The following is a 64769-nucleotide window of genomic DNA, read 5'->3' as shown; positions in this document are numbered from 1 at the left end:
TTACAAGTGGCAAGTATCCAGCATATAGAGGGAAAGATAAAGGTAGACTCTCAAGTTCATCTGACTATTTAAACTAGCATAAACTGAAAGAGGAATTCTCATCCTTCCCCACATTATCTGTGTATTCCTGCCCTGTCTCGATCTCTTCTCATGAAAAGATTTGAGAAACTTATCCACACAAAAACTAACTCAGCAAAAAAATGAGCAGCTGAAGTTAGAAGGAGGCAGGAATAAATATATCTCTGTTGGGATCTCATCTGCATGATAGAGATCTTAGGATATGTTGACACTGGCATCAGTTAATGCTAAATAAAATTCTTGAAAAATTTGAATAATAGATTTGACCTAATTACAGCAAGCAAACCCCATACCCTACAGTAGGGATTTATATTCAGAATTAACATTTTGTCTGTCAGTTTGTTCTGTAGGAATGAGTGAAAATAATTCATACTAATTCATATATTTGGTGAAATAGTCTAGGTCTTTAATTTTTATCTTTCTGACATCTCATATTAACACTAATCTGAGACTCTAGCTGCATGAATCATGCTGTAAGGATTTTGATTTAGGATCTCTGTATCCCAGTAGCTGTTCCCTCTGATGGAAAGAGTAGTACAGGATTGAGTTCTGTCACAAACACTTCAGTCTCAGATTGTAATAACAGTTTTATCTAGGCTAAATGTTTCTGTAATTCCACCTAGTTCTATTTCTAGAAACAATTTAGAATTTACTATTTCTGTGAGAGTTAATTACAGAAATTATCTATTTTTATAAGCAGAAGGCCAAAAGATTTCCAGGGGCTTTCACCATTTAGAAAAGAATGAAGAAGGTCACAGGTGGTGATAATTCTGCTCCAGCAGGTCTTGGCCTCCACGTGGAATAAAGTTTATTTCTGATGATTCCTCTTTATACAGGAAAATGTTGCAGTCAGATTTTTTTACAGTTTCTGAGTACATCTGAAAGGTAATCTCTAATATATGATAACATTGGAGGGTGAGGAGGACAGAAAATGATTTCAGTTTCTCAGACTGCCGACTCCCTCATCAACAGAAAAGTTAAATGTCTGTAGAAGTCTGAAGATGACCAGATCCACATCTCTTCACAAATTGGAAAATTCTTAACTGCTCTTGTTTTTGAGACATTAGACCGTAAAATACAATGCAATCAGAAACTAATATTGCAGATAGATTGACATTCTTGAAAGTCTTTTTTCTCTGCAAGGTCTTCTTTTCTGTGACTCTATTACGTGTAGGCATTCATGTTCTTTAAGTGGTCTTACAGAATATACTTCATGTCTGAAGTACTTTCTGATAAGCTTATATGTCTTACGATTTCCGTTATGACATATAGACAAATAGCAGTACTACTTTCCACCACTAGTTTTTGTTCCAAACACCTCTAATTTGGACTAGCCTTCTGATGGTATAATAAACTTCTTCCTATTTTTGAAATTTAATGTATTTTTTGAATTCTCTGGTTCAAAGATACTACTGGCACTAGTTCTATGGCTCGAACTGTTTTTGTTATAAGAAATGATCACAGAGTGAGTGAGGAAAAGCAAGAGTAACCAAAGTAGTGCTCTCATCCAGAGATCAGTGGCCAGTTTCTCACCAAGGAAGCCCTACCAAAGCAATGGTGAACCAGCCCTTTATCTGACACAGTAGCATTGCTGGTTCTGAACTTTCAAGATGGGTATGTGCTCTGCTCTACTTGAACTATCACTGTGGCCAAGATGACTTATCACAGCTGTAAAGTCAACCATTTGCTTGGATACTTGTAAGAGAATATTCCATAAATTTATGCATAAAAGTTCTGACTCACTCTCTTCTTGCATGGCACCGGGTAAAACCCTGAATAATCTGTTCCACATCTGAAATTTTAATTAACATTTACATTTGGCTAAACTACTCCCAGAGCTTGTCCCGCTTATTTACTTCTTTGTTCTCTTTTTAAAGGTAAAATAAACGAATAAAACTATTCAGATGCACAGAAGATCCATGGAAAAAAGGGGCAACGGGGACAGATGATTGATTGTAAAAAATACATGCATAACTTAAAACAGGATCTCAAATGCTAAAGATGTCATCTTTTGGGGGTAAGCATCACAGGCATGCTGTTATCAGTGCTGGACTGAGAACATTAGAATGAAGACGGGAAAAGAAAGCAAAGAGAGTTTGGGAAAAACAGAACAGGAGAGTTTAAAAAGTACAAATAATATCTTTGAATCTTGGGACTGGTGACGTCTTTCATGAAACAATATACACTGTAAGTAATTTTTTTGTAATTTAACTTTGCCAGTGTATACCACAGGGATATGATTTAAATTATGCTTATTCTGTAGATTCAAGATTTTTATCCAGATTAAAATAAATCCCAAATCCTGTTTATCCAGTTCACGTATAATTATGTGGAACTGTTTTTATCAAAATACATTATGCAATGAAACATAATTAAAGAGATGTAAAAGTGAAGCAGAAGGGAATAAATAAATAAATAAAGTGTTCTCAGAGTATTTCACCTGCAGATCCTTAAAGCTAATTTCAAGTTCAGCCATTTCAAATGAACATAAACTGTTACCTTCTGGTTTTCTATATGAAGTGTAGGAGTTTGTTTAGGAAATCAAGTATATTTAGTCTTAGTGCAGTAATATTATTGAAGTTAAACGTCGAGTGGATTTTATTTTCTCCTTTCCTGAATTCTTAAGTGTGTTACTGATGAAAATTGAAAGTATCTTTTGAAATATATTCTCTAGTATTTTTCATATATATATGTCCGTGCGTGTGTGTACATTGCATGTATATATACGTAATGTGAATTATTCATGCATTTTATATTTCAAAGGAGAAAGAGGACTGAGTTTTTGAATTTCATTCAGTTTTCAGTCATGAAATTAAAAAGAAAGACATTCAGTCAAATTCTGCCTTCAGATATTTGCAAAAAACTCCCAGTAAATATTGGCAGAAATAAACACTTTGAGGACAGTATTAGCCCTTCGGTGTGTAAATGCAAATATTTCATGCAAAATTAAGTTAATACCACATGCAAGTCCATCTCATATGCACATGGCTGCTTATAGCCAAGAAAACTTCATTGGTGGTTGTGCTAACATGCAGATATGGTTTGAACTAAGAGCATTCACGCAAAGGAAAATGCAGAATGATCAGCATGGCAACCTTGTCAGAGTGACATTCCTACAGAACAATATCTAATGCAAACCAATATGCACATGACCTTTTTGGGCAGAGAAGCATGATTTGAGTTGTGGGGTAAAACAGTGATTAATAAACGTGGTTAGATTAGTATTTCTTAACATGTAATTTTTAGTAACCATTTTGCCCCACATCTGATTCTACTTGGATTATTTCCCTTTGCTATCTACCCCTTCATCATGCAAAAAGTTACAGTTAAAAATTAGAAAGCATTGAACAAGCTCTAAACCCGACAGATAACATGGATATTCTCCACACTTTATACTGGAATTAAATTTGATATAAATACCTCCTGCTCTTACCAGTGGGTGGTGTTATTCCATGTATTTAGGTATGAAGCAGACAGGAAAGAGATAAATCTTTCATAAGTACAATGTAAATCACACAATTCTTATATTATCCTTGCACTAAATGTAATATATTTAAACTCACTTTTAAGAAAATTAAGCAACTGCCATAAAACTTGAGGGATAGAATTGTGAACCGAATAAGAAATAAGATGTAACAAAAAGAGATACTAAACTTGATTTTTTTTTTCACATTTTATTTCAAACAAAGCCTCCATACTGCCTCACAATCATATTGCAGAATATGGGCTGTTTAATCCATTTAGTCACATTAACGACAAATCCAAAACTAATTCCAGTACACCAATTCCTGCATTATGCAAAGTTTAACCTGACAACATCCAGCTTTAGTCACTACGTCATGTGAAACAGGTGTTCTTAGTACATCCATTACTGCTAATGAGTTAGTTAAGGCATACATGATTTTGTAATATCTTCAGAAATAATTCAGTGAGCTACTTTAGGCTTAGGCTCCATTCACCTGCAGCTTAAGGGCCTGATCCTGCACAGTGCTGAGTACCCCACAATCTCATTGCCCTGCGAAGGAATTAGGGCCACTCGGTGCCGCGCAGGATAAAGCCACAGATGCTGCCTTCCACTGCCGTAATCCCCAGCAGAGGTTTATACAAGTATCCGTGTCCTGGGCTGGGCATCATGTCCCCTGGAGAGGACAGACCTGGAAGTGGGAGGTGAAGCCCAACGTATTATTTTGCTGTCTTACTTTTAAGATCTGCTTTACTTAATGGTAACCATGAAGTCAAGCTGTCAGTGGTTCAGCTTTAGAAGAGCTTTTAATCATGACCATTGTTTCTGTTTACTGCGTAAAAGTGTACCACTGACAGTCATTCACAAATGTATGTATAGATGCCACATGGAAGCTGTTTGAATTTATGTCAAAATTTTGGAGGTTTATTTCTAGTTAAATTGTTACAAAAAACGTATAGATTTTCTTGCTCTTGCTGTCTTTATGGAGAGCTCTGCAAAATCTCTATGACTCGAAATAGCTCTGGAAAGCATCCCTCTAGAGACACAGATTCACAGATCCTTAAGACACACAATGCTCTCAGTGTCCTCAAACCTCTGTCAGACTTTTCAAAAAAAATGTTGCTGTCTCCAGAATATAAATCTGAAATATCGCTGCTTACTTTTCATTAGCAGATTGTTATTCCTTTTTAGTTGGCCACATAATATATTTTTATATAAGGAGCGTTTACAGTTTTTTTTTATCAAGAACAGCAAATATGAGTGTTGTACTTCGCCACTTCCTAGAAATGAAATTCTATGGATTGCTAAGTGGTTAATAATACCATGTTGACTTTCAGCGCTGAATTATGTGTTTGTGAATGCAAGAGAACTACTGTTCAGATTATTATATTAGAACATTTCACTTTGAAACGAGCAACTAATCGACCTGTCTGCTCCTCTCTTCCACCCTACTCAATATACCTGCTCTAGATTACACAATAGGATTTTGAAAAAGAATTGATCTCTCTAGGATTTATAGAAGAGTAACTCTGTCGTTACCAACAAAGGTACTCTTGTTTGATACTGAAACTCGGAAATCAGGCCAAAGATCAAACAAAATTATGGAAGTGCTATCTCTGAAATAATAAACCTGTGTTTACTTTTTTCTTGCCTTAAGCTTATAACAGTCAACTGCACTTCTCAAGTTTTCCTCTACACAGTGAGCCCAGATTTCTGATACAGCTTGTAATAGTCAGTTAAATGTTTGGATGCCAAACTTGTAATGGCTTGGTTTCCAACAATTGCTATATATCCATCTTCTTAAGCTTGTACTTTTACAGCTCATAAATAATGAAGACTTACAATCTCTTTCTAAATTTTCATTCTTTTATCTATTCCACAATATCCGTGCCTGAAAAACAGAACAACATACCATGTTCATGTCAATGCCGTTGGTGTACGTCCACGCGTGCTGGAAGTATTCCTCAAGTCGCTGCCGCAGAGGGTTGGGGATTTGATGAAAGCGTATAAACTCCTTTACTCGCAGCATCTGCATGTGATATCGTGCAGTTCCCGAGTAGAGTCTTTGGATTATTGCAGATACGTTCCCAAAAATGCTAGCGTACATTAAGGCTGGATTAAATAGAAACAAAACTTACTTACATCATATCACCAGGGTTTGCAGATGATGCATCAGTTCTTATAATTTCTACACTCAGATGAGACTAGTAGCATTTTCATAGATGTGGAATTTATTTAATTGAGTATTTTACTGATTTGATAGTATCAGTGACAACTCAGTCAATAGATGAGGCTTAAATATTAAATTGTAATCAGGTTGGTAGCATTTACCTTTGGAGATTTGTAGTCCAGAATTTAGTGTCGTTAAGTTAAGCTCATCTAATTTTCCAGACTTTTGCAGAACTATGAACTAGCAACTAAGTTTAAGTAAAATTTAAAAACAAAGAGCAGAGTTACGAAGGCACGCACACATTCACAGGTTCAGAGTATAAATCATAGAATCATAGAATCGTAGACTGGCCTAGGTTGGAAGGGACCTTAGAGATCATCTCGTCCAACCTCCCTGTCATGGGCAGGGACGCCTCTCAACTAGATCAGGCTACTCAAGGCTCTGTTCAACTTGGCCCCCCGGGGGGGGGCCAGCCACAACGTCTTGGGCAATTTATTCCATAGTCTTGCCACCCTCGTACTGAAGAACTTCCTAAGATCCAGTCTAAATCTATTCTCCTTCAACTTAAACCCATTTCCCCTTGTCCTATTGCTGGATACTCTTGTAAAAAGTCCTTCCCCAGCTGTCCTGTAGGTTCCCTTCAGGTATTGGAAGGCAGCTATTAATGAAAATATAGAATGTAATTATGATCATCCAAAAATGAGGGGCTATCGTTTCCTAAACACACTCAAAATTCAGCTTCCTACCCTTTATAGGACTTGTTCACAGATACTGATATGCAACACAAACTTCTGACAGTTTTGTTAACAGATTTTGAGTAGTCAAGAAATTTGACTACTTCCTGACACTGCATGAGTCACGGCGTATTTTTGCATATAACATTGCTTTCCCTGGGAATTTGCCCTTCCGGCTGCACGCTTATAATCTTATTAGCTTAGGCTGTTAAGTCATTTGCTCAAAAACTGAGAAAAAAAAGAAAAGCAGTAATAAGATAAAACTACTTACAGCCAATCAACATGACACAGATGGAAAAGATTTTCTCTGAGTTGGTGTTTGGAGACACATTTCCAAATCCTACACTTGTCAGACTGCTGAAGGTAAAATAAAGTGCCGTAACATATTTGTCCTTGATAGATGGTCCAGAGCTTGCATCACTCTTGTTGTAATGTTTTCCTAGTTGTTCTCCTAAAGAATCCAACCAGCCAATTTTGTGAGCCAAGTAAGGTCTTTCTACATTTCCAATGGCATACCAAATGCAAGCAAGCCAGTGCGCAATTAGTGCAAATATGCACATAAGGAGCATCAGAACTGCAGCACCATATTCTGAGTATCTGTCCAATTTCCGCGCTACTCTCACCAAACGCAGTAGTCTAGCTGTCTTCAGAAGACCTATTAATGTTGTTGTCTGTAAAAATAAGATAGAAATTTATTTTCTCTGTTAGCAGATGTACTGTCATTAATAGTCAGATGAATAAACCAGTGCAAATTCCTTTATTTGGGGAATTGACAAAACCAGCAGATTAACCCATTTTAATGTAATCTTAATTTCCTCTTCTTTAAACTGTCAATTTTATTATAAAAACAGTGAAAAAACCAATAGTAAATGCACATTTTAAATTATGACATATTGAAGTTGTCATTATCTGCTGAATACTCTTTCATTTTGAATAGTATTCTTGACCTAAACTCTTTAATCCACCCTAATGGACTTAAATGATCCATTAGATTCATGATATTTTGGCACGATAAATTCCGTAAGCTATTGGAGCTACTCTTAGTTATATGACTAGCCTTGTGAATAACACAGATTTAAGACATTTGAAGAAAAGTGTGTGACTATATAGGATCCTAACTCAGAGACTCATTGCAGTACTCTGGCACACATTTTAGAAAAAAAGAAATGGCAGAAATATCTCAAAGAGTAAGTATCTTATTCTGCAAATATTCTTCCTGTTTGCAGTGGTCAGAATACACTACTCAGGTAAAAAGATGAACCACTGTGAACAGAAAATGGTGGAAAAGTTACTGTTGCCAGACTCCAGATAAGTCTTCTTTCTGTGTCTTTCATCCTGAAGTTTGCAGGTCTAGTGGTAGAAGCCGCTAATAAAAATAGTATAACACTAAAAAACCAAGTCAGTTACAAACTAGGAATATATTCCAAGCTTTTTAGAACAGACCTGCACTATGGTTCATGGTAGCCTCTTTGAGGCTTTGATCTTTTTAAAGGAATCTAAAGGTTATTAATGTAAATTTACAATTTTCCCTCAGTAAGTAATTTTCATACTTGTTAATTCCTTGTGAAATCAATTGACAACATTGTAAATAATAACTACTTGATTTAAAAGAACAAACATGTCAGCTACCTTTTTGTCTTCATTAAGTCTGAACACATATTAAAGTACTCAGTAAATGTCAAGACTAAATAAGTATTTAATAAGTTTTTTCCCTCTTTTTTTTTAACATGCATGTATATTACGTAACATTTAACTGGAAAAGTTTTCCAAGACTTACAAACCACTCTGGTGGCGGTATGGCTCACATTAAAGATTTCTTTCAAGAAGCACTAGACTTGTTTTTATGTTTTACTAAATCCTTGTATTCAGTTGTTTCTGAGTAAAATCACCAAATCCTTGGAACAAAAAAAAGAGAGGCTTTCTTGACTGCATTTGTCAGCAGACAGCTCAATACAATGTTCATATTTTTTGAGTAAATGATCAAGAGGATAAGGCAGGGTAACACTGGGTAACTATCCTTGGTTCAATTTAATATCATAGAGAACAATTTCAGGGTGAATTTCTCATTGCTGCATAAAGAAAGCTGTTTCACTTGTTATGACCTCAACAGTCTGAAAGATCATATCCTTGAAAAAATTATATATAAAGGTAAGCTTCCGCATGTGACTATTGCTTTAGGTTATTTTTTATTTTTCATTGTAAGTTGGATAAGGCTTAAATATTTACAATCCAGCAGTCTTAAGGAGAGCTAACATTTATTCTTACTGGGGTGTTGAAACCATTCTGTTATAGATGTAATCATATCTCTACACTATGCAAGAGGCAACTTATTCTTACAGTGATGTCAACTATTCCACTCCATTCTTAAGATAAGACTTCATTCCATTCTTGAGATAAGACTTCATACATCTCTTCGGTGTCAATCCCATGCTTAGATACTGCAACGGTGCAGACTCTGGAGTATACGGGAGATGTATAATACTCTTCAGGGTGAATTCAGCATGACTGAGATTAGATATGCTTTAAAGCATCAAGAAACTCATCCTTGGTTTGAATTTTCTTTTGTAGAGTGGAAAGGCTTTGTTACCAAAACACATCGGTTTTGGTGTGCCTTTACACACTGTCCACTTTTTAGTGCAGATATAGCCTTCAAATAGCAAACAGTCCACCTCCAGCGTGTAGCTTGGCCAGGGACAGAAGTACTTGGTGTCAGAACTACGCCTTGTGCAAGGTCATTTCCTTGGTGTGTACTTTTGCTCAGCACAGCACTCAAGGAGGCAGAGGTTGTACTCTGTCCATTGCCCACCTTACCCCGTCCAGTGCTAACAACTAATATCTGCAAGTAGCAGCCTGATAGATGCTTCTGTTTTCTCTGAATTGCTTGTGGCTCTGTTTTCATCATGCTTGGCTTTGTCAGCTGTACTACAAGTTCAAGAGTTCCTGTATACTCACATCAGGATTTTTTTTTTTAATTCCGTAGCAACATTTACTGTGAGCCAGCAACTCAGGAAACTCATAGCGATTGAAAATACAAAGCTGGATTGGTAGAAGATAGGCAGAGAATCATTTTCCCCCACTGTATTCTATTCAGTGCAAACTGCATTCCATTTACTCAAGACACTTGTTTGCCTAAACTGGAATTCATTAGGACTGTAGCACATATTCAGGTATTTTCAGAATCTAAAATACCTACAAGACATTGAAGAAATTTTTTCAATTGGTAAGATACATTAAAAACATGAAGGTTTTAAGGTAATATACATTTTAAATAGATTCTACCAAAACAGATTTTCTGCTTCCTCAGATTTACTTTTTCATTACAAATAAACAAAACAAAAGAGAAAAATAAAAAAGATCAGCTCAGGTTTCTCCACTGCACTGTTTATATATTCCAGTCTCCCAATCTAACATTTTGGTAACCAATATAGCCAACATAATTTTTGACATTTTTACCTTGCTTCATTACTGTGCTATCTGGACTTTCAAAACATTGGACTTTTTAAAACACTGAATTTATTTTACAAAATCCTTAACTATTACAAGGGAGTATCTTTAACTCTGATTAGTCCTCTTTTTTTAACACTTTATACATTTAATTTCTCAAGTCCGGATAATGAAATGACCACAGCAAGGGACTATTTTGATGGAGAGCGATTGATTACAGCATAATTTGAAAGAAGAAGTCTATCTGATTGCAGAGGGTATCATTCAGAAGTTATTACTGTATCAGACTGGAAGAGGGAGCTGGTGTCAGTTAATTATCTGCATAAGTGGTATTCTGCCAGTGCAAAAAGCCATCTGCGATTCATCACTTTCTCACTGATGGCCAAATCCTTAGGTTTCCTCTAGACTCTTGTTTATTTTTTTCCTTTCTTTCTTTCTTCATAACATCCGTTATCATTAATCTATAAATCTACAATGTCATCTCTTATTTGCATCTTTTTAAAACCAAATAATCCTCTGAAGCAGCTCAAACTGTCTCTTCTAATGTGCATTAATGTGCACTTCCTTACACAGTATTTCATCTGCTCTGGTCCTTTCCAGCTTCCTCATATTTTAAGGTCCTCGGTTTCTCAGTAATTTCCTGTCACCTACATTTTATGTTAGAATCATCATCAACCTCCTGTCTTTTTAGCAGCCTGTAAATAAATCTATTAAATACGAGCACTATAGCATCAAGCGTGTGAGTACTATAGCATCAAGTATAGTTAACTTTTTTGTTTCTCTTGGAATCTCTAATATATGCCAGAATTTGGCCTTTTAGTCTATGCTCCATTACCTTAATAGCCTCTTCTGAGCACTGTGTCATTGCTGAAGATCTTTATGCTGTATGCATCATGATACTGAAAATGTTAGTACAAATAGCAATTAAACAAAAACAAAAAACCAAAACTTCTTATTTATAGCAGGGTACTGGTACTTCAATTTCCATTGATAAAGAACTGCCAAAATTGTCAAAGAATAACTGCCTGCTCAAGTAGTGCTGGAGTTCCTCTTTGCTTCATCTTGAAAAAGAATCAAGGGAAGAAAAAGTTGATGCTAAATATTTCTCTGGTATTAGCCAGCCACTTAAATAATTTCCAAAGACTCTATTCAAACGCTGCATCATCCTGGACGGTACTCAGTCTGCCGACTGTCTAACGTAACAGCAGACTGTCTGCACCACCAGCTATGCAATCTTCTTCTTGAAATTAATTGCAACAGGTTTTCCAAGTAAATTGCTAAAGTGAGCATAAGAAACTGTGTTGTTCTCTTCCTAAGATGTTTTCTCAGCTTGATTTTCAAATATATTTTATTTGGAAGAGGGCAAAGTACTGAGTCTACTGGCAGAGATGCAGTCAGGGCTGTGAGGTTCAATCTCTAATCCAAGAGATGTGGGATTTTTCTTTTCAGTTTGCTTTAAAAGATACACTGCATAATGGAGTGAAGGTGTTAAAAAGAAGTGAAGAACAAGAGTACTTTGATGTATTTGTTTTTCTTTTCTGAGGCAGCCTTATTCCTGTTGATAGGCTTTTAAATTATATTCTGTAAAATAGTTCTAATCACTATTATTGGTAAATAATCAAACAGCAAAAGCAAAAGCCTTCATACTTCTGTGCATATTTCATCTGAATGTTTTCTGTGGCCTCAATGTAATAAAATTGTAAATATTAAAATTTTCTTGTTGAAGCTATTACCATCAGTTATGTGTTTTATTGCAGTAGATTCTACATGAAGGGAAGAAACTGTTTTTCTATATATCCATCTCATTTCTCCCTGCAATGTACCTGTCTTTGAAGTGAAAAGCTGATCAATAAATTAGAGAGCACATTGTTCTAAATACATATATCTAAAAATATCTAGTAATCTTAAGCAGCATTCCACTTTTATGTGCATATCATCTGTGTTCATGCTTAAAGGACCTGTGCCACTGCAACTTTTACTTGTTTAAAATCCAACCCAGACTCCTCAGCGGAGCAATTAAAAATAAAGTATCAAAAGAAGGGAAAGTAAAAAGTCCATCTATTCATTATTTTTATCTCCCCAGTTATAATGGATGCCACTTAACATTTACAATACACACAGAAAAAGAGAATGGTTTACTACCAGTCAGAATATTTTGTGTTGAGTCTGCTTAAATAGAAAATGAAATAATTTAAAATTATATTAGTTTCCTATTTTAGAAAATGGAAAGTTAATTGTCTTAGTCTGTTGCTTTCCTATACTTGACAGGGTACGTCTCAAATAGAAGCATTCAGAAAGTGCTGCATGTGGTATTTGGGTTATTATCTCCTCTGCTTTCCATACTCGGTTTGATACCACGGTGTTTTAAAGCCGAGTGAGCACATATAGAGCTCTACTTGGAGCTTATGTTGTTTAATAAAAAGGCTGTTCAATACAATTGTTCATAGGGGATCTTATCTGAAAAATCTCAAGATAACAAAGAAGAGCTATTCCACAAAAAAGCTAACCCCTATGACTGAAAAAAAAGTCTATTAAATGAAAAATGTTTCATTCTAGCATTTTTTTTCTTGCTAAACTATCAAAAAGGGATCACTGCGGAAAATTATAGTTAGCAATGTAGGAAGCAAAACTGCAGTAAATAGCAGCTTAGGAAAAAAGTGATTGATGTAGTCAGTACCTCAACTGGGAGAAATCACAGTGGCATGGCAAATCGGTCATATTCTGTACAGTTTTATTGATGCTTAGGTAAACAAACCAGTTTTTTCAGATAGTGAAACTGTTCATTTACTAGGCGTTGAGGGAATAAAGAAATACATGATCCAATAATTTCTGCTCCAAGTTCCATGGGTTTGTATCTGCATACTCACCTGCCAGAATGCACTTGTTTGCTACTAATCCGTACTTTCACATTAAAATTATCCCTTTAACATCTCTTTAGCACTTTACTCCTAAGGATGTCTGTAACAGGGCAAGCGTGGAAGAATGCTGCTCAGGGTCAAATCCAAAGAGCACTCCTTCAATGAACTTTGGAATTGGTCCCTGTTGCAATTCTTGACATTCCACATTTTCAATCACTGAACATAATTTTTGGCAGTGATGAGCGCTCAGTGATCGGAAAGGGATGCAGACCATACCTGGTGGGGAACTATTTCGTCTAAGTTAGAAGTAATGTCACTGTCAAATGTTTGTCTTTTACGTGTCTGTGCTATCAAAACCACAGAAAAAAGTCCGTAGAAAGACCAAGACCTATGGCAGATAATGAATGCAAACGGTGATGAAACCTTCTCTTGAATCTCTGAGCCTTTTAGTCACTTCCCGAACAGAAGCGTTCTCTTTTGGTAACAGAGCTATTGACATGCTCCCTCTGTCTTAAATGATACTCACTCTCCTTCTTGCATTCTATTAAAATTTATTTCTGCTGCATGCTACTACCTACATGTTTCTCCAGATTCCTCAGTTAACTTGAGAGGAATATCACTACTGATTAAGAATGTTACTATTGTTTTGCATGACTGCTGAATTAGACCATATTATTATCATTTTTCAGAAGCACAGGAGACAGGAAAACATTCTCATTATATAAAATTTAAGAAAATAAGTTTAAGCAAAGCATGACTAATATACATTCTACTTCTGAAACTTTTGAGAGTGACTATTCTCACAAGACTCTCAAGGTGCATATGGGTATGCACCAGTCGTTTTATAATGACCCTTAAAGGCATATTTAATGAAGTTTACATGTAATTTGTGAGGATGGCTAGGATATTCAGATCAGGCTTTTGAGGTGGGCATAAAAATATTTGCTGTTGCAGCAAATGACTTTAACAAAAGGAATTAATTTTAAAAGGAAAATGTTTTTGCATTCTCTGCATTGTGACGCAGACACCTGCTGTCAGATCAGTAAATTTTCATGCTAAAGGCTGCTGATTTATTTGTAGTTTTCACCTTTCTCTTCTCAATTAATGAGATGCACATATGGTCAACAAAAATGTTTCCTTTATGTCAAAAAAAAGATTTTTTTTAAGATTCGTGTAATTTGAAAAGTGAAGGGATCATATTTTACTTCGTTTGCTGTTTTTTTTTTTTTTAAACTGCACTATTCTACGCATCACAAAAACCCCCAATCCTCTACCTGTCACTTCACTTTTTGTCAAAAAATATAAGTTTAGCCCTTCTTAAATTAAATCAAATTCTTTGGAAGGAGGCAGAACTGGGTCAGGCATCCAGAACATAGTTTATGTTTTTTATACACCTTTGGGCAATTTTTGGATGTATATATCGAACACTTTTTTAACCTATTGTACAGATAGGATGAGGACATTGGCCATATCTGGCAAAGGTAATCCCATATAATATTTTAAATCTTTTTTTTTCTTTCTTTTGGTAGTCCTTATTCTTGATAAAAAAAGACAGCAGCCAAATCTTTGTGTCAGCTGGTATAGTTTACACTGCAACTCATCTGTTTTACACTGAGCAAACATCCAATCTAAAGATTTTGAATAGATGAAATTTATTTTAATGCATTAATGCCAACACAATACTTATAAGCACTGTGAGTTTTTACCAAACAAGTAGCAAATTGAAAGAGAAGTTCTTAAATAAAAGCATTTGAATAAATCCTTCATACACGGTATATTTATTTCTTTATTTGTTAAAAACAGCATCAAATATGGTATAACTGAAAAATACTAGCTGAATCATTCAACTTGTTCTGTCAGTGAAAGTTAATACTCTACATCATTCTACTAAGGAAGATTAATTTTAGTTTAACTTCAAAAAATGGGGCAGAATTATTAAATAGCCTATTAATTGACAAGCAAAAAAATAGATTAGGATAAACAGATTGTTGTAATAAAATTAAAACTCAAGATTTAAGGTTTCTTATTTATTTAAGCTTACCTCTTCAGAGCCAGAGCCAAAAATCAGCAGGTCAAAAGGTATTGCAGCAACCATGTCAATTAGGAACCAGCCTTTGAAGTAGTGAATTGCTATTTTTGCTGGGTCACTTACCACTTCTTCATTCTGGTTTACATATGTTGTTCTGAAGTTTATTAGAATGTCAATGATAAACATAATATCCACAATTAAGTCTACAACATTCAGTGGGCTGCAAGAATATCCACACTCTCTCCTCTTCCGTTCCTCACTGTCATTCAGAAGGAAGGCAGCAGAGTAAGGGGTGAATATGGCCGTGTATATTACCAGCAACAAAATGAGCCAGTCCCAGACGGCTTTGAAAGGACTATAGTGCAATATAGTAAACTTGTTGATGCGAGGTGTCTGGAGTTTATACTCTGGTAGAACATCAGCCCCTAAGGATAGAACCTAGAATAAGAAATACACCATGTCAATAATCTGGAAGTTCATTGTCATTGGCTTAAATTCACCACAAAAGAGTCTATAGTTCCAGTATGGCTAAAGGTGCGACAAAGAAGGGTGCTACAGAAGTATTACCTTTTGCTTCACTTCTGCTTTTGTCAATGTCTAAAGCTGGTTATCATTCCTTTAAAAATACGGATTTGTTATTTGTTGGCGTTATCTAAGTTGGATTTTGATTTTATTTGGAAGGGATTATGTTTGTAAGCACTGGTTGATTTGCTGGCTCTAGAAGCTGAAATGTTTGCTTTGTTGCAAAGAACAAACATAGTGTGGGCAGCAGATAAAACAAATTTCCTTGGCTGCTCCTGCAATCTGACCGCACTCTGACATGAAGGAACAAAACCTTTAAGGATAAGAAGGTAAATTATGTTTTTATCCCTATTTAATGCTCGGTGTAGTTATAGAGACTCAGCAATCATATTAATTATTGCCTTCTGTGCTGCAAGTGCTCTCCAAATCCTATGAGACTCATATCAACACTTCATTTTACACAAACCAGTGAACAAACATCAGATGGTGACAATCTTCAGTTACTACTCCTTTGGGCAAAAGAGATATTCAAGAAATTTTTTACCCATTTTCCACCTATTACTTCTACTTATTCCTTATTAACCTGCTAATTAAAAACAATGCTGTTTAGAAAATCAGGTATTTCAAAAATAATTAATACAAGTAATTATACTAAAACGAAATGACCGGAAGGAGAAATACCTTGTCAGTATTATTTTCCACTTTTATTTTGTTTTATTTTAGCAGTAAGCAGTTTGGGATTTGACATTACAGTTTGTTAAAGATTAAGAAATTTCATGCACCTCAGACGTAATCTTATAAGATTACAAGGGTCAACACGCTCCTTTCTGTTTAACTTTCCAAGAGCAATTGTGGTATAAACCTCAGATTCTATCCTTAGTAATCTAAGTAGCACTTCCTCTTCAGTGATATTCTGCTCCGAAAATATTGTGAGAACACCAGGGTTAATAATCACTTTTCTCCTTTGAACTGTGAAGAAAGAAATGATTAAGCCATCCAAACGATTATATGGTCTTTTCAAGCAGCCATTAAGCACCATGCTGAGGTGATGGTAGAGGCTGTTCATCTATTTTTGATACTGTAACCAGGACTTGCACTTAACTAATGGTGTTAGCTATTTTTTTATGCATTAAACACACCAGCTGACAGCAAGCTGAAGCACAGACATTGCTTAGTCTCTTAGGCAGTCTTAATACTTTCAGACCCCTCCTGGTGAGTTGACAAGAACGTTTTCCTAGTATTTGAGAGCAGTGTGAGTATATGTGCCAAGGAAAGTGCTATTTATAAAATTTATGTCAGCATTCTCCTGCTGGATTTACAGACAATGAAGGAAATGGATTAGACAACAAGAACAATAAAGCTTACTTCACACGTTTCTTGCAGTTACTTGAAAATTCCAGTCCGTGTAATTCACTTCAGAGGAACACATAATGTAAATTGGATTTATTCCTCTAAAATCTGGCTCCTAGTCTCACTTGAGTTACATTTATTCCTAGGCTGGTTTAGACTGAATTAAGTGAAATAAGAGTTAAAAAAAAAAAAGAAAATGCCAATTGGGCAAAACAACAGAACATCATCAGTGTAAAAGTGATCATAGCAGAAATGGACTTAACTTTTTCATACTATTTTCCTAGCAGGAAAATAGCTATTTTCCATGCTATTTTCCATGACAGGAGAGGCTGACTGGTAGTTGTGAGTTTCATATTCATAATGTGACACAGAACTTTACATTTCTGCATTGCTTACTCCCATGCAATGGGAAGTGAAAATAAACACTCATTCTGTAACTAATTCTGTTTGCTGGATCAAGACAAAGAACATGGGACTTTGTTTCTCTAAAAAATCCCAGTCACACAAATATATATTGGGTTTCATGTTGGCAGTTTCAATAGAGACTCACTGAATATGAGGTGAATTTATCCTTTTGCATTTGTGTGACATCCTCACAAGTCTTAGGTGCTGGTGTTGGCCAATCTTGGCCATCCTGACTAGATGGAAGCCTTCAGTATACTTAGCAATGCCCTCAAAAGACTTTACTATTTCCACTTGCTTAAAATAGACGTTGACAAATTCACCATTAGTGAAAAGGCATTTTATTGACTTATCTCTTCCAGACAGTGAAACTCTTCTTATAGTTTGAATTAGGAAACAGGTAGCTTAGGGAATTAAACGTTTTTAAGAGTAAGGAACAGCACTAGGAAAAGACTAAAGTATTGCAGCGTTAAAAAGTCTCTGGACCTTGAGACATGAGATGGTGAGAACGTTAGGCTTCTTGCATCTTACTAAAAAGAAGACTGTAATGCTAAGTAGCAAAAGTCATACTATCTGCAATGGGTTTTCTCTTTAAAAAAAGTGGGGCTATTCAGTTGTGATGAAATACCATCTCACACTGTTTTTGCTGGTGAAAGCAGAATGTATTTATAATTGGTGTGTTTTACAGGCAGTTTTAGGCAATAAGATTTATTCTGTTCATAAGGAGAACATTTCAAAGTTTAATAAACTGTATTGTATTTTGCCTTTGAGTAACGATCCCTGTTCTAAAATACAACTTATCCTGTGTGTTCCTGTTTATCCCGTTCATTGTTAAACCAGTGTTGCTTCAGGCTAGAAGACTCTTCACTCAAACACATTTTTTGACTCTGAGAATCTTGCTTCAGGTGTTTCACACAGATGAGGCTGGTGAACATCTTTTGCTCTTTTTAGGTTCGTATGTTCATTTTACAAGATCACAAGTTCAAGGTGGTGCTTATTATAGAAGGGCTGCAATCAGATACCCAGAAAAACATGGAATGAGATCTAAGTAACTGTTTTAAACTCACACTGTTTTGGACAGATTTATCTTTCTGAAGTGTTTAGTAGCTTTTAGTTTCTCTCTTTTCAGTTGTTCACTGATATTGAAAGAAAAAAAAAATAATGAAGAAGAATGAAAATTTATTACTGGCTGCTCTGTTAAGCCAAAGGAGTAAAGAAGTGGCACTATCAGGTGACAATGAACAACAACAACAACAATTCTGTAAGCTTTTATCTCTTTAAACTTGGTTAAACTGTTTGTGGTGGGTTTTTTTGACGGTTCTAACATTTTTTCCCTCATGAATATCTGTCTGGTACAGGGTAACATTTCTGCCCTGGGTTGTGTTTAAAAGACCTTGTTTTGCGTAGTGTTTCCTGGTGAAGTGTCAAGCAGCCAAACTGATGGCAGATGTGCTTTGCAGAACACAGGCTGTGCCCTTCACTGGTTCGTGTAGGAGACTCTCGTCAGAGGCTCTGCAGCATCACATGCAGCAACAGTGTTTGACACTTCTTGGAGAAACACAAAGATTCTTCCCCGTACAGTTTATTTTATAAAATGTAATGTGTCAGCAGAATGCAAGGCAAGATGTTGTATGATCTGGGAATTATAGTCTGGTCTCTACCATTGAGTTTCTCAGAGATCTTAGGAAAGCTGACTTTTAACTTCTCTAACTTCTGTCTAAGTAGAGAGAATAATATTTACCTACTAACCTGGAAGCATCTTGTAAAGCATAATGAATGAAAAGCATTTGTAAAAGCTGTTACACAACAGCAATGAGTTATCACCATTCTCACTCTTCTAAATTTAATTGATTCTTTTTCTTTTTCAGATGAAGTCACAAAAATATTTGTCCTCTTCTCCTTTTAATTTTGAATTTATAACTTAATGGGGACACTTTCCAGTTTATTTTCTATTTCCTGCATGAAAACATTTTATTTTTGCTATCTATTATGCAAACTGTACAGTTTCAAGAGACTCTGAGAGACCCATATTGCTATGGATCAGATGCATATTCATAAGTTTTGTTCTGAGGCATTTTCAATCTAAATTTATTAAAGAGTGCAAATACATACAGGAAAAACCAAAGAACTAGAAACAAAGTAAAGAAGCATAATAGTATATTAATAAATCATAACAGAAATAATAAATTATAAGCCATCTGTTATGGATAGCACCATAAATTGTTAAAGAAATAGTTCTGTCAAACCACTGCACGGATTTTCGGTGTGGTTTCCAAGCTGTTCTAGCACTGCATGAGAGCAAGTGTGGGGTGAGATTGTTACATGCTGGACCATGGCTCTTCCAGCAACCATAGAGCTACGGGAAGCACATGAAGGTGGAGAATGACCAGCAAGCATGTCTGATGCTTTCAAGAAACACCAGATTCATTCTGGGAGCACATTGTGATTGCATGGACTAGATGTTATAAGCGAGTTATTCAGAAAGCACTGGACTTTTTGCACTTCTGGTAAGAATCCACAGTATTTTTGTGCTCTATATTTTCAAACAGACAGCACATACATGATTAATGTGCCCTCACACAAACAATACGTAGCATATTCACAATCTATCAAGACTTTTCATCATGGACAGAAATAATGCACATACGGAAAATTTGAAGAAAAAACAATGTTTACAGGTGGCAAAATAAGAAGTATATGGAGGGAAGGAAACCCAACAATTGTTAGGTGGATGGATACTGAGTATATAGGTAGATATGTAAGTTTGAAGGGTGCAAAACTTAATAGATTAGATTTTCAGAAAGGTACTTTCCTGTATTTCATGACAGAGTGTGTCACATATGAACTGTATATTTAAATAATGGAGTTATATTCAGTACTAAGCACTGTTTTGTCACTGCTTTTTCCACAGATAAATTAAAGCAAAGTTTCTACCAACAAGGCTAAACATTTAATAAACATTTAATAAAGCTCAAGTACAAATATAGTCCAAAATTACTTGGGAACTTAAAGATAAACATTTATTTCACCCATAAAACATCTTGCATAAAACTGTGGAAGATGCTACCAGTCCACTCATTGAAATAAAGTGTTAAAAGTTTATAGGAAATACTATATGATATACTATTTGCCAGGTGCACAGCCCTGACAGATGGATGGGTGATCACTCCTGGATCTTTAAGTCAGGGAAGCTGTAGCAAATCTAGCAACACGTAAGCTACTTGTATGCAGAGAGACTTGAATATCTTTACTGAATAGAGATTGAAGAAACTTTAAAATTTCTTGTATAAAGCATATTCAGCAGGCAAGATAGGAAATTTACATGAAACTGGAAACAACATGATAATGGAACCAGGATAGTTCTACTATAGAGGTCAAAAATAAGAGAAGGACTTTTCAGATCTAACTCAAAATTGAATCAGAAAGCCAAAAACATCCATACTTGTTATCTCACTGTAACAGTGGAAGTTGACTATTTTAATGAAATGTAAAGCATGTTCTGCTTTCTTAAAGACCATAAGCAAGAGGTGACATGAGAACATTCATACCCATCTATTTTTACAGGAAGTTTACACAGATTATAGGTTAGGCTAATCTCAATGATCTCTAAGTTATTTTACAAAAAAAATGAAAAACTATTTGGATTAAATTTTTTTTTAGCATTATTTTTAACTCTGTGCAAGCTCATTGCTGGTGACTAGGAAGTCAGGGACAGCATCATCTCCTAAGTTCAGGTTAAACGGTGTTACCACTCCTGTTTGCTCTCTGATGCAGCTCATGGTGCAGCATGTACACTGCCAATATTATTCAAAGCCACTTAGATATTAAGTTCAATTTCTTCCTTTTAACAGGTAGTTTTGAACTAATATTCAGATCTTTATTATCAAGGAAAATAATAGGGAAAACCAGGGGAAAAAAAGAAATGAGAAATGTGAAGTAGACATAGAAGCTAAAGGTATATTCCTGTAATAATTAAGGCTTTCTATCATGACTACAGACCTTATATTTGAATGTTCAAAAAATGAAGCAGTATCACCTCAGCTTTAATAGAGGGTATAATTTTGCATTGGAGATTTTATTAGATTTTGCAACTCTCTTCTCTTGTTGTAACCTTTCCTGTCTCTCTTTTCTCCTGTACATTAGGTCTGCTGAAGCTACCAAGCTATAACCAGCAAGGACTTCTCTTCCCTTTTCTTCTCCATTCATACCAATACTATGAGGTCCCTACAGACTGGAGTTGCTAAAGAGTCTAAAAAGACCTAAAAGTAAATAATACACAAGTCTTACTGAGCAAATAGAAAGTTAATCAACATTTCCTCCCTGATGGTAGGCATTACTTAGTTCCCCAGAAGACTATAATGATGTTTCATATTTCAGTCATCTCGATGATCGTCTTCCTTAATGCTGACATGAACAACTAATAAGATTACACCAGCACTGAAGAAAGCTGAAGTGCTTTTGAATTAGTGCACCCTCGAAACACAGCTTTATATGCTGCTTTCTCACATCAGCATTAAAAGGCATGTAAAATATATTTTTACGTGTTTTTCAAAAGATAGCTGTTAAAGAACATCTTCTCAGCCAAGAGATACTAACAGGGTGTTAATACATGTCTTTTTCTTTTACTCTTTTGTCTGTATCAAATACTTTAAAACTATGTAGTATGACAATTTTTATATAACGTTGATACTTAACTTTATCAGACAGTTTGAACTATACCCATGAGGTCTTATAACATAGTGTTTTAATGGCCTCCATATTTTTTAAGTTAAGTTTTTGTCGAATAAAATCCGCTGCTGTGAGAAAATATGATTTATCCTTGTCTGTCCTATATGTTTTCTATTTGGGACTTCAGATGCAAGAGGATATAAACCTTTCTTATTTAAACAATGGGCTCAATATTTCTTTGTTTACAGGGTCATAAATAGCACAATGGATTTTTTTTTTATTATGCCCACATATTCAAGTATAATTTTAGCTAGGCATTGAAACAATATTTTTGTTATTAATGGCTGAACCCGAAAACCTCAAAGCTTATCTGAGCATATTTTAATAATTTTTGTTCCAGAAATCAATCTGCAACTAAATAAAGCTTTTTTCAGTTAGTTGAAGACAGACTTTGTGGCATTCTCAACCTAACTGAAATGCAGAAACACAGAAGATGTTTTCGGATATTCAGTAAATTAATATCCTGAAGGAACTGCAATTTGGTAAGCAATGAGATAGTGTGAAAGAAAAAAAAGTCTAAGTTTTACGTGGTATGTGAAATCTGTATGATTTAGTGTTAAATATTTTTTATAATAAATGTAAACAAAACTCAGTGAAGTTGCATGTTGATGCTGTTTGAAGGTATTAAAATTTAAGAAAAATTGTGAGACCTTGACATAATCTCTTAGTATATTACCAGAAAATTCACTAATTTGATATTGGAAAAATCCACAAGGAATCCCCTGAATTGGTTGAATTGTTCTATGTCTGCTTTAGGTAGTTTAGTTACAACTCTTTGTTTGATGTTTTGATACGGATGTGCTGGTACAGGTGAATATTTTGCTGCCTGCGTGCCTGCTTTCTGGTGCTCTGATTCCTCTTTAATCTCCTGCATCATAACGTGTACAGTTTGTGTGGCTGTGGCTGCAGGTCTCTTCAGATGAAAAGCCTGTCACCTCAAGTCACCTCAAAGCACCTCTTTCAAATGGCTTGTTTCCTCCAACAGAGGAGAGAAACGCTGTTCTCTGCTCTTTGCTGGGAAGGCTTGTGGGAAACACTGAGCACGTGAGATGCTGCCAACGGGGTTTTACATGGCTCTTTGCCATCTCTGTTGGCTGAAGTTTTAACTTTTAAACTTCTGTAGCCTCAGGGTTAATGGTACTATGAGAGCAAGTTGCCTCTTAGCTGGGCTGGAAGTGTCTTTTAGAAGACATTGTTAAAAAATGATACAAATATATACATAATTTTAAAACAGGGGAGACACAAAAGATAAGCCTGAACAACAGAAAACTTTTTACTTGATGTTTCTCTTTCCATGTATCATAAATTTGTACTATCATATTTTTGGAATTAAAAATTATCTCTGTATATCTTTCTCCTCTGCTCTCCATATTTTCTATTTAGGGCTGTGATTAAAATACTTTTCATTGTATCTGTTAACGTGGTGCTTAGATAAACAATAATAATATTTTATATCATGTCATCTAAGATGGATGATGAAACAGAGAACAACTTTAAGATCAAATCCCGTGGCTGAAGCCCAGACTCACACGGTATATGTATCCATCAGTGAATAGTGATTGGGTTGACACTTTGAAATTATAGCAGCTATATGGAACAATCACTGGACTTTACTAGTGCTTGCACTAGTGAAATGTGGTGCTATCCATGAACACTGAAACCACCAGAAATGTAATAGAACATAAGCGAACTGGATCAATACCACAATACAAAGCAAAGAGGCAGGTCTTATCAAGTAATTTGAAATTCTGTGTGAAGAAAATGACAAAACTATTCTTGGTCTTAAAGATTTACAAAAATTCCTCAAGAAATGTAGGTGTCTCCATTTGATGGGGTAGCATCCTTCCTCCGGGATGGAGAAAACTTTCAAATTCAAGTCAGATTTGAGAGCACTGAGACTTTCCCGGGAGTGCTGAGAGCACTAGTTCACTAGCAAAACCAACCTATAAAAGCATGATCCAGATTTCTGGAGCTATCCATTCAATTTATGCTGGTTAGAAAGAGAAAAAGGGTGGAGTTGTGACCATGGAGAATTGAGCAGACAAACTTGTCTTTCCTCAGTCAGTAGCTGGATCTTATATTAGACATTTTTCTTTTCTTTTACTTCCAAATTGAAAACATATTTTCATTTTGGGGAGTTGTGGAAAGATGTGGTAGGACCTTGGTGATTTTTCACTAGCTACTCCGATACTCTAATATAAATGTGATAGCACAGCATCAGTGAGCCAAAAATAACTCCTTGAGAAGTTCTGCCTCACTTGAGCTATCCTAAATTAAGCTCATGTTCAGAAAAGAATAGAACCTTTTGTTTATGGTTTTAACCAGGGAGATATGGGAATCTTTTTGGTACTATGGCTGATCACATGTATGATTGTAAATATTAAAAGCTCAATCCAGTAGAAAAGATGCCTAGAATAGAAGCCTGACTCTAAGCTTTAATATACTTTTTGTTTGTTTGTTTGTTTGCTTTTTGTTTTATAAATATATTAACTAATTTATCACACTACATAGATTTTTTCATAATTAATAGGCTTCATTTAGGAAGTGGAATGTTTTCAGGGATGATGGACACTTAAATTAGAAAAAAATGCATGTGAATTGAAGAACTTTTACAGCAATGTTCATGTTTAAAAAGATGCTGCCTTAATGTAATATTGGCAATTCTTTGAACAAAAAACTTATGCTTGAAAATACATCTAAAGTACCTTAAAGACAATTCTAGCATGTGCTACAATAAAATATTTATTCAACTGTCAAAGCAACCCAGACTTATCTAGGATAAATCTAATGCAAGGCCACCCTGATATCAGGAAGGAGAAATTATATGATTTCGCTATGTGCTATGAATATCTATTAAATATTAATGTAATTAATGTACTTCATTTTAGATAGATTTGAATTTTATATTAAGTTTCTACACTCTAGACAGCCTAAAATAGCTGCTTTTAGTAAATATTTTCTAGAGATTTTTGTTGTGCTATGCTCATGAATTTTGTGCTCTGTATCATCTCTACCACCCAAAAAGCTCAATAAATGCTTTGCAACTACATAATGTACTTGTGATGTGATGGTTGGAGGCTGTCTTGGGCATAGCAATCACAAAATGATAGTTTTCAATTCTTGGAGAAGTAAGGAGGGGAGTCAGGGGAACTGCTACCTTAGACTTACCGAGGGCAGACTTTGCCCTGTGTAGGAGCCTGGTTGACAGAGTCCCTTGGGAGACAGTCCTGAGGGGCAAAGAATCCCAGGAGGGCTGGAGATTCTATGTTACCATACTGATCAGCACACTGTGTCATAAACAGAATATTTGGGATTCAGTGATGCTTTGACTTTTGATTCATACAGCTGGTTCCTGATTTTTTCCTTTACTGTGATTGTATTGATATTTCAATGTAATTTAAGGAGTGTTCCTCTTTTCTTAAAAAAAATATTGCCTCTGAACTATTCTGGGTACACACTTCCCTATCGATTCTGTTACCAGTCACACGCTGAAAGCATTATTCAAGTTCTAACACAGGACAGATAATAGATGAGAAGAATGACCTTCTCATTTGGTTTATTAATTTTGAGGGCGTTCAGACTTCATCACACACCCATACCATGCCGATTGGGCTTAATGGTTTGTGTTTTTCTCTTCCTATTTCTAATCCTATGAAAAAAATCCTAAACCCTAATAAACCTGCCAATATATCAAAACCATGTTTCAGTCCTACCCCCTGTCCCAAGCCAAGGAATAATGGCCTTGCTGCTGTCTGCCCTTCATATGCTTACAGCTACCTTAATCTAGTCTAATCATTAGTAGAAGACAATTGCTTTATTATTATCAGCAGTTACATCACCACCTTACTAGCTGTAAATTGCAGGAATATTGTGCTCTCACATTCAGTTTATTCATCAATTTGTCTCATTAGCGATATGTGAGAACTTCAATATTTTCTTGAAAAATTTAATCTTTCAAATTACCCACCGGTTTTTTACTTTGTGTATTAGCTAGTATTCTGCTAAAAGCAAAACTCATTACTTGCAGGAAATGAATATGAAATTGTTGCCTGAACATAGCTGCATTTTTTTGTCTGATGACAACGACTCTTAACAGGGGTGAATATGTAATTTCAGGTAAATGCTAAATATCGCCTGCCCAGGTTATGGCATTTTGTGACTAGATCCAACACTGGAACTGCAGTGCGTACACGTGAGGTGCCTGGCACTAGAACAGCATTCCGAATCCAGATCGTTTGAGGGTAAGGGCACGCAGACAGGGAGGGCAGGAGGCCTGAGTCTGAGCCCCTGGTGCACAGGGTTATTTCTGTAGATTTTTGAACAGATGGTCATTTGCGTAAGATAAGTAACAGGCAAAATACTCTGGGACTTCAGCATAGGACTGCCTCTTTCTAAGTGAGTACCCTAAATGTTAGCTACACCAGTAATGTTCCTCTTTCTGGACCACAAGATCTGCAGCTTTTTGCTCTCTTCCTTTGCTCTTTCCACACACCAGCTGTTATTGCTGTCTATTGCTGGGTGATTTTCTCTGGGAAAATATATGCTTATGCTGACCTAAACATAGAAACTCTTTTCTAAATTAACATGGTAGTCACCTGACTGATCTAACTCTGAAGTTATGCTCTTTTGAGTAGTAGGTTGGGCTAGATGGCCTATAGAAGTCTCTTCCATAACACATTTTTGTGCGGTTCTAAAGTTACGTGAAAGAGAGATCCTGACTCCTTTCATAGCTGTTTTAAAACAACTGGAATTGCGGTATGAAAGGTATTATTTCAGGCTGTGCATGCCAAGTGGATCAGAGGATCTCGGTGGGACTTGGCAGGGGCTTCACTTCTTGCAGTTCATGGTGGAACTCATAGCTGTTTTAAAACAACTGGAATTGCGGTATGAAAGGTATTATTTCAGGCTGTGCATGCCAAGTGGGTCAGAGGACTCTGCCAGTTCTCTGGATCTCAGTGGGATTTGGCAGGGGCTTCACTTCTTGCAGTTCGTGGTGGAACAGTTCTGGTGGGTGTCAAAACTGTTGGTTTCAACTGAGTAATCTACCAAGTTTAGAAATTTCCAAGGTCCATCCACTATGAAGTGGGAATTGGGAGTTTAGAGCTCTAGTCTAGAGAAATGAGGTATGCCTAATTGCTGCCTATGTCTCGGTTTTGACCAGTTTTCCTTGCTTTCTAGGGCATTTGTTTTTACATCCTCAACATATTCATCAAATTCATTATTTTCAGAACAAACTACAATGCAGTCTGAAAGCTTGTGTCTGACTATTTTCTCCCACTTATTAGCACCAAAAGAAGACCGTTGCTTTGGAAAATGATCTAGTATTAAAAAAAATATGTGCTCCATGTTAGCATCACAAACTAGATCACTGAATATTTGTCTCAAGGCAGTAAAAGAGGTCAAATAGAACACTGATTACTCAAAAGTGTAATTCATAGAAGATACTGGATACTTTTTTCCCAACTCATGAAAATTAGACAATCCCTTCTTCAGAAGAGTAGATCTTGGGGGAAGGACATGGATTAATTAAGGCTGCATCCAGGTTACGTGTTTCGACGCAGCTGGGCTTTCCAACTGCTCCATTTCTACCATATGTTGTGAAATGTTCTCTAAACACTGCAGCCGTTCAGATGCCTTAACCTATTCAGCTATCACTGAGAGAAGAGTCTTCCTTCTACTGGGAGGAAGGAATATTTTATCTTTCACAATTTTTGTGAATCTGTAACTGTATTGGCCATTTTACTACTCTCCAGTTTTGGTGACATCTTTGCACAGGTGTAAATGACTACCTTGAGACTGGGGTACTTGTACTGGTTTTGCCATCACCATGATTTTCTCTACTTTCATTCACACACAGTGTGTCACACCATCTAAATGATAATGCAATTACGCACATTTATACTATTTTAAAATTACATATTGGTTCCACAAAAATATTCGGAAAAACTTTTTCACTGTGAGGCTGACAGAGCCCTGGCACAGGCTGCCCAGGGAGGGTGCGGAGTCTCCTTCTCTGGAGACATTCAAAACCCGCCTGGACACGTTCCTGTGTGATCTCCTGTAGGTGATCCTGCTCTGGCAGGGGGGCTGGACTAGATGATCTTTTGAGCTCCCTTCCAACTCTGAACATTCTGTGATTCTGTAATCCTGTGATCTCTAGTAGCTATGAAGACTAGGATGTAATGACAATAAAAGATGAAAAGTATGGTTGTATAATCTATGTCAATTTGAGAACAGCACAGCAAGTAACAGAACGATTCTTCAGCAGAAACCAATAATTTTAACTTTTCATAAAGTAAGAAGAGAATGTTGGCTCTCTGCTTACCCCTCAATTTCATTATGATAGGTGTGCCTTGCTGTGTAATTGGAAGGCATATCAAAATTGTTTCCCTTTTATTCAGAATTTTCTGCTTTATATCACCTCATGTTCCAAAACAAACAGCCTTGAAAGATTGCTTGTGTGTGGTTTATTGCATGATATTGTAAACAGCACAGTGTGTCAGCTTAATCAGACTGTTGAAAACATATAGATCAATAATATGGTTTATTTTTAGGTCTTATATTGTCCCTTTCCATCCTAGACGCTGCTAGTCTTCTTTTAGCCTGAAAACCTGAAGGTCAGTTTGAAGTCGTGATCATATAATAGTTCTTTTTATATCAACAGCTGAGACTGGCCTTGGGGGATATTGTTACTTATTTCTTCATCTTTTGGGGCTGACAGAACAGAGTCTGGCCAGATTACAAAAACATGCGGTGAAACTACAAGGTCTATCACTTCATACATGACCTCCCCTTCACTGAGAGCTCCATTTTCAGGAGAGCTGTGGGTGTTCAACACGTCTGAAAATCAGATTATAATCTTCCCATTAACCATGTAGCCCTTCAAGATATATACTTATAATTCGATCAGCCATATAACCAGTTTGGATATATGTATTTCCTACATATGAGAAAATGTAGGAACCAGAAATTTGGTTTGGAAATAAGATGAGAATATTGTTTTGGAAAGTATTACTGACAAGAAGTTTAAAGATCATAAATTTTTATACCCTGTAAGTCAGTTATTGAGAGAAATCATAAACAACTGCTACAGACTGGGTCTTTCAACCACATGTTGTATCTCAACAGACTGATGAATTTCAAGGGGATGAATAATCTCTGAACACTAATGATCAGGGACCACAAAACAGTTTTTGTTAAACAACACCAGATACCAGTAATTTATAAGTTTATTCACTGGGTTAGCTATTGTTTGTTGCCAGTGTTAATCTATAGGTACTCAGGAATTCTCTCTTTTCTTTGAAAATAAACCTAGGTACTGACTATTCTGCTCTTCAAGCTGCTCTGAGTCTGTTCACAACGGAGCTCACAGCTTTGGAGGTATACAGCAGTGGCTAGTGGATGTATGAGAAGATTTAAAATAAATCAGTATTTAAACAAAAGTTAACATCACTTACTGTTGCACTTCTACAAGTTGTAATTTTAAGGCCAGAAGTCTCCTTTATGAATTCATCAAAATGTTAAGGGACAGATGTCAAATTTTTGCCCCACTGCTTTCTTTAATAAAAGTCTATTTTTCATGCCTGTGGGAAGACTTGTCTCTTTCTAACAATCAGTGTCAGGACCCCAACTGAACCTGTCAATGTAAAAGAGTGCAGAAATTGGACTGTCCTCCTGAACAGACTGTCAAAAATTGAATAATGGAAAAAAGTGAGAGTCTTCTAGAAGAAAGTCTTAACTCAGCACCTCTGAAAATGATAAAGTGAATCATTAAAAATATCTAAATTTTCAGTAAAGTAGAATGGAAATGTAAATTTAATTTTAGTGACAAATATGTACTCTGGGATGTGACAATGCCAGTTTTTCAATAAGGCCTGTCTGCAAGCTACTACTGGGCTATTCTTCTGAGTAAAAGCAAATGTTAGACAGAAACAGGCACCGAGAAGATGTTACTCTACTTCGACGAGTTTTTGTCAGCAAAGACCCAGATGAAAGGCCAGGAGATTGGGGTTCCTACTTATTCAGGACTATCCCATGTGCAGCACTTCATTGCAAGCTGTTTCTTAAGGCAATTTTCATCTCTCCATAACGTCCTGAAAAATTCTGTTAGTAGTAAGACAATATTGGAAGGGCCTTTGCAGTAGAATTTATAACCTAGCTCTTTTTTAAGACATCATTTATTTGTATTACTTAAAAGGTAAAGATGCTGAGGTTTTACTTTATTTATTTATTTATTAAATTCTGTAGTGAAATCTCGTTTTCTCGACCTACATTTCAAAGTCCATGTTTTTCACTCAAATATCAACCACTGTACTACAACATCCTCTGCTTCATCTGAAATTATTTTCTAAACTTTATTCTCCCATCTGCTCCTAATTGATTCCTACTGCTAAAGCATATCACTCCTCTTTAAATGCTTTCTGAAAGTGTATTACTTCCTCTAAACACAATGACCATGACACTTTTATTTATTTTAATCGCTATTATTAGTAGCTTGTGAAGGTAGCTATGTGTTATCTCCTCCTTTTTCACTGTCTGCACTGCTTGAATGACTTCTCCAGCTTGTGGATATGACACAAGTCATACAGCTGCTGTCTTTGGAAAGAACTTGCTCTTGTGCCCTGTGATGCTGACACTTGGTTTGATATTAATGATGCATGAGAGAGAATCCAGGGTGCAGTGATGCAGCTGTGAGGCTCACTGATACCTTAGTTTAGGCATAGTGTAGTGACACCACAGTGTAGTCCATGTCTCTATACTTGGAGTTGCAGAGTGAGTTGCAGCAGTGGAAACGTCAGGTTATAACAGCAGGACCACATTTCTCAGCAATGCTGAGGAAAGGAAAAGGAGAGACTTACACAATACGGAATACGAAGAGAGAGAGGGACGGATGTTTGTGTGGTGAAATATATGACTGGAAGTGCCCTTCCATGTAACTAAGTCCTGCAAGCCCAGAAAAGCACATTACGTTATCTGTCCCTTTACTACATTTCTCAGACTCTGTCTAACGGCATTTGGAAGTCCTGCCCTAACCTCTGTTATTAGTAGACTATTTCAGAATGTCACTACTCTGATTAACGGTGACCTTTTAACTTACCACGGCCATTTTGTACTCATTTGCTTTTTTTTGTGCCATAGATTAAACAGGTCACATTGCCCTCTGTACAATTGAGATGCCGTTTCACAGATTTACCTATCAGAGGACTGTGCCAGCATGAGCATATCCTAATTATCTCATCCGACGTTTCTGCCATGTTTTATTCTCAACACTATGCTCAAACCTTCCAAAACCACATTTGCACTATTCTGTGGGTACAAAATGGATTTATGGGCCTGTGAAAAGTTTCACAGAGATTTACAGGCAGACACGCAGTGGATATGACACAAATGCTGACTCATAAACCGTACTGGAATCTCTGGGGATTAGAAAGAAACAGGACTAAAACTAACTGCTTTCATCTTCTAAATGCCTATTTCTAATCTAATTCACAAATAAATAGCTCTAACTAGATCTTTGATTATTGAATTCAGTAGATCTACATTTATATGTATGTCCTAGAAGTTTCAACTTGTACCTAATCCTAGAGTTTAGGCTGCAGCAGCAACTTAAAACATTAATAACTGAATATCATAAGAGAAAAAGGAATAGCTGTGAGGACTTCCTTCCAATTATGATGAACGGTATATTATCAAAGTTTGCTACACAAATTATACTGTGCACATTGGTTGAGATAGTTCTAGAAGAGGACATAAATCAATGTCAAATTAAATTGTAAGGCTTTTGTGAAGTGTAAAGGCTTTATAGAGCATTTAAAATTTAATTTTGAGCTTAGTTAGTATCAATGTTCCTGGAAGGTTTAGCTGATTCAAGAAATTTCTGTTGGACCCTTCCATAATATCTAGACTGTTTGGAGAATAAAAAAAGATTTTTATTTTCATTCTTCTTCCCCCCATAACAGTGTCATTAGTACACAGAAACTTGACATTTTGGCACTAATTGGCCAGTCAGAATTTTGAAAAAACAATCAAGCTTGACTTACACTTACATAACCTATAAAAATTAGTCATTTTAAAGGGAATCGACATTTTGCTATATTATCTGTGAAAAGATTTCTATGTATAGCTACTATGAATAATTTAAAACATATCAAAATGGATCCAGAAGAGATTAAATCTTTCACAACTGACCAGAGAAAAAAGTGCAATAGTTACAGATTTAAGTTAGCTATCAAAGCAAAAATATGTGAAAGATAAAAATCCAATTACTTTTTAGGCATTAACTGATCTCAAGATAGAACTGATAGAATTTTTATCTCTGTTTCTCTAGAAGGGTGTACAATACATTCCTTTTTATATCCATCAAAGGGAGTAGGAACATGGGCAATATCTGGCATAGCACCAATGCGGAGAAGCTGCAGTCTGGTCTATGGAAGGCAGGTCAGCAGTAAGTCAAAAGCTACTTTTGGCAAAATCTTCTTTATGGAATCTCCTTCTGCATTCTAATATAAAGCATTTCTAAGCTCTTTCAGTGTGTGAGTAGATGGGCATTCAAGAGCCAGCCCTCTATTTACTATATATATGGAGATACTGTAAAAGTTATTTGGGATACTGTCATCTCTTTTTTCTTTTTTCAGTGTGTTGCACATTGGTAGTCTGTCCTTATCAATCTCCATATGACATTCCAGCACAATGGAATAATGACACTGAATTTAGCTGAAAATTTCTGTTGCATTCAGAGGGCACTATATCTGTCTTAAAGTGAAGATATATGTTATCTTGAATTGTTTTCGGTTTTGCTTCACTTGTATGCCTCTTTTCCAAGTATTACAGAATATATCATACATCCAGTCCAAAGGTATCTGCTTCTCCTTTTGACAGCCTTTTTGATGTACACATATGGAAAAGATACCCACAGGAAAAAGCACTAAGAGAAGCCAAAGAACTGTAACAGAAATTACAAGACATAACTATGATGCTTAGACCAGCATCACAATCACCTACTGTTGGTTACGCTGTGCCTCGCACTAATCAGCAAATCATACAGCTGAGAAAAAGGAAAAGAAAATAAACTAACATTTATGATTTCGAGGAATCGCTGAAATTAGTGGACTTATCTGAGGCACCTGGCTTTTGTCCGTGGAAAAATAGAGAGCTGAAAAGTTTTGTTAGCAGTATCATTTAATGTTATAAAATACCTCATGTGCAATGGAACTGGAGCTAAAGTAAGGAATGGCTCAAACCCTTTAAAGTATCTTGAAGATATCCAAATTGTTAATGAAAAGAGTCACAATCTATTGAATACACTGATAATTTGCTCTACAAAACTGAAAAGGTGCTAAAATAATAGGTACTACCTTACCTGGGTAACCTTCTCTGTTACATTGTGCGTTCGGTCTTTCACCTTAGGTGCAATAATTGCTTTCTCTGAAGGAGGAGATGAAGATTTTTTTTCACTTTTGATATCTGAAAAGTTCAGTGTGAGTTGAGGAATTTTGTTGATTGTACTGTATTTGTTGAGATTTGAATCCGATGTGGATCCCAACAGGCTTGACTTGATATGATTAAAAGGCCCTGAAAAATCAGAACACATATTTAGTATTCGATAAAAGCAGATAAATAAGTTATTATTAATGTTTAAGTGGGATATGAATCGCCATTCCTGGAGGTGTTCAAAAACGTGTAGACATGGCACATCAGGATAAAGTTTAGTGGTCATGGTAGTATTGGGTTGATGGTTGGACTAGATGATCTTAGAGGTCTTTTTCCAACCTTAATGATTCTCTGATTCTATGTTAAAAAGGTATTTTTAAACTATTTTTCATTACCGAATTTTTATCTGAATTTTTAAAATAACCTTATTGCTAACAAGAATCTGATCTATTATTGGAAATAAATACAACATTTCCTTTACATATAGCCCCAATTATTTTTTATAAAAATCAATGGATTGCAAATTATATTGTGCATCTGTTTTTACTTGTTTTCATGTTACCAGATATGCTGGTATGCTCCATTATAATTCTGTCTGAATATAAAGACTATATTCTTATTTGTTTATAAAAGTGGAAATAGAAAACAGGATTATATAACAGTGTCTAGACTGAGAAAAGGGTCTATTATCACATCTGTACTGCTGCTTTACGACAGCTAGTTCAGAAATGCCTTTTGGTAGACAGGAAAATTGAGTAGACCTCTGCTGTTCCCCCATTGAATGATCAAGTTACTCCATAATTAATCAATGGAAATATTAACCAAATATTGCCCTAAAGGCTTTTAATGATGGAATATCGTAAACTTACAAAATATAATTCTTTAATTGTCATTACCAACAAAATATTAAAAATAATAGGGATACTCATAATTAGAATATGAATGGTGTATTTAATATACACTTAAACATCTTATACCACTGTAGTGCATCATATTAGATTAAAAAATGAATTTATTTATACTTCATGAGGTACATATTCATTATGACCATTCTTTTCAAAACTGGACAGAGTTCTTTGTACAAGAAAGCAATATAACTGAACATCCTACGTGTTTTGTGTTGTCGTCATAAAGTTGGTCCAGAAGCCAAAAATATTCACAGTAAGGAAAATTTGCTTTTGAGAATAATACTGGAAAAAATAACTAGAAAGATGTTTAGACAGCAAGAGCTAGATCCAGTTACGGGTTTAACAAAAAAGCCATGTTGTCGTCATAAAGTTGGTCCAGAAGCCAAAAATATTCACAGTAAGGAAAATTTGCTTTTGAGAATAACACTGGAAAAAATAACTAGAAAGATTTTAGACAGCAAGAGCTAGATCCAGTTATGGATTTAACCAAAAAGCCAGGTCTTGCAGTCAGTTACAATTTATCTAAAATCTGAGAATGAAGACTATTTCTCAGATCTATGTGAGAACCTTCCTGGATCTTAATTCTGCTATAGACAATAGAGTGATTTTTTTTTTCCTCATGTCTTCTTGGGAGGGAAAGAAGAATGGGTGCTATGACTCAGGAAGAGCCAATAGGACAGGATTAGCCCCATGGGGTAAACTGCAGAGTCAACAGTGTAACTTACTGGATTACTTTTGCAATGTGTCGATGAGAGACACTCAGAGCAACTAGCTGCCTGGAGACAGCTGTGGGGAAATGCTTCAGGCAGTCAAAAATTCTATTTTATTATTATTTTGTTTGGTAAAATTGTTTTAAGTGAGGGCTGGTCTTCCCTCACACCTGGCTCAGAATGCTTGCTGAGGAACAGACTTTTAATTTACTTTCTAAGGTTGAAAAGATTTGTACATGTTTTCAACCTCCTAAATTCACACTAATTATACATTATTCTGTGCCAGAGGTGGAAATCCTCTACTACTCCATTTCAAATGAAGTGCAGGAAGGAATTCAAGATGACAAAGGAGGGCATGATGCTGTAGACTGACAGTTCGTGTGCTCTCCTGGGAGAGATCAGTACAGGGGTTCTGCTCTCAGGACTTTCTGTATTTTGTACAAAGATCATTTGATGCAAGACAAACAAAAATTTTTAGGTGAGTGCTCTAACCACTAAACTAAACTAAAAAATCCGTTCTTCTTTTTCTCTTTAGACCAATGAATATAGCATATTCTTTGTGGAACAGCTTCCCTGGTAAGGCAGAAAGCACTATTTTTCTCCCACAAGAAACACTAAAAGGCCTGGTACTGAGGACACTATCAAGAAATTGGAATATTGTGCGTGAACACCTAAATCCATCTTTCACATCATCTACACGAGTCTATTAAAAAGTGTTCAAAATAAATCAGGGCTCATAGTCTCAAAAATGACTGAAGTGCCTGATCTGTCTGGCGTGTGCTATGTACGTATGGTCAGACTAGTTTTTCAGCTCTTCTTCCCTACAAAGCTGTAGCAACTAATTGTTTTTGAATATTGAATAGGCTTAGATATGGGTCAGGCATCAAGTCTGGGCCATTGGGCAGATGAACAAGATTCTTCATACCTATGGAACTTAAAGGCAAGAGGGAAATAAGGGAGCTTAGGCAAATCCATAATTAGTAGATAAGATTTTTTTTAATAGTAACTTTAGAGGTGCTTAAATTCCATAGAAGTTTTGATTTCTAGGATTTAAATATTTTATTGCTTCTATTCCAAAAGGGAATTACTCTCTCCTTCACTATCTAATCCTCATGCCCTAGCATGTGATATTAGACTTAATTGCACATGAGAATAAACCCTCGGGGTTTTTTAATCAATGTTTTTTTCTTTAGAAAGTTGTGAAAGGTATATGCTTACCTCATTAATAACAGCAATTAACTGAAAGGCATTACTAGGTTAAGCACAACCAAGGCTGGCAGCAACTGAGCTGATAGTTGACAACTAGTGGACCTTTGCTGTAATCTCATAGCAGGAAGCATAACAAGAGGGCCGTAACACATCACAATTGATACTAATTGGCACCTTGATTGACAGTTTCAGCACAGTGGCCAAGAACTGAATAAACAGGGAGAAGAACATGCTTCTGCCTACCCTACAAAGGAGATTCTCTAAGGGTAAGTTTGAGCTCCCCGCTTTTATGGTAGGATTCCATTGTCCCTGCTTACACAATGCATTGAAAAATGATTTCACCCTCAAGAGCTGTCAATCCATCACCTTTCACCAGCAGTAAATACATTTATAAAAGTTGTCTTATAGTACAGGGACTGCATTTTTCCCCCTAAGATTTTGCCAACATACACATGAAGCAAATGCAATGACTTTGTAGTCCACAGATTGCTTTACAGAACCTAGATCATGCACTGCATGCAGTTTAGAAAGAAGACTTTACCAGGTACACACACTTTTTGCATCATGCATGAAGTCACAAACCAGTTTTCAGACATAGCTACAAATACTGAAATTAAACTGAACACTTGAGTAATTATTTTCTAGAAATGGAGAAAGTCACTTGAAAATTAAGTTCAAATGGCTTCTAAAGATGTAGCTCAGTGCTGGTGAATAGAAACAATTTTGTAATTGCGCTAAATATTATTTAAACATGAAATTGGCAATGAAGTTCATGCATGCACATTTTAATACTACAGGAAGCTTGAAACCATACCCCCTGCCATCCAGGAACGTGAAACTAGTTTTAAGGAGACAAAAGAGGAATAAGTGAAGATCCACAAGGCTCCTGATTACCAATTATTTTATTTTTGACATAGTTAACTGAAAACTAAGCACTTTACACCAATAGATTTTTTTTGTTAATGTCCCCACCCGATTACGCATCCTTTCACAGGTAAAACTCCTGGCAGCTTCAATAGAAGTTTTGCCTGCCTAAGGACAACAGCACTGAGTTCAATACCTAGGATATGTTGTATCTTCCTCCCTTCTTTTTTTACAATACCAGATATTTAAGTCAAATGACTTTAACTATGCCTTCACTTTTTCCGGGGATTGGTAGTTAGTGCTTTGAGACAACAGTTAAGGGAATAACTATGTGTCTAACAAATATAATTTAAGTAATGCACCTGGCCTTAGAGAGGTCAGCATGAGAATGTTGCATTTGAACATTTCATACAGCAGGCAAAATAACATGCCAAAAAGTGTGGCTGTTTGAAGCATTGGAAGGTACGGTCTAGATGTATACTTTACCTTTGACATTGCGACCATTGTCTGGTTTTCAGCATAACAAAAGCGAAGAAAAAGAGAGAAAAAAAGACAACTAAAATCTACATCAGAAAAAGCAGAAAATATTGCTTCAAAGTATGTATGTGGTTTGAATTAAAATATTTTTGCACCCTCTTGATTATACTATGTAGACTTTTAGTCGAAATGAAGTCACTTTGATGAGAGAGAACCTGTTTGGTGTAAATCAGCAGGTAGTAGGACCAGCTCTAGCTAACTTGCCTTAACAGTAACATGATAAAATTGTTTCTCCACAAATCCAGCACTGGGTTGGTGGTCAAAAGTGCTAACCCACGAAGTGGTAATTAGTCACAGGTGATTAAGTGAGGCGGAGATACCCACAGCTGTGGGTGGTGCCGCAGGCCAGCTGGCTGCCCGGGCGGTGAGGCTGCGCAGGCCCTCGGCTCCCACGCCTGCCCAGGACTCACAGGAGCAAGTTTTTACCATGGCAGCAAGCTGAGCTGCGCCTTCCTGAGTAAATACTGGAGAAACACTGAGGAGAAAGGTATTCCCTAAATCTTTCTTCAGCCCTTAGGTGCCTTTCTGCAAGGCAACAGTGGCAACATTGTTGGTCCTTCCAGGCACATGCAACCCTGAGGCCTCTTATGAGATTGAACCTCAGGGCAAATATTATTATTGTTGTTGTTATTATTATTATTGCTGCTATTATTTAATATTATTTTTAAAGGGGCCACACAGGTGGATAGGTAGATGCCACGCTGTTCCTTGGTGTACAACATGACCCACAGGCCACCCTCCCTTTGTGCCGTGCCCCCTGCCTGGTTGTGGCAGCTTGGGGAGGGTGTAAGGGTGGGCGAGGGCCCCGGGGCCCAGCAGGGAGCGAGGGGCAGGCTGCAGCCCCTGTGCGCTGCCATCCGCCGGGACCAGCGTACCGGCTTTCCAAGGTGTGTGGAGCTCAAACTGACATTCATCTGCGGTTGTCCTCCGCGGACAGGCTGCCTCTGAGGGCTGAGGTGGCCATGCCTTGCCCACCCCAGCAGCAACCATGTCCGTGCAGAGGCCCCGCTTCAGCCCCACTCTGGAGAAGGGCTTTGGCCTTCTCCTGCGAGGGGGATCGGAGGTGATGCTGAGCCTTGTCAGTGGCATCGTGTCACCTGTGCTGCCTCTTTGTGGCTTTTCCTCGGCTTCCCAAGGACCAGGGAGTGTGGGACATCGAACTGGGCCCTGTGGGTCACAGGTGTGGGAGAGCGTTTGGTTCCTCTCAGCCTGGCGCCTTTCCGTGCCAGGCACCTGTAGCGGTAACGCAGACTTTGTAGGCTGAGTTAGGCTCCCAAACCTGCTGGTTTTCCCACAAGGCTGCAGGGATGTTACTAAGGCCGCTTTCTGAAGACAATAAAATTCCCGAAGAGTCCCTGTGAAAGTGCACCCACCTGAGAAACCTGAATTGCTGGTGTTTCAGTTGAGAAGGGCTTATTTTGAATTTGGGTCATGGGTGGAAGACACAGTTCCTGCCTTGCTGCTTTTGCTGTCAAGTAGGCAAACTTAGAGCAGAATTCAATGAAGTATACTCAAATGAATTTAAAATCCTAAACTGTCATTTTTACTGTAATACCTTTCAGCACATAAAGGCCACAGCTATCTTAATTTTTAAATGATAGGCAGCTAGGCTACATAAATTAATTTAACACATGACTTAATTTATATTCTCAGTTGTGTTATCTTGCAAAAAAATAAATTTGACTGTGGGTGAAATACCGTACTTAGTATTTAACTAAATAACGCTATTCTCTTCTGTCAGAATTCTGTTATGGTGATTCAGTTAATGTTATTTGAACTAGAAGAGGTGGAAGGAAATTAAATCTGAATCCTGAATTGCATTTTAGGACAGCGTAGTAGTTTTCAGTGGATTCAGGAAAATTCAGAATTATTAGGATGAATAAATAATAAAAATGGGATAGGAAATATATTATACCTTATGATTCCTTGGGTAATAATTTAGCCCACTGGGACTTATTGTACTTATTGTACTTTACTTTTAGTTAGGGCTTTCCATTCTCCAGTACAGTATCTACAGCTGCTGCTCAGAAGCTGTGAGTCCAGAGAAGATAATGTAGGCTGAATCCTCGTTGCCTAACTTGCATAGATAATTTTATAGCAACAATAGGGATTTACGGCTCACAGCTGAATAAGACAAGAAGGACTTGCTGGCTAAATTTAAACATCTTTTCAGCATAAAATGCCAAATTCTAATATGTTTGGAAGCAGATGGCATCATGGATGGTTACTAATTCTAATGCAATTCTGAGAGCCATCCTGTGTTCTTCTGTACTTTTTTAGAATGCATACGTATGACCTAAACTGAGGGACAGATTCTTTACTATTTTGTAGCTTATGCAGAGTGAAATCAGAGTGGCAGTGTTTTATCTATATACAGGGTAAATAGACATCAAGTGAGAGGCCATAGGAATCAAAATGGATTATTGACTCCTTGTAGTAAAATTTATTTTCCGTAGAATTTAACATTTGAAAAACATTATTCAGTGAAATGGAGCTGGAAATTTTTGCTCCTCCACACAGCGAGTATTAAATTATGTGGCAATTTCTGCACATGAGCTTTTTACCATCATAACCACACTGATTTTTATACATTTTCATCATATGACTATATGAAGAATGACCATTTGGGAAGTGCCTTAATGAAAATAAGTTATGAAAATAGAAATTGACAAAACAGGTATCTTTAAAGGTGTTTTATTTGAAAGGTTAGTTTAAATATCTGGGGAAGTTGAAACCGAGATGAAGCTTATGCAATGGTCCAAAAGATATGCCAAGGTTCAACCTTAGAGATTTTTCCCTCCATATCCTGATTCTGAAATCATGGCTTAAATGTGAACATGAAATATAGCAAAATGGTATGGTTTAGGATGGATTTAATCGAATTTTCAGGTTCATTTGAACCGGAAAAAAACCAGAGTCCAAAGGAAATAAGAAATGAGAAAAGATGTATTTACCCATTATATTTAATATTTGAAGGAATAATTAGTTCTGCTACTCTAAGAGTTAATCTGAGTGGCAGAGGACCATTCAAACTTATGTTTTAGGAGACATACAGAAGCAAAGAGCCCTTGATGTGGACCTTCCAAAAGGCTGCAGGACTTAAAGGAATTTTACACCTGAAGTCAATGCATAGGAGAAAACCAGGCAATGACTGAAAATGAAGATACAGTCTTCCATGACGTATGTTTCAGAAATCTTAAAATATCTGCCATACATTCCTTGTCACCTGGCTTGAATAAAAAGAGGGCAATTCAAGTCACTAGACCATCAGTAGCTGCAAAAGCATTGTATATGTGGCACTTTTCTGTGAAAGCCAGTTTCAAAGGTGCCTTTTCATTCACAGGGCATTTAATCTCTGTTTGCTAAGGTCTTTCCCAAGTTTCTCAAACTCCCTGACTTCAGCAAGAAATCATGGACCACACTCCAAAACTTTGTGTAATTAGGAGAGACAGCAGAAAAATAAGACAGAGTAAACATTTTTGTAAGTTTTGCTGGTTGCGAGTATATGCTAACACAAAGGGAAAATCACACTTACATGAATTTTACACTAAGGATTTCACCATTTAACTAAGTATTTCACTAAGTATTGCACGAGGTGTTTCAGTGGAGTTGCCCAAGATATTTTCTCCAGTGTGAGAGAAAAAGGATCTGTTTTTGGATCAGTGAATGTACAACGTACACATTACAGATTTAAGAAAAATAAACTGATTGGTCTCTGAAGTAGGATTTCATACAAAGACAATGCAATATATGTGAGTATGGGACAGAACTTCCCAGGCAATTTTAACTTGATCACTTGACTTTTTTTGCTCCAAATACCAATACTAGCTTTCCAAATGTTGGGCCTGATTTTGCTATACCCCTGCATAGAAGGCAGATGGTACTCTTAAGAGCAACCCCATGATTTCATTGTCCTGCTTAGACATGAAAAGTAATATTTAATGTAAAACAGCCTGGCTAATTTGAGCCTTTAATATTTTTAGTGTGCCTTTGAATGTATACAGCCTATTATATTTAGTTTTGCTTAGAAAGTAATGATCATGATTACTGTGAAAAATTGCAATAATTGCTTTCTTAGCACATCAGAGAATACTGATTGACTTTCTATCATACCTTCGCTTGCGTGACGGTCCCTAAAAATGTTCTTGGGCTGGACGTTAAAGCCTTCTATGTCATGCACCGAAGATGCTCTCCGAATACTACAAATGCTTTCCTTTGATCTGGAATGGGTTAGTGGATTGCTTGTCTGTATCATGTCAGGGTAAAGTCTGTCCCATTGTTGTTTAGGTGACGAATGGTCAAGAGGTCCTGATATATTAACCAGAGGTGAACATTTACTGGGTTGAATTAGTGCTTTTGTATCATCCACTTCTGAAGGACTGCAACTTTCTTTTGTAGGTGATTTAAAGTGCTTCATCGCCACTGAGTCATCACTGTGCTTAGATGAATCAACTATCACTGCGTCAGGGTCTTCCTGTGGTAAAGACTCCTTTCTGTAGGTTAAAAGTCTCAATCCAGGTAACCGGAACCCAAAAAGTCTGCCTACAGGAAAATACACACAAAAGAAGAAAATATTACATGTTGGTTTCTTGTCATGAAAATCTGCTTTTTTTCAGACGCAGTCAGAGTTTCATAGTAATAGCTATAAATAATCGACCTCTTCCTAATAAATTACAATGCGTAGCAATGGAATGTGTAAATATGGAAATACTATATAGTTGTAAATTTGTTATAGTCATGGTGTTAAGGGATTTCATACTTCAGTCAGACACAAGTTATTGATCTCAGAACAGTGATAGCAGCATGGATTCTACAGTCTGTTTTAAAAGAGATACGTTTATCTGTTCTGATGGTCCTCTCTAAATTAAAAATCTGTACAACTATAAAAGACTGCCAGAACACTTTTGAACTGCCTAAATGCGTAGCTATCACCCTGAAATTGGTATCTGTGGATTTTATCAGTAGTGGAACCCCATGTGCCTAACAGCGTACTGCTGATTTACTGATTTCTTTGCTACAAATTAAACAGGAAGATACTACTGCCAATTTTTCAGGAAGGAAAAGGAAGTTGTGTATCAGTTTCGCCACAATCCTTTTCGGTCTTACATTTTATGATTAAATGAAACACTTACTCTAAGTTTAAAATTAAAAGTAAAGGAACACAGGGAAGAAAAAACAGCGACACAGTTCTTTGGCCTCTGTTACACTTACACAATGTAATTATCTTTTGTACCATTTGAATGGGTGTGGACTTAGATAGGCTTGGTATATTAAACGGCATGGTAGGCTATTCTGCATGTGGGGCAAATTGACAACTATATGTAGTGGTAAGAAATGTCAGTAGATGAGAGAAAGTGTAAACCATAGGGCAAATAAAGAAAATGTAGAGGACGAACATAACATCTACTGACTGTGTCTCTAAAAAAACCCAAACCTAGACAGCCAGCATTTTAAGGTACGGTGTAATACAACTCGCAGATGGAAGTGCAGGGCACTATGTTTACCAACACAGGAAACAGTTTAGAAAAAAGAAATACCAAAAATAAAATAAGAAAATAAAATAATTGAAATAATTTAAATGATTGAATGTCATTGTATAAATGATCTGACTTATCGAATATCTTCTTGTCATTCATCGTTTTGCTGCATGAGTGTTTTTCATAGTGAACCGATAATGAAACAATTTCTCAGAGAACATCTCAAAACGTCTTGTTATTCCCCTTTTTTTTTGGGATAAGAAATTCTATTTGGAATAAGATTTTTTTTTTCAGTCAGTTTCATTTGCCAGCATTTGTAGCTAGCTAAAGTTCATTAATATTTAGTACTGAAATTTATCATCCCACGCTGTTGGACCTCTAATATTTTCCAGTAGTGGATATATGGAGAAGGAATTTAAGAATGGCTACACTGTGTTATTTCTTCCAGGAATTTACTCAGTGTTTGGCTATCTGCTGTTTAGAAAGACTCTGAGCCAGAGATTTTGTTCAAAACACAAACCAAATGTACCTTTCTTCCATGAATTTTCCCTGTTGCTTTCGAAATACAATTGGACTTAAATCTGCAAAGTTCCATAATTTTAACATAATTTTATGAAAAAGTACTTCCTCTTGACTACTATAAGCCTGTTGCCTTGGGGAGGATACTGATTCTTATGATTCCTTATGGCTACTCCCAGACTCAGGGATCAATGTAGTGACATAACAGCTTTTTGTTTTGATCTTAGTTCTTTTATTAAGAATTCCTAATATTTGATTGCCTTTTTGAGTTATCTTCCTAGCCGGTGCTAATTTAAGATATTTTAATAACAGCTGAGAGATTTCTTTCCTTACTGGTAGCAGATACTTAAGTCTTTAATATTACGTCTATGAAAGTTTCATTTTTGTTTTATCACTTGGTCGCTCAGTATCGTAGGATATGTCTGTAAAACTCATACCACATTCTGAATGATTTTGTGACACCTGCAAACATTCTCACCTCACTGTTTGCACCTTTGGTATCCAAGTAATTACAAATGTATTAAACAGTAAAGAACCTGTGAGAGTCTACTGATAATATCTCCTTATTTACAAATCTGGCCATTTATTTCCACCTTTTTCCCTACTTTGAAATACAAATTCATGTAACAGTCCTTCTTTTTATTCCGCGAGAATTTATGAAACAGTTTGTTGAATTCCAAAAATTTAGTATTGAATGTATGACTCTAATGCATATACGCACACAATAGTGCAGTAGACAGAAATTTCTATTAGATAAAACAAGAGCCACGCACGCTTTAACCAGCAGCTGGGGGTGACAGCACCGGAGGTTTTCGATCTGCACAATGATACTCGGCAGAGTGCACCTTGTGAACATGCACATTTCTTCTAACTTACTAAGTATACCTGAACAGATTGCTTACAGTTTAAATTAGTGGAGGACACTAAAAATATTTTTTGACTTTTAAATGCATGCAGAATTGAGTTATAAAGCAGTACATAAATCAATTTTGAAGGCATCAAAAGTGAAACAAATACTGTAATTCTTTTTTTATCAATTGCACTGAACTTCTTAAAAATACCATTCATAAGGTTTTCTGGCATTAAACACTGTTAAAGGCATTTTGCTGGCACTCTATTTTAGTCATATTCATGGTGGTGCAGATGGTCTTTTCTGCTTCACCAAGTTAATATGACCATGTTATACTGCATTACTGATTTAGCTGTCTAACTGCAGTTCAGCTGGAAAGAATACTCAGTGAGAATTTTGTTTTTTGCTAAGACTCTTGGGCATGAAATAGAAAACTTAATGAGCAGCTTTTTGCTGTTTTTCTCTAAATTGTAATAAACGGTCTCAAAGTTAAAAACCCTACTTCATGCTTTTTCGTTTGAATATTCTTTAGAGGAGAGGTATTGTTATCCTTCTTCAGTATATAGATAAGAGCTATATGATGTGTTGGACATTCAGCTCTCCTGCAGTACAGCAGCTAAAGCTATCAGGAGGCCCATTCAGAATCTGTCTAGTTTACATTACACTTCCTTGCTCAGCTTAGTAATAATACAGTTTGTCATGAAGAAAAATCATGGCCCCAGGCCTGCTGTCCTCGTACAGAATAGAAGGGTCAGTGGAAGCTTTCCTGGCATGCTGTTTAGGGGGTAAAATCTGCTCTTTGGAAGTGGACAGTCCCTGCTTTGTGTAGGTATGATGTCAGAGCTGATTTATCTTGGCTAAAACATTTTTGAGATGCAATTAGCTATTTACTATAAATATGCAGATAATGTTACATTTAAATCCTTCTGTTTTATTGAACTTGAAGACTAGATTGCCAAGTCCTTCTTGATGCTGAGTCAGAGATTTCTATAACTGCGGCTTGCTAAGAGCAATTGAGGAAAGCTGTTGAGTCTGAGTCACAATTCCAGGATTACATTCCACCTCCTCCTTTCAGATCTTGCTTCACTGAGTAAGTAATTTGCAAATGAGTTAATCTGTTGGTTGCATTTATGCTCTGTGCCGTCTCAGTAACCCTTAGAGTTTATAAATAGTAGAATTCAGTCCAAAAATATAACAATATACTGCAGATAAGAAAGGCCACTTCTAAACTGTTCGCAGACGTAGTTATCTCCAAAGCCTCAAATTCAAATTGACTTTTCTTGCCTTCTGAAAGCCCTTTTTTAATTCTATCATCTCATATTTTTGGAAAGCAAAGGAGAAGATATTTAGAATTTATGGAAATAAAATGTTTTGTTTAACAGTTTTGTGAAAAAAAGTGTAGGAAAAAAGGTATCTTGTTATGAAAATTAATAGCCTTGTTTCTTCATTAAGTACAGAGATAGGAAATATTAACATTAATGGGAAATTGCAGTTCTTAAACACTAAATGCCATCATATAGAATTTTGTGGCAGAGAAAAAAAAAAGAAGAATGAAAATTGGTTCCAGAAAGACTTTATTAATAATTACAATTTCCTGCCCCATCAATACAAATTTCATTTTGAAAATGGGGTATTCCAGCAAAGCCGTATCTGAATAAGGATTTCTTCCGTAACCTAATACACTTGTATGAGAAGGAATTCCCCTGCCTGTGCAAGCATTCTGTAACAAAGAAGGGAAGTTATACTTGGCCTGAATATTGCCTTGCTACAGCAGAGGTACTCCTCAAACTTCTAGCAATGAGAATGTGTACTTACACACTGGGCACAGTGGCAAAGACAGAGAAGCTCCTACAGCCGAGATCTTTACTTTCACTACAAATTCTTTAGTGGTTTTAGCATTACAAGTAGATGCTATGTGCTATCTAATGTGCCATTTATTCTATCTAAAAGATGCTAGAGTCTGTTTAGGCCATGTCAGTGCACATGGGATTCCTGGCTTCCTCTCCTGAGCACTGCATAAGGGCAGTGGTACGAGATAGCAGCTGGGAGGTCATGATGGCTCCTCCAAGAATTGCCCAGGCAGTCTTTGTAGCACCTCTAGTAGAGCTGTTACTTCAGTGCTGATACAGAGAAGTCGTTATCCAGAAAACCATCTCTGAAGCTGCTTTTAGATAAGTCAACCAAAGGCAAAAGAAGTCGCATCTGGTCCAGCTCTAGCTGGGAGCTTGATGTAGTCCGTTAGGCTCTCGACCTTCTCCAGATTTAGAATTTCAAAAGTCAAATCAAAGGAGCTCAAATGTGCAAAAGGTTTGTACAAGATAAATTGAGGTGTAGAAACTGTCAAAACTGTTTCCTGATATGCTGTACCACCTGTTCCAGAATGAGAGCTAAACTGCTACAACCTCTGAACTGTAGTAGAATGTTGAAGAAAATCAAGCCATGGACAGTTTTATCATAGTGAATGCCTGGTCTGGGTATAAAATGAAACATATGTTACTTTTTCAGTATTTCAGATTTATTAATGGTTAATTCAACAATACTGTTAGGAAACTTCCCCTAAAAATGAGTAAAATTACTTTCACAAAAGGTGCATAAATCATCTCTTTGCTGAAAGATTTTCTGATAATTGATTACCCACTGTAAGAGAATTTTCAGGATCTAGGCTATCACAAATACAGGCACAGGCAATTATTGAGTTGCTTCTCAAAGGCTTGGAAATAATAGCATCTAACAACTCATGCAACAGAATGAAAGAAACAATTGCTTTGGATAAATGGAATCCCTCAACATTGACAGTCTAAAATAGTAGCAAATACTTTAATGTGTGCAAACACTGAGGCATGTAATACTGCCTTATTTTTCGGTCTGGGCTCAGCAGACCTTAGGGCAGATAACTACAGCAAGGGCCAATTGTGGGCTTTTTTCAGTTCTTTTCCCCCAAATGTAGATGTATGTAAATGTATATTAAAGTGGATTATTTCCTTACTCTGCTCATTAAGTAATCCTTATTTCTGTTCAGGCAGGAAAAGGAAGACATGTCCAATTATTAACTTTACAAACTTGAATTTATATTTGCAGATACTGCATACACACATTTTTTTAATCATCTGATATGGTCTACTTTTACTCTGCCATTTCAGTTCTTCTTTTAGTTTTCTTTAAAATTTAAAGCTGTACTTAATTTCTATCAGTATTAGTAACGGCAATCTTTATGTTCCCTTGTAAGTAGGAAGGTTGTTTACTCTCTGTGCTGGTGATGGCACATTTTTGTCTTCAGGCTACATTTATCCTAAAAGGTGATATTGAGAATGTCTAAGAGAATAACATGGTTCCAGATCCTCCTGCCTACACACACAGGCCTCTGAGTTAGCCTGGCAGAACAAGAAATGAATGAAGTCTCTGGCTTCCATGCAGGGCTACACTATGTGTGGTTCTCAGGGTCTCCCTCAACGGCAGAATGGTTATACCCTTGTATGTTCATGAACCTGTACATTAACCTATCTGGTTTTTTGTCCCGTTTGTTGACGTCATTTCATTGGATCTTACTGCTTATTTTAAGATTATAGGAGTTACAGTGTGCTTGTGAAAAAGCTGTAAGCTTTTGGTTCTTTCAGAATGAGATTTTACTTCTTGCGTCTTGCATTTTTATTTCTTAAATATACTTAAAAATGGAAAAGAAAATAAAGCAAATAACTGAAATGAAATAAGATAGAGAGCATCACAACAAATACATACAAATAATTTGGCAACGAGCACAATATTTCTTTTCTTGTTGAGAAGGTTATAGGTCCTTCGGTAGCTGGGAAAAAAAAATCATTCCATTTATTAAACAGTTCTCAAGAAATTCTCAACCCTTCATCACCTTGGTTGCCAGACTCTGTAGAAAAAAAGATACTGCTCTTGTCTGAGACAGGAAGCCTGAAGAAGTTCTCTTCATGTTTTATACCACTATCAAATTCCGCAATGTGTTTTGTCTCATATATTGACTGAAATTTTTTTTATACTCTGCATATAAGAACTTTCAGTTATAATAAGCTGAAAAGTATCACTACAATTGGAATTTATATGTCATATAATTATACTAAATTTAATAGTTTAGCTGTTATATCTATAGTTTTGCAGAAATAAGTATTCCGAGAGTGGGAGCAAGAGCCATCTTTTGACTTGTACTCTTCTAGAATTACAGAGAATGTAATGAGATCTTGAAATAATAGAACCAGAACAAAGCAATAAAAGGACTTCAGTAGATAGAATTTTAGAAGATAGATTTACCTGAAGAAGAGCCACTTGAAAGGTTGTTACCATCTGAAATACAATTAAACTAGATTTACAAAAAGCTTTAGCTTAAAAAGCAACATTAAAAAATTTAACAGACTAATAAGAAAGGAAAGCAGAATACCTGATCTCCATACATTTCAGAAGCAAATTCAGGTAGCTTGAATATACGTGATCTACCAAAAAGTTGTTCTAAAAGTACATAGCCTTTTTATCTGGAAAATCTAAGAACTGTTCTATGAAGAAGTACTTTGATAATTACTAAGTTTGTTGCATAGATCAATATATATTTCCAATGATCAAGTTTTAAAGTTGGCTAATATTTCAGTCAGAAAACTAAAGTAGATGTATCCAGACTAAAGTGCTATTTCTCATGAACTGGAACCTCTTCTAATCTCTCAGTCATCACTTCTTTGCTAGGAAATGCCAATTTTGTTTGGAAGAAAAGTTGGAGAATTTGTAACCTCCTTAGGAAGAACAGGCTTTATTCAGTGACACCTCTTCAGGCAATGACCTTAAAGAAGTTTCGTATTCCTGATAGGGATCACTTATTTCGTGACTTCATAGGAAGAACTCAATGACCATGTGTCTCCGCCAATTGCTTTCAGGAATTTTGAAATGCCCAACTTTTCTGAGTGCTCTGCTCCTTAATAAAGTCAAGTAATGTGGTGCTGTGCCTGAGAAATAAAACACAGGGATGGTAAATCCCCTTATTTTTATTCATATATCTATTTTGTTTGCTTACTTCAAAATAATGTCCACTCCATATTAAGTAATATAAATAATAAAACATATTCCTTATGATCAGTGTCCATCTGAAAGCTTCTCAAATCCATTTACATTTGTTTTTTCTGCTGTCTAGTGCAGTCCTCTTCGCCTATGCTTGGGATATTTGGGTAGTTTTGATTTCTTCCTCTTCAAGGTTAAAATCTCTAATTCAATTTAACAAGTGTATAGATGTGTTAAGTTCTCTGGGCTAGTTCGTATCAGGAATAATAGAGACATATGTCTGTCTCTTCTATCAGAAAATCATTCAAAACTCACTGCTTTTGTACTTTCCTGAGGATATATGTTATAATGTGAGATGACTTTGCAGGTCTTCAAGCTAGCTCAGAGAACTCACCTGTTTTAAATGTCCTGAGACGAACAAACATATAGATCTGTTAAAAATGAATAAAATTATAGGATTGGAAGAAACCTCCTGGATCTAATTTAAACCAAGAATCCTTTTTATATTCACTTCTCATGCTTACTATGTATTTATTTAAATAGCAAAAGTGAAATTTGCAGGATCTCTGCACAGCCAGAGTGCTGTCAGCTTGTGTCCTTTTCCTGTCCAGTGTGCACAAGTCACCTCCAATGAAAGCCACTGAAAGCTGTGTCATTCCCTCTCTTTGGTTTATAATCTCTTTAAGCAGAGACTGCTTTTTTTCATTGGATGTTTGCAGAGGATGCAGCACAATAACTCTGTGATCCTAACTGGGAAAGGCTGTAATGCAAACAGCTAATTACAGCAGCTAGAAACCAGGGAGGCTTCCGTTCTAATCTGAGCCCTCAGCAATAACCGACATAAGGAACCGAAATATAGCCACCCCTCTTGTATTTCTTTATCTGTAGAAGATTAGTGGGATTTATTTAGCTTAATGGCTATTCTTTTAATTAGGCAGTTACATATTTATGGAACACTGAAGGTGAAAGTGCCAGAGGTTCTTCTGTCTTTTACTGGGGATTGCTGTTTAGCTTTATTCCTTGGCTAAGAGTTCAACACCGAGTTCACCTAACATTCACTGTAATTTACCTTGGAGACAAATATACATATTGACACTGGGACTGTCAGAACTATGCTGCTGGTTGGATAGATAGAAACCTTTGTCCTCTTGGACATGATTTTTCTTGACTAGCCCTCACTATGATGAGTTTGTTCCCAGTAGTGCAGCTAAAAATAAGACCCTGAACAAATTCTCATTCCATTTTGGGCAAAGTCAGACAATTGCTATTGCTTATACATGCCATGTTCTATGTGGCACACTTGTACACATCAAAGGTATGCAATATTTCATGATAACCTTTTTTTTTCCAGGTATATTTAGGGAAAAAAATACGCTTGCCTCTCACTAAACTGCTATGCTTACATACACAGCAAAGTGCTCTGCAGAGAGGAAAGCAAATACCGTTTCTTGAGTTAACTCTTGGACTTAAAGGAAAAGCCTGATTTCAAATTCAGTTGTGCTTGTTTTGTTTGAAACTCCAGTGGCTGCAGTGATCTCTGCTCCTGGGATGTAACTCCATTGCTAGGACCCAGATAGAGGCCAACTTGAAGTGTAAGCACCTTGAAGAATTTCCTTGCTTGAAAGGTTTTCTGATTATGGTTTTAGCTGTTTTAAGATTATTACTAGCTTGTTCATTTTGTTTGAACCTTATCCAAAAAGTATGCATTTATTGGATGTGTAACAGATCCTCTCATTTCCTTTAGAGGAAGAAACCCAGAAATTATTCCAGGGTGTCTTTAATAGCCTTATAGATTCTGAAGTGATAAAATAAGAAAATCCTCAAATATACCTCCCCAGCAAAATGCAATTATAGGCTTAATCAAATAACTTTGTGGGCTTTCTCCCATGAGGTAATGAACACTGTGTTTGGGAACAAGTATTAGCTTATAGGTTAGTACTTCTAGCTAGTAAAAATATTTTGAAGTTAATTTAACAAATCTTGTTATAAAGTTACCTCATCTGACTTTACCTATTTTAGCTTACTCCTATTAATATGAGTAGCTTACTCCTATTAATATGAGTTCTGCTTTAGGCTGCCCTGGAGTGAATGTTAGAAAAAGCACTTAGAGCTCAGTAAAAAGGCAGCACGCTCTAGGTGGGGCAGGAAATGAAGACAATTCAGAATCAAAGTTCTGAGAGGTTTTTCTCATCTTGCGTGTGTGTGTACATTACGATCCCACAAATGGTCTACTTTGAGTAGAAAAATTACAGCTACATATTGAAAAGTCAGTATCCTCGAAGCTATGACTTTCTGTCAGTGAGAAATAGCTACTGAATTTATCTGAATTCAATCCGTGACATGACTCATTTTGATATTTTGCAGTTATCAGCTTTACAAACACAAAGTATTTGACAGCTTTAAAGAAAAAAATCAGTTGCCAGGAGCAAACATTAATTTTTGTCACTAGTTCTGTAAATTTCTGTAGAAATTCCTCATCAAATGGGTGGAATAGATGGACATGCCAGATTGGAACGTTTGACAGATTTAGAAATAATGTTGGACACTTACATTCCTTGTCCTCAATAGATGATTTAAAGGCCATATTCATACACGGAAGTTACAGTAGCTTATCACTTCATAATAAAGAATTTAATGAAGTATGTACAACTTCTTTTGGTTAACAGCTGTCACTGCTAGACAAATCTAAATGATAAGTTAGTAGTGTTCACAGAGGTTTTGGCTAAACTGGTACAAAATCATGAATCTTCTTGGTTTAGTTCACTGTGGAAAATGTATAGAAAAAAATTCTTTACAGTGAGTGAGCAGGAAAAGTTCTCTTCTTCTAGAAATGTCTTGCTAAATATCCATTATTTATGTATTGTTTCAGTTGGAGTTCAAAGTTTTATACAACTTTGGCGAATGATTAGATTCATGAAAATTTATAAACAATACTTCTGGGAATAATTTTTTATCATCAGAGTGGCAATCACATAAATGCTGGTGTCTTATCAGATGTGACAGAGAACAGTCTGTGAGAACTTTATAGTATAAGTAAAATCCATTTTTTAGGGCTTATGTAGCTCAATACTTTCAACCTTAGCACTAATATGCTAAACAAATGTCCTTTCACTTAAAAAGCAGGTGTTTATGTCTTCAAGCATTTCACAGATAAAGTGAGGTGGGGTAAAGATATTAAGTATTTTTATCTTTTGGTATAGTAGTTAATTTCTGAAGTTCCAGAACATTTACATGATCTAAGAAATTGCAGCGCAAAATGAAAAAAAGACATTAGAAAAGACTTGAAGTAAGTATGAACAGAAATCTCATATCTGAAAATGAGACAAAATTTAGAAATAGTGATTGGATGATGAATGGACATCTATAGCAGAAAACAGTTTCTGTAAGTCTCACTTTAACTGCACATTGTACAAAAACATCCTCACCGGAGAAGAGGTGGTGTTCCTCAGGGCTCGGTGTTGGGACCATTTCTGTTTTATATCTTTATTGATGATCTTGATAAGTACATAGAGTGTATCATCAGTAAGTTCACAGATTACACCAAGTTAGGTCGGAGTGTTGATCTGCATGAGGGTAGGGAGGCTCTACAAGGAGGCTTGGACAGATTGGATTAATGGGCCAGTGTTAGCGATATAAGCTTCAACAAGGCCAAGTGCCAGGTCCTGCACTTGGGCCACAACAAGCCCAGGCAGCGCTACAGGCTTGGGGAACTGTGGCTGGAAAGGTGCCTGGCAGAAAGGGACCTGAGGGTTCTAATAGACAAGCAGCTGAACAGGAGCCAGCAGTGTGCCCAGGTGGCCAAGAAGGCCAATGGCATCCTGGCTTGGATTAGAAATAGTGTGACCAGTAGTACTAGGGAGGTGATTGTCCCCGTGTACTTGGCACTGGGGAGGCCACACTTTGAGTATTGTGTCCAGTTCCCCTTGTTCTATCGCTGGACATTCTTGTAAAAAGTCCCTCTCCAGCCTTCCTGCAGGTTCCCTTCAGGTATTGGAGGGCAGTTATAAAGTCCCCCTGGAGTCTTCTCTTCTCCAGGCTGAACAATCCCAGCTCCCTCAGCCTGTCCTCATAGCAGAGGTGCTCTGGCCCCTGGATCATCTTTGTGGCCCTCCTTTGGTCTCATTCCAACAGGTCCATATGCCTCTTACAGTGGGAACACAAGAACTGGACGCAGTATTCGAGGTGGGGTCTCACAAGAGCAGGTTAAAGGGAGAGAATCATCTCTCTTGATCTGCTGGCCACACTACTCTTGATGCATCCCAGGATACGATTGGCCTACGGGGCCAGAGCGCTGCCAGTTCATATTGAGCTTCTCATCTAAGAACACTCCCAAGTCCTTCTCTTCAGGGCTACTCTCAACCCATTCTTGCACTCAGTTTGTATTTGTGCCTGGGATTGACCTGACCCAGGTGCAGGACCTTGCATTTTGACTTGTTGAAGCTCCTGCAGTTTGCACTGGCCCATTTCTCCAGCCTGTCAAGGTCCCTCTGGATGCCATCCCTTCCCTCAAGAGAGTCCACGGCACCATAGAGCTTGGTGTCATCGACAAACTTGCTGAGGGTGCACTTGATGCCACTGTCGATGTTGCTGACAAAGATGATGAGCAGCACTGGACTCAGAACAGATCCCTGAGGAACACTGCTTGTCACTGGTCTCCATGTGGACATGGAGTAGTTCTTTACAGATTTGGTGCATGCTAGGATTTTTTCAAAGTTTAGCTATTTGATTATACAAACACTGATGAGACAGCCATAGAGAACTGATGATAAATTCTTGCAAGGAAGAATAAAGGGAACAAGAGGATCAGCTGAAATGATTTTTACGCTTCTATTGTGAAGCCAGTATCTTCACTTTTCACATTACTGCCTGTTCAGCTTTTGCTGCATATGAGATAGGAGCTCTTGAGCAGCAGGCTAGAAAGAATTCTATTTATACTCAGATGTGGTCATCAAACTGCTGGCAACATATTGTCTTTCTATTTTTTTTAAATAATCTATTATTGTTATAATTTGCTAAGCCCAGTGCTGACTCAGAACCTAGGTGTGTCAGCCATCAAAATGTCACGTAACGAAAGACAGTGATCAAGTCCACAAGAGCTTACAAACACTGTTTAAAATATCTGTCAGTATTCAGCTGGTAAATTTTTAATTTTCTGTCCATCCAGAACTAAATGTATTCTCCGACCTCAACCTAGCAAATGTTAGTTGCCTTCCATAGGTCTTTAATTTTTTAGGAGGGCCCTCAGCCCTTTAAAAGATTGAAATCCCTTTTTTCTGTTAGAGCCGTGCGTTGTGTGTATGGCATGAAACACCTTCTCCTTATACTGTCATGAGGAGCACTGTGCTAAGTAGTATTGTTCAGAGTTGCTGGTTGCAGCCACCAGGATAGATGCTTTTAGAAAAACGAAAGATTTTTCAAATTGAAACTTGATAAATTTGATGTCAACTCTTAATGAATCAATTAGAGGAAGAACGATAGTATGGAAGAGTTATTTTCTAGGGTCAGGAAAATAACTGTAATCTTTCTGTTTCCTGTTCACTGTTTGTTCTTTTCTTCTTCAGTGTTACTCAGTCATTTTTATTTGTTCCCATGTTGAAAAGACATTCTAATATGAGAAAACTCAATATAAGGACCTCTGGAAAGAATTCTCTCATGATCTGTGTGCTTCTGCGTAGTAGATATTAATGCAATCTGATATCTTTTGTCTTTAATCATTAGCTGTTGCTTATCTTGGTTTGTAAGAGATGTATTGCACTTGTTATATGGCTGGTTTCCTCTCTGTTTTTATTCTCTAAATTGGTTGTTTGATTTGAAGGGATTTTGTTTCCTTGCTTTTTGGGTTTTTTTTGAGTTTTTTTCTGAAGCAGTACTCATTATTCTCCATTTTGTGTGATCCAACGATAAGAGATCACCTGCTTTACTTGTAGATGTAAGTTCTAAATAGAGAAAAATGATGAAAAAATAACTTCCTCCCAGAGAATCTGCTGTCTGCATTCTTATGGTGGGAATAAGACTTAAAAAAAGCTGGTTTTATTGGTAAACAATACACCTTTTTTGTGACTTCTTTTCTTGCTTATTGGTCTCTCTTCACTTTTTGTAAATTTCAAGGCTTTTGTTTGTTTTAAGTCAAATCCACCATTGGACTCTACACAACATCTTGCAGTTACTTCTGGATGGTTTGTGCAGGTTGGCCTCTTTCTTGAGAATTCTCTCTGCCAAGAGGAATTTTTGGTTATGTAGCATATTTTATATCACCGTTCTTCCCATCCTGCCCACAGAACAGTCTGCTTTGAAACCATAAGCAACAATGTAGGAGTAAGAGCAGCCACGTGCTTGCTCTAGTTTCTACCCATTTCTGGCATCTGGCTGCTCCCAGTAGCAGGAAAATCGAGTCACCTTTCTTTGCCTTGTTTTTCACTTTAATCTTTCTCTATGATGTACGGAGTTTGGATCCTGATCTATTAATTTTTCAAGAGCTCTCAGCAAGGAAATTCCCTGTGTATGTCAGGTGTAAATACTGCAAAACAAGAGAAGGATGTTTTGACTAAGAGCTTTTATTTTTTGCGGATGTCATCTTTAGTGGCTTTTTACTTTAAAATACGACAAGTGACAACACTTGAAAATGTGCAGTGATGTACTGCAGATAGCAGAACAAAAAGCTCTTTTTCAGGACGTGAAGCTCTTTCTCCACTCTCTCCCAGTCTGTATTTTACCTTCTATTTTGTCAATAAACCCACTTTAAGCACGGACCAGCTGTTATGTTATAAAATTGCTTTTTTAAAACTGGGAAGCTTTCAGAAATGGACAAAATCAAAGCATCCTGAACTAGAAACAGAATATGAGTGGAGCTTACTTGATGTAATTTTTATTTTTTTTTCTGATGAAATTTTATTTTTTTTCTGATACCCCTTAATGGGATTTTTACCATAACATTACTAAAAAAAGGAGAAGTGTTTTCCTGCTATCTCGAGAAAAATAACAAATCCTGCTGTATTTGTTATTTTTAAAAAAAGATGACAAAACAGTATTAAAAAAGGAAATATAAAAGGACAAGATTTTAAATATGTATTTTAAATTATATTTACAAAGACTTTTTAAAAAACATGTGGTATTTGGTGAATGATAGTTATTTGAAGACTGCAAGTTTCCAGTAATGGGAACTGACATATGTGGAAAGACTTTGGCCCATCCAAAGTAATTCAGTGAGAGCTCTTTCTCCATGTTTAATAAAAATAGTATTTTTTAGTATCTCAATTAGTTCTAGAAATAAATTTTAATGTTTTAAAAATGTGAATGACTTGGGAACATTATGGAGGATGTTTTTATAGTCACAGAGCTTTGAGTGAGATGCTCTGCATTCTGTCCAGAAGATACAGTGCAGTAAGTCTGGATTATGAAGACCGACAAAGACTGTTTTCATCAGCAGCAACCTAGTAATGCTGTTATATGCACAACTACAGACTGGCTCCCTAAAATCTTCTCAACATAACTAGCCAAAAACCAAAATACAGCCTGTCATCGCTTCAGGTAGTGCGTAGTGCTTACATTGGGAAAGTTCTCCTCTCACTTATCACAGTGAAGATAGTCCTGGCCTTCGCCTCCTACCTGGAGAAATCTGAAGTGTTGATTTAACAATCAAAAAATAGAGGTTCCAGGTCACTTTTATCATAATAACATTGAAGATTATCACACTGTGAAAAGGTATTTTCCAGTTGTTGCTGAGCCAGCCAGGGGAGAATGTTAGTGCTCACTGTTAGAGCACGCTGTGCTTTACTAAGAGCTTGTACAAACGGAGATGTGTTCTAGGAAACCTTGTAGTAAGAGCAGATTATGTGAGGCAGATGGAAAGCAGAAGGATCATATGCTGTTACTGCACAGAGTGAAGGTCAGCAAAAGAGCACGGGCCCTGCAGATAGTGGGACAGAAGGCTACACGGTCTAGCTGTATAAGGAGGGACTTCTGTTCCGTGTAGAATTTTCTGATTTTGACAAGACCTACATTCCAGAGTGGAATGAAAACAAAAGCTTTTCATGTATATCCAAAAAACCTCCCACATTCTTCAAGCCATTGTAAATGCGAAAAAATCAGAATGTTCAATTATGTTTTAAATGGGTTTTTTTAATGTTTTATATTTTCTGGTGTAATTTAAACAAACCTTCCACTAACTATTTTATTTGAGAAGAAAAACAGAATTATTCATTTCTGAATAGGTTAAGATGAAATATTTGGGCTATATCACAAAGCTTTTATTTGCAGTTTTACATTCATAATCGATTTTTGTCAAGGGTAATGAATTTCTGTGAAATGTTTTACTTTTAATGAATTTATTTTTCCTAGCAGTACTCACATGCTGCTAGTATTACCAAAGATCTGATAGATTATCTTGCCAACATTATATCAGGCTTGCAACTTTTTTCTTCTTATTTTTCTGATTTCTAGCTTAAATGAGTCAGACAATGGGGATTGCAACATTTCTCTGGTATCATTATTGCTCAGCTAAGAGTAGAGGTAAGCAGAGAACTTTTAATGAGTAACTTACGATTTACAAGTTTGGATTGCAATATTGGCTTGCACTTCTCGGGAGATGCCACATTCTCTTCATCTGTTACATACTCAAAGTTAATAATAAACATCATCGCTACTCCCTCTTGATTTTTCACTGGAATTATGTGGGTGTTGCAAATGAAGGTAGATCCTGCAGATGGAGGAAACAAGAGAAATAAATATATAAATGAAAGAAAAAAATCAGTAAATCATTATTTTTTTCACTCCAGTTATTCCAGTTCACCAACAGTGAAGAATATTTCTTTGAATGTAATGATTGACCATCAAATACACTATTCTTTAATTTCGACAGGAACATTTTCATAGAAAGAAATACATCTTTTGATAATTTATTACCTTTTCCAACAGATCTCTCCTTTAAAATGTTTGTTTAACTTTTTGTTTTTTGTTCTCTCAAAGTACCTCTATAGACAGACTTGTGATAAGGAAACATTTAGCACCAAAAGTAGCAATGTGAACACTGTTCCAACCACAACACTAGCGAAGAAAGTAGAACCCCATTCTTCTAAATGTCAAACATTCTTCAAACTTTTGGTTCTATTACAACAGGATGAATCATGCATTAAATATTCATAAGTGTAAATATATCACTACGCTTATTTTAGCTCTTAATCTTTTGGGGGCTGTATAATGTTGTTTAGGTTTGTGTTGAAAATTATATTTGTTATCTGATCCTGTGGGATTTTATATTCTATCATGAAAAAATTCTAAACTGTAGTAACAATTTTCAATAATTTTCAGAAGTATTTGACTTAATTGTTATATACAATTTTAAGTATGAATTTAAAAGTACTCTAGTCTTCATATATATGGAGCATACCCAGCTTATACGGAAACGAACAGGAGCTGTAATTTCTCAACACCTCTGGTACTCAGAGTGGTCTTGTTCAAATGCCTAATTAGAGATTTAAAGAATTCTTTGTGTTAATTCTTCCAGTACAACTCTTAAGAAGTTTCATTTGACAAGGTCATTATTTTGATTTAATTCCTTCTAGTAACCTAACAGAACATAACGGTTCCAAGAATAATGTGATTGCTGTAAGCAATACAATAATGTGCTAAAAGCTTCATGCAAACACAGCTACGAGACGGTGTCTTTCCATGATAACTAGGGACTGGTTTAATGTACATCATCTGCAATTTATGCATTCAAATGCAGCAATCACTGAAACTTGACAGGCCGTGCAATTTGACAAAAACAGATCCTGATCTGGGTTACACAAGATTTTTTTTCTTTTGCCATTGAGCAGAGAGATGCTAAAGATTTATATCATTATAACCAAGATCAGATTCTGGCTCCTCATATTTTATGTAGTGCTTGCTATAATGTGATATATCAGGCAGTCTGAGCTATGTATAAAATTGGCATGCTAGCCTTTCAGGTTTTGCAGCTGTACCTTCAATCCATTTAATAAAACAGTTAAGCTGTGGCACTTGCCACAGTTGCCATGGTTACAAGCTCAATGACTTTAGTAAACAGAAAATAAGCAATTTAAGACTGTTCCATTAGTGCTAAAAATAGAAGCGCTGCAGGCCAGGCATTGCAACAGAAACTAGTTAAACAGAGGGTCTGAGGAGCATTTAGAAATGATCTTTGTGGGTTTAGCTGACTCAGAAAAACACTTACTGAGTTTAAACAGTGAAAATTATATTTACTGATTTGCTTGAAAGAAAAGACTAACTATTTCATGATACAGACTATGTTTTGACGTGCAGATTTATAGATTGTGCAGATATCCCCCAATCATCACGTTTAACACAAAGGACTGGGAAGTGGGGCCAGGCTGAGGTGTGCAAGGCTTTGAAGAACACTGAATGCCAGTGGTTCAAATATTTAGCAGTTTTTGTAAACCAGGATGACGAGGACTCTCAGACTTCTTTAAAAATTTCCCGGCGTTTGAAGGCAAGGGTGATTTAGCTTTTGAAATGCTTGCGACAGTGCTAAGTAATGACACTATCTCCCGTTTATGCAGAACATTCCACCCTCAAGCATTTACAAACCTCATTTGTACTGGAGCTAGGGATTCGCATCTCTAAGGAGATGCAGAAGCTGTTTAAGAGTCCACCCCGTAAGAATGTGGCAAAAAAAAAGAGCACAGCGTTAAAAAGTTTATATGTAGAAATATTTGGAAATATTCGTATCTGGTATGATTCAGTACAGTTCCTTTGAAGACCAGTTGCACCAGCAGGCTAGTAAGTCCAGTGTAGTTTGTTAGTCTGAAGTTTTTCCAGGACACCTGGGATTTTTAAGAAGCATAGGATATTTACTATGTGCGAATGACTGGAACTGGAATTCTGCGACTTAACCAAAACGCAATGCCTGTTGCAGTCACTTTTGGTGTGTTTGTCTTTACTAGAGCAACTATGCTTATCAGTATCTCTTTCTGTTGAAATGGCAATAAGGAAATATGAAACGCACAATAACAGGGAGAACACTAGTGTGACTCAAAAATAAGTTTGGTACAAAGAAAGAGTACTAGCAAATTCAAAAGATAAACTTTGAGTTGTTGGAGTTGATGGCAATAAAGGAAATATTAAGAAGTACCTGGTTTATAAACAATCTTAGTATTTGCGCTCTGGCATTCCACTGCTCTTCATTGCACTCAGCATGTTCTCCCTGTTTTGTCTCTATACGGAATATTTTGAGAGTAAGAATTGCTTCTCACGAGCAATAGAAATTGCAATGAAGTTTCTGGAATTTGCATTTCTCATCTAACAACACAGTGCAACTGTGTGATATAATCAAAATAATTATAAAAATTAATAGAGTCAATTAATAAAGTAACTAATAGAGTCAATATCCAGTAATATATATGGATTTTCTACAGATTGCTTTTGAGGAGTAATCATGAAATATACCTTTTGTGCTCTCTTGTTATCATCTTTGGAGGTGATAAAAAGGAGAAGTTGAATATTTTCTTGTCAGTTTGAATTCCATGGTTATAAGGGCTTGGTTTTTTTTTGCTTGTAGCATTTTAAAGCCCACTCTTTCATCTAGTTAAACTACTGGCAAAATATCCACATGTGAAGAAAAGATGCTGCTCTCCTATTTGCTGTGTGGATATAATTTATGACCGTATAGCTATGTATTCAACAATATGATTTCCCAAGACCAGAAAAGCTGGTTTCAAACATGTACTGTCAAACTATGTCCATAAGTGACAATAAATATTTAAGAAATAAATAATTAAGATATATTAGGATTATATAAGGATATATTGCATGATTTGAGAAATTCTGGTGAAGTAAAGCAAAATCTGTTTAAATATCTGGGTGCATAGTGTTTAAAGTTACTCGCCTCATGAGAGCAGTATAAAGCAGACACATCGAACAAATTAATCTTGTTCATAACATCTATTTACCTTTCCAGCGCTTTTCTATAGAAGATTTTGCCTGGTCTAGTCGAGGGGTGGTGTCCCTGCCCACAACAGGGAGGTTGGACTAGATGATCTCTAAGGTCCCTTCCAGCCTAGGCCATTTTATGATTCTATGATTTTATGACAGATTTTATCAGGCTGCATTTTCTACATACAACTGTAGCCATTTATTTGAATTTTAGTAGCTCCATTTATAGGCAATTGAGAGAGGAAAATGCAATTAATACAACATTAAAGGCATTCCAAATGACAAGAGCCTCCATTCTGATGCGAAAAATTCTGATAAGCAAACTTTGAAAAATGACACATCTCAAACAACTATTTTGAATCAGTCTTCCTGGGAACAAAATTTTCACAGGTCATTACATATGCCAAGCTCAAAATAAGATGATGTGGCATTTAGGTAATTGTCCTTATGCTGCAGAAGCCCAACGTTTCATAGAATGGGGACCCTTAAAAATCCATCATGGTTCTACAGGATGGCTCTGCAGCCCTGTTGCCCTGAATGGATCTGACAGTTTCTATCTGCATTTCATCATTAAAAAATTCAGACTCCCCCACCTCAGTACAAATTTGAGGACTTCCTTCACTGGGGCTGAGACTGGTTCCAACATCTTTTGGAACAAATCTTGGGTCGCTGCGCAAAGCATTATGACTTCTCAGATATTTTTGTTACTAGAGCTGCTGCAGACAACTGAGTAAGACTATAGAAAGAAAGATGTTGAGTATGTCCTCTGTGTGCACATGTAAATTCCTGGACAGGTTGACCTCATACGAGTTTTCTAGGATTATGATAAAGTTTTACTGCTGCAACCTACAAGTAGACCAGTGTACTGTATCTGTAGAATCCATAGACACTTCTGCTTATTTAAAATTGAAGGTGAGAAGGAATAACCGAAACAGAACAAAGGGAGGGCCAACAGCATCCTGCCTACTAGAGCAAGACCAAAGACAGTTAAAAATTAGAGGCAGAAATACTGTACACGTTTCCACAGTCAGACAGTCCTGTTCTCTGTCTGAAGACAGATGTGAATGAGACACTTATGCATTGTGACAATTTGCTGATAATACAGGGACAAGAGAAGGAAGCTGAATATTCTTTGCACTTTTATTAGATAATCAGCATGTTTATTTTGGAAATGACTATCCTCCATTTCCCCTGCTAGGATTCACACTTTGTCAGCAAAATAAATGCTCAAAATGTGTTCTTTCAGAGGCATGAGCTTAGATTATATTAGTTACAAATGTAGAATTTATACCTTACAATTTAATTTAAAATCTTAAACAGAAGACTTCCTCTTGGCTTTGCTCACCCTTCATGAATTTTTCCTCTTTGGGATGAGAAGCCAAGGCATGGCTTTCTACTAACTCCTTGACTCCCCAAAGTCAATATTCTTTTCCTCCCTAACAGACAAAAGAAACATCTCTCTACTTCTTCCAGACTGGGGCAGACCTTAGAAAGTTGGTTACTCTGTTTATTCAGGTCCAGGGCAATACTTGTCCAGGCAGAAAGTAAAGGGACTTTAATGAAATGTATCCTCTGGCCTTGAGAAAGGAAAGATTGTTCTGCTTTGTGTGGACATTTAGGGAGGGTGAGGCTGTGGGTTTTGTCCACCATGCCCAGCATGGCAAATACAGGCAGTAACAAGCGCCCTAGGAGCATATGAAATGCTGATAACTCGAATCTTACTCTCTGGCCCAGGCTGCTCTTTACAATCGCTTTTGTTGCCACACACCAGCAGATAAAGGACATGGACAAGCTCCTTACGTGGACCAGTGTGGTAGGGTCACAGGGACTGTGTGGTACATGAATGACATGAAAGACAAGGTGGGAAGGGGGATACAAAATCTTGTGAAATACGGCTGTCTCTTGCACACTGCTGATAAGACTTCTGCACTCTTGAAATGCCCTAAGGATAAGCGGAATACCCTTACTTGAAGCAGCTTCCTGTGTGATCTTCTGGAACTATGACCCTATTCCCTGTTGTTCCATATCTACTTTCAGACAAACTTTTAAAAAAAAAGAAATAGAAGCTAGCTAAAACTTCTTTTCCGTATGCTGTCTAGTTTCTGGTAACAAACAGATTAATAATTTGTTTTAGCAAAACTTTGAGTTGAGCAGAAGAATGACACCTGGAAATAACTGGTTTTAATTTACTAATGAGACCCAGAAAGCAAAGCATCTTGAATGCCTGAAGCGTTATAAACAAAGAAAAGGAAATTGGAAGAAAAGCAGTACCTAGTGAATATTTGCTCTGCCTTGTGCAATTTCTGTGACTTGTCACTGAAGAAAGTCCTTTTCTTTTATGCTTGAAATTCAGAAGCCTATTTATCTCCAGTTTGACATCCAGTCTAAGTAAACAGGGTACTGTAGTTGAGCTTTTGTTGACATTTAGTGATAATTGCACTGGGGATATGTATTGGATATTCAAGCAAAAAACAGTTTGTCAAGTATTGAAGGGCGATGTGTATTGTGATGTGGGAACTCACCAATCAAGTGCTGAAAATCTATTTCTTTGTGCTTCTATTCAAGCACAAGCCAGGAATAATGCCGCATGCCACAAGGAATCTTGTTTTCAGTGGCCTTACTGGAAAGGTTTCCTTTCTTTTCCCAATCTTAAGAATACTATTCCTGTAGTGGTCTGTTGAAAATAGTCCTGTGAAGATCCTGCAGAATTTCATACGATATGTTAAAGGGCTCCAAACACCTTTGCAAGCCCATTTCTGTATTAATTAAAATGTTTTACTAGCAAATTTCAAGAACTTTGTCTATCTGAAAACAAATGAAAACAAATCGAAGAGTGACCGAACCTGCCCTGAGAAAATTTCTCAGCTCTTAGTGATATAGAGTCAGATGACTGGAGACAGATACCACATAGCTACTTGTTCAATTCAGTATCAACCTCATAAAAAAAAATCAGACAAATATTTCTGTCTGATTTTACCTGCAGCTCTTTGGGTCTTTGAACTTGATGTCATTTAACATCTGATCTGTAAAGACATTATTTAAATCTTGTTAAAACTTCTCCTCTAAAGGAAAGAATTATGCTTGGATGTTCCTTTCTGCTCCGCCCTCTTGTTGTTATGTAGCTGCACACATGAGGAACTGCACGCATGAAGGAAATTTGATGCTAAGACTAAAGATTATAATATTTGTAGCCATAAAGAACATCTATTCCAGGAATCCCTGGCTGCACTGCAAACATGGCCTGTTGCCTCCCTTCAAAGTATTATTTTAGGTATATCAGGTATTATTTTACTTTCCTCTGAAGGTGGTAGGACTTGGGCACAAAAAGTGTTTTCTCTAAAGCTGCATCAAAAATAAATGAAGAAACTAGAGGTAACGCAACATAACTCTTGATCTCATTTTCACAATTCAGTTAGTAGATAACAGTCCCACACTATTAAAATGTGGGTAGTATATTTCCACACAGAACTTTGGGAAATGAGTTGTACAATTCTTTTCATCTTTCACCTGTGTCTTTTGAGCTGTGGTTTCATGTCAGCAATTTCCAATTCCATCTGACTGAATGTAAGTCAT

At 36.6% G+C, this 64769-nt stretch overlaps 1 protein-coding gene across 1 annotated transcript; it reads right to left on the bottom strand.

Annotated features, from left to right (window-relative positions):
* Nucleotides 1-5453: 5453 nt before the first annotated feature.
* KCNH7 (potassium voltage-gated channel, subfamily H (eag-related), member 7) lies at nucleotides 5454-57981 on the bottom strand (the record flags this gene model as incomplete). Its single annotated transcript, XM_009866613.1, has 9 exons — nucleotides 5454-5653; nucleotides 6717-7116; nucleotides 14789-15214; nucleotides 33138-33349; nucleotides 36850-36873; nucleotides 37386-37406; nucleotides 41550-41978; nucleotides 48555-48587; nucleotides 57826-57981. Coding segments are annotated over 9 exons (1901 nt in total), but the record flags the coding sequence as incomplete, so codon positions are not given.
* Between the last annotated feature and the right edge of the window lie 6788 nt (nucleotides 57982-64769).

Source organism: Apaloderma vittatum, unplaced genomic scaffold, assembly GCF_000703405.1.
Source record: "Apaloderma vittatum isolate BGI_N311 unplaced genomic scaffold, ASM70340v1 scaffold6883, whole genome shotgun sequence".
In the NCBI taxonomy this organism is placed as follows: Eukaryota; Metazoa; Chordata; class Aves; order Trogoniformes; family Trogonidae; genus Apaloderma; species Apaloderma vittatum.
The sequence above is the reverse complement of the archived record's forward strand: the minus strand, read 5'-3'. Positions and strand labels throughout refer to the sequence as shown.